General features: G+C 60.9%; 1 protein-coding gene across 4 annotated transcripts; it reads left to right on the top strand.

Annotated features, from left to right (window-relative positions):
* The first annotated feature begins 419 nt into the window (after window positions 1-419).
* On the top strand, window positions 420-27,907 carry KIF26A (kinesin family member 26A). Of its 4 annotated transcripts, XM_031667772.1 has the most exons (13): window positions 5,244-6,182; window positions 14,581-14,770; window positions 18,721-18,933; window positions 19,585-19,678; window positions 19,985-20,247; window positions 20,338-20,521; window positions 20,713-20,875; window positions 21,154-21,316; window positions 21,997-24,913; window positions 25,585-25,790; window positions 25,919-25,936; window positions 26,262-26,412; window positions 26,654-27,907. In XM_031667772.1, the coding sequence occupies exons 1-13, from the start codon at window positions 5,887-5,889 to the stop codon at window positions 26,833-26,835; spliced, it is 5,040 nt and encodes a 1,679-aa protein (XP_031523632.1). In that variant the 5' UTR covers window positions 5,244-5,886; the 3' UTR covers window positions 26,836-27,907. The 4 variants fall into 4 exon arrangements, 3 of the variants coding, with proteins under 3 accessions (XP_031523631.1, XP_031523633.1, XP_031523632.1); XR_004184748.1 differs by lacking the exon at window positions 26,654-27,907 and adding an exon at window positions 420-847 and having other exon boundaries at window positions 5,995-6,182; window positions 25,585-25,936; window positions 26,262-26,367; XM_031667771.1 differs by lacking the exon at window positions 26,654-27,907 and adding an exon at window positions 420-847 and having other exon boundaries at window positions 5,995-6,182; window positions 25,919-26,367.
* The last annotated feature ends 33,041 nt before the right edge of the window (window positions 27,908-60,948 follow it).

The raw sequence follows: 60,948 nt of genomic DNA, 5'->3' as shown, positions 1-60,948 counted from the left end.
GAGGGAGGCCCTCGTGGCTCTGGAAGAGACGTTGCTTTTAAGGGGCCCTGCTTCTCGCCAGTCTCCTGCGTGTCCCCGGCCAGGCGGCCTTAGCTGACAGTGGTCTGGTTGTCCAGGAGCCACAAACCTTCCTTGTTAGCCGCAGGCCGGGGTGGTTAATGACGGCTGGGGAAGGTGGGCAGTTAACAAGGACGCTGCGAGCCTCACGGTGAAGCCCGATAATTATTTTCCTGCTGGGCTCGTGTGGATGAAACTGTTGGGGCTTATTAATCTGTTACGGATGGTGTGGTGGCCAGGCGGGGGCTCGAGGCTTCATGGAGGGCGAGAGTGCTGGTGGGCTCTGGGTGCCGGCCCTCCCTCCCCAGGCGCTGACCCTCCCTTTGTCCCTTGCTGTCCTCAGGATCCTTGCCTCTCCGCCCTGCTTCTTGACAAGCTCCCAGCACCTGGAGCCCTGCCAGCCTGTCGCCCAGAGGCCGAGCGCCGCTGTGACGTCTGCGCCACACACCTGCAGCAGCTCACACGGGAGGCCATGCACCTGCTGCAGGCCCCTGCCAGCCACGAGGACCTCGACGCCCCCCATGGAGGCCCTAACGTCGCACCCCCCAGCACCACGACCAGCTCGAGGGACACGCCAGGACCAGCAGGTCCTGCAGGGAGGCAGCCAGGCCGAGCCGGGCCAGACAGGACCAAGGGGCTGGCCTGGCCCCCCGGGCCCAGTGTCCAGGTGTCTGTGGCACCTGCAGGTCTTGGAGGGGCGCTGAGCACGGTCACCATCCAGGCTCAGCAGTGCCTGGAGGGCATGTGGAGCGTCTCGCGGGTCAACAGCTTCCTCCCGCCGGCGTGCCTGGTGAGTGCCTTTCTCAGCGGATGGGGGCTGCTGGCCTCCTCCCTCAGAACTGGGCTTCCTTCGGGGGTTTCTGTCCACGCTGAGTGCCCTGCAGTAAGGCTTCCCTGAAGGGAGGGACTGCGGGCATGGGGCTTCCCCAGGCACTCCTGGGGCCCCACATCAGATGCACCCTCCATGATGCACAGCAGCTGCTCTCAGGTCCCTGCCTGACCTTCTTTGGGAGCACGTGCCCTTCCCTGGCTGTCTTTTGAGACTGGGGCTGAGGGCTCACCAGCGCCCAACACAGGGCTTGACGATGCACAGTGCACCGTACGTAGATCAGGGCTCACCAGCGCAGATGGAGTAGGAGGGCCCTTGCGGCAGAGTGAGGGCCCATGCGGAGGCCTGGGGGTGCGAGGCATCCATGGACGTCGGTGTGTGTGGCTGCGTGGAGAAGCCTCCCTGCATCGCCCGCCCGTGTGGCACCCCGGGGGCAGAGGGACGTGTGGGCCCCCCTGCATCGTCCGCCCCTGTGGCACCCCGTGGGCGGAGGGACGTGTGGGCTCCCCTGCATCGCCCGCCCCTGTGGCACCCGGGGGGCAGAGGGACGTGTGGGTGGCTGTGAAGAGCCCTGTTATTGCCTGGCACACTGTCCAGTCACCGCAGAGCAACCAGCACAAGCTTGCCCTTCTCCCTTGGTCTCCAGGCCTGGTGGCATTTCCAAGGGCAGACAGAGGTGCAGAGACCCCGTAGTCTCTGGGGCAACATTGGCCGCTGATCCTGAGGCCAGCCAGACCCTGCCCTTGCCTTCTGGGCTTTCGGCCTCCCTGTGACTGGTGAGGTGGCCTGTCTGGACATCAAGATCCTGCCCCAGCTGGGGGCTGGCCTTGGCTCTAGCTGCCTTGGCACTGGCTGCTGGGCTGCCCTAGGGGTCGAGGTGCACAGAGGCCCATGGGAGGAACTTCTGGACACCCCCTGAGTCCCAGTTGGTGTGGTGATTCCCCGGTGGCCTCGGGACCCACACCCTTTCACCTATGAAGTCCCTGGTGAGGCCAAGAGGAGGGAGCCCTACCCTTGCCATGAGGTGCCTCCTGGCCCCAGGGCTGGGCATCCTGGGAGGGGTAGGTGGGAACGGTGCTAGGGGCTGCAGCAGGTGAGCTGGGCAGCATCCTGGAGGAGGTGGCATTGAGCTGGGCGTGTGTGGAAGAATCAGGGGCTGGGCCTGAAACCCAGGATGGTGGGCACAGGTGCCTCCGTCTCCTGCTCTTGTCTCCCTGGGCCACTTGGCCTCACTGCACCCTGTCTGTTGCTGAGGGTCCCAGCGGGTGGGGGTGGAGAAGATTGCAGACCCCTTGCTGGGCAGCCCTGCTGGTGGATGGCGCACTGTGAACGGCAGGCATTTAGGCACCCTCTCTGTGTTACGTGCACATTGATCGTGGCCAGGGTGGGTGGGAATGGATTTATAATTAGACAACAGTCTGGGCAATCAATAGGGAGATTATTAGAACCATAAATAGAACTTTAGGATTCAGATGAGGTAATTTCCCCTGAACCAGGGCATCGATCATTAGCGTGGCCCTGGAATGTTAATGTTGCCTGTTAGACTCTAGAGTTAAATACTTGTGGAGAGACACGCTGCAAATCTCCACCACAGACCGTCAGCCACCCCTGGGCCGAGTGAGATTGTTCCAAGGCGAACATTGATCTGGGGCGAGCGGGTAGGACGGGGGTGCTGTAGCCCTCTCTGTTACACGATGTGGAGAGGAGGGGCAGGGCCCAGCCATGGCACTTTGGCCTCGGCCGAGGCTTAGCAGGGGATGCTGAATGTGGCTGGGTCTGGCCAGAAGAGGCTGATCCTTGGAGGGGTGGTGGGTGGCCCAGGGCTCCCAGGACCCCCTGCAGCCACAGGTGGGGCCTGGAACATCCCACATCTTGAGCATCCAGAGACTCCTGGGCTATGGAGCCGCCTGGCAGGGCTGTCCAGCGGTTCTTTCCTGGCTGTTGGGCCAGGCCCTGTGCCTGTCCCTGTGCCTGTCCCCCACCCCTCCTGGCCTGAGAGCTCTGGACAGTGGTCATGGGGGCCACCCCAGTGCCCTGTCTGCACCACCAGAGGCTGTCAGGGTCTGGGACACGCTGCGAACTGTGGCGCGTTTCACACTGTGAACCAAGCTGCGAGACTGAGGCTGTGACCTTCAGGGCCCACAGTGGGCTGCAAGCGGCACAGTGGACGCCCACAGAGGGGTGGCCCGGTGGGCAGTGTGGGGTGCTGAAAGTGTTGGCGGTGGCCCAGAGGAGCTGGGGTGCCTCCGTACATGGAGGTTGGGTGGCACCAGCTTGGGGGCTCTTGCCACCCCTGTGCCGGACCGCAGGGGCTCTGGAGGGTGTCCCATGGTCCTCACAGCTGAGACAGGCCAGGCAGGGCCAGATCTTTCAACTCAGGGCTGTCCAGGCCCTAAGGCCCTTTGAGTGACGAGGCTGGAGCTTCGCGTGGGTGGGTGAATCCGCCCCATGGGGCTCTACAGGGTGGCACACATCCACACCTGTGCAGGGGTGACACTGGCAACGGAGAGTTCAGCTCTGAGCCTCCTTGGCCGCTCCTCAGCCCCTCCTCCTCCCTTTCTCCCCCGACTTTTCAGCACAAAATAGCACCCAGTGAAGCATTTATCTGGGGGGCTGGTGTCTTTCGCGGGCCAGAACCTTACAGATGCGTTTAGGCTTGGAGGGTTCCTAAGAAAAGGGTTAGCTTGGCGTTTCCTAAACTGTGTTCCATGGAACCCTGGTGTTCCCTGAGGTCGCAGGTGCTCTCTGCTGGCCGCCTGGTGCCTGCTGTGGTTAGGAAGCTCCCACTGGGGTGGGTCCCGTGCGGCTATGCTTGGGGCCCTTGGCTCTGCGCCCCTTGGCCTGACGCTCCCCTCTCTCCTGCCTTTCCTTCCGCTGCTGCTGTGGCGCCTCCATCACATGTTCTGTTTGGCCGCCCGCCCCCCCTCTCTTCTGCCCCCGTGTTGTGGTCTTCCCTCTCGCCGTCCTCCCCCGCCCCCGGCTCTCGCTTTGCCAGACGGCTTCTTTTGGCATGCCCGGGCTCTGCTTCCGGCAGGAATTGGCAGTGGCCGTCCCGGCGGATGGGGCGGTGTCCCGGCAGCGCGTGGGACGGTGGAGCCGAGGCGCGTGCCGGACTCCTGAGACAGGTCAGTGTGGGGAGGCCCAGCTGGCCGCAGGCCTGCACCGTTGCTGGGCGGGGCCGGAGCCTTCTGGCCGGAGGTGGAGAGGCCGGCTTGAGATGGGGGAGGGCTCGGGCCCTGTGGGAAGAGGGCGGAGGAGCCGGGTGGGCTGTGGTGTAGCAGCTCTGTCCTTGTTGTGGCCCCTCCAGCCTCAGTGCCCCTGTCCAGTGGGGGAGGCAGGGTATCCTGGTGCCTCACTGGACACTGTGATTGGGCCTGGCCCAGGATGCCAAATGTGGCCCCACGGTGGTGCCATCGCGACAAGCCACCTGTGGGTGCCGCGCTAGCTGTGGGTGGTACGACCCCGACCCTGGCCCCCAGGAGAACTGGCCCTGGGTGCTGACTGCCATGCCCAGGTGTGCTCAACCAGACCCAGCTCTGCTTGGGGGACTCAGGACCTACTGTTAACATTGTAACTTTAAAGAACTCTTTCCTGTCTGCTTAGCAAGGGAGTTTAGGCCTTTGATAAGGAACACATACATTAAGTGATGACATAGAATTCACATTTGAGGTGAGGGGGTGGCTTGGAGAGGGAGAGGGCTGGCTGGGCTGGGTTCAGAGGGATGTATAGGAGTTCCTGGCCGGCAGGCTGGTAGTGGGATGTGGTGTGCTGGCACAGTGTCTAGTGAGCTGTTCCAGGTCCCAGGTTCGCCCTTTTCTGCTACTGGGCAGTCCTTCTGGAAGCCCCGGAGGAGTGGCTGGTGCCTAGGGCCTGGGAGGGCACCCAGCTTCCATCCAGCCTAAGTCTTGGGGCTCTCTGTGAACTTCCTTTCGCAGACTTGATTCTGTTGCAGGTCCCGGGAGGGGCCTGGAAGCTGGTGCCGGCCATGGGTTGGGCAGAGTGAGCCCCTCCATGGTGGTGAGGAAGGAGACTGGGACGGCAGGGCCTCTGTCTGGAGTGTCCCTCCCAGGTCCTGGGGTGACTTGTTCTGCTGATGTGCCATGCCTGGCCTCTGACCTGTGCCACTTGGGACACCCTGAGGATGCTGGGCCCTCCAGACCAGCCCACGTCCCCTCAGCATGGGGACCCCAGTCCTCTGCCAGCCTGGGCACAAAGGACACCTCGGGCAGTGGTTATTGATTGGACACTTGGGGCCGAATGACGGTTGGCACCCGGGTGACTGTGACCTGACCAGGCCATGGTGCTTAAGGGGGTCCTTGGAGAGCTTGGGGCAGTGGGCCCTTGGGGCGGGCGGCCGGGGCGAGGGGTGGCCAGGCTGAAGCAGGCTGCCTTCCCTGCCCTGCCTGAGGTTGCATCCCCCCACGCAGCCCAGGGCCAGGTTTGGCCTGAGGGTCCCACGTGTCTGGGAACGGAACGTGTGGAGGTGGAGCTCATGTTTGCTGGGCTGTCCCGGACGTTTAATTACGTTTGTGCTTCATTATGAGGCGGCCTCCCTTTCTGGGATTTATTTGAGCTAATGAGTTGGAAATGCCAGGGTAGTATTTCAGATGAGGGAGCGCCATACATCACCATACGTGGGGCAATTAGTGCTCCTGCCAAATAGTTATTGGGGTTTCTTCTCGAATTATGCCGCTGGGTGCTCCCGGGTGGCTCAGGGGTGAGAGGGTGGGGGGTCTGTGTCCATCGGTCTTGACCAGTGTGGTCACTGCGATTCTGGAGCTTGATGGGGGAGAGGCAGAAAGTCTGGCTCCTGGGCCACCGTCTGCCTCCCTCTCTGCCTCCAAGGAGTCCTGCTGGGGCAGAGCACCCACACACCCCGAGCCGGGGCTGTGACCTCAGGGCCCAGGCAGGCCTTCCACACTGGCTCTGTCTCCCAGCTCTGATTTCTGGGGCCTTCCCGGCTTCACAGGCTGGGCCCTGGCGGTGCAGAGCCTCCAGGAATGTGCTGCGCTCTGGGGTACCCAGGCCTGTCTCTTCCACTCCAGGTGCCAGGGGCGGTGGTATCTCTGCCCTTGGGTTCCTCATACGCACTCTCTCCTTCCCTCCAGGCCGAGGCAGCGGTGGCGGCCGTGGCGGTGGCAGACACGGTCCGAGAAGGTCCCCCCGTGGCGGGCCCTGATGGTTTGTCGAAGGCCTGGGGCCGTGGTGGGGCCTGCACATCTGCTCTGGTCACCCCCACCCCGGGCTCGGTGGGGGGCTCCACAGGCCCCTCAGCTGCAGCCTCCTTCTTCATAAGGTATGTCCTGGGGTTTCCTGGGTAGCCTCATGGGCGGGGCCCCATGGCCCCGGCTCTGAGCCCCTGGGGACCTGTGGGCCGTTCCTGGGGAACGTCGGGCGTGCTTGCTGCCAAGATGAGTGGATGGGGAGCTGCACAGAATGCAACTGCTGAGCTGCTCGCAACCTGCCGGCCTCTTGGGCCCCATGCCAGGACAGCACTTGTCCTGTGGGTGTCAAGAGAAATGTTGGGGGCATCTCACCCTTGGGGGAGCACTGCCAAGGAGGGGCTTTGTGGCCAGGACCCTGCCTGAGTTGGAGCCTGGTCCCTGCCTCTTCTGAGCTGTGCAATCTTGGGCAAATCACCTAATCTCTCTGTGCCTGGGTTTCCTCCCATCAGCTGGGCTCTTCCTCATAGAGTCGCTGTGACTGCAGCAAGAAAATGTGTGTGAAGCCCGGAGAATGTGGCTGGCCCAGAGTGGGGCAGCTCAACTGTGGACACTGGGGGCTGCTCGGGGCAGGTGCAGGCTGGGGCCATAGAGATGACAAGGCCGGTCTTCAGGGCAGCACGAGGGGAGGGGCAGCAGGGGCTTGAGTGGGTGCCCACAGTGCCAGTCGGGCTTTTGGTTGGCAGGTCCGGCTCCACCAGGGCATCCCCCATTGGGGGACCGTGTCTGACATCACTTGGTTCCTTTCCCAGGCCGTGAGCTCGGGTGCCTGCTTTCTCTGCGCTCCCGTCTGCTGACCCCCACCACTGCCAGAATGCCAAGCCTGAGGCCCTGCAGGCACCAGGTCCTCGACCGACTGCTGTTGTGGATGTGGTGGGCCAGGCAGAGGGAACAGGGGAGCAGAGGTGGGGAGGGGGAGTCGGCATGGAGGGGCATGGCGTGGGAGCTTCCACTGGGCCCTTCCCGGCAGGGCGTTTGGTCCTGGGGACCCGTGGCAGAGCCCCCTCTTATCCTTGGGTGTAAAGATGCGGATCACAGGATGTAATTGCCATAATGCCTGGTAATGGCAGGCCCAGCCGCGGGTCACTGTCCCATTAGCAGCCCCGCGCGGGTGCTGATAAGCTTGAACATGCATCACACCCGACGGCCAGAGACGAGGGCGTCTTATCAGCGCCGGCCCTGGGGACCGTGCGGTCTGATTGCAGAGTGACGGGGCATATGATTAGGGCATTGTCGCACGCCGTGCGCCGGGCTGAGGGCTGATGAGCACACCACCGCATTGGAGCCCAGCCAGGCCGCGCACGTGACCAGTGTGGCCTCAGCGCCACCCCAATTAGGCGCCGAGAGCACGGCGGGTGGGGGCCCTGGTGGGAGCAGATGGGGGTCCTGCCCAGCTTGCTCTGGGGTCCCCCGTGTGTGTGCCAGCCCACCCCGTCACAACCCGCCTAGTCCTGAATTTAAGGGCCTGTGCGGCTGGACTGGGCACGGGCCTGTGGCCATGCTCCTTTGGGTCCTGTTTGGCAGGAGGATTTGAAACGTGGAGCCTTCCAGAAAAGGAAGAATAGCTGCAGTGCTCAGAGCTCCCCCCATCCTTGATGCTAAGCCCCCTGGTGCCCAAGGAGAGTTCCTGACCCTGGAAAGTAGGGGTAGGGTGTCGGCCCCCAGCCTGGCTCATTGGTGTCCTGGAGTCCAGCAGAGCGGCCCTGGCTGCCTTTTGTTTGGGAACTGAGGCTGGTGCCGCTCCCCAGCCTCGCTGCCTGCTGACCTTGGGAAGTTACCATAGAAACCAGCGCATCAGGCTGGGGACCCAGAGGCGCGTCTCCCGAGGCGGGGGGTGCTGCCGCCGCCATTACTTCCAGCCTGTTAGGCACCCTGGGTCTCAGCGGCTCCTGCCAGGCCACTGCAGGTGGCAGGCCGTGGGTCAGGTTGTGGCGGCGGATGTCTTGGCAGGTGGGCCCCGTCGGTGGGTGCCTAACGTGGGCTGGGGTCAGTGGTGGGTGACCCACCACTGGGTGAGTCCAGTGGGACTGCAGTACCCTGAACCCTCGGGGTGAGATCAGAGGGAGTGTCTGCTCCTGGGTTTTGTGGATGTGGGCGTGGCTCTGAGTGGGGATGAGTCCGCTAGGAGACAGCGGAGCTTCAGCGCCCGCCCCAGGGGTCTTGGGCACGTGCTGAGGATACCTTCTGTGCTCCCACCTCCACCCTTGCAGAGGACCCGGGAGGGGTGGCACTGACTCCAGCCCCTGCTCTGCCCTTGGGAAGTTTCCAGTCTGGAGGGACAAGGGGCACCTCTGTGGAGGCAGCCTTAGATGGCAGCATGGGACCCGTGCAGCAGCCGGGGCAGAGTGGTCTCTCAGGGAGCGGGCTTTGAGGGTTAAGTAGGAGTCTGGCAGGCAGCATTGCCAAGTGGGGACAGAACGGGGTAGAGGTCAGGAGTTTGGGTTTTTGAATCTTGTGGGCCTAGGGAGTCTCAACTCTGCTGCTGCCCACAAGCGCCCCAACCCTGGCTAGGACACCAGCCTCAGGCTGCCCCCGATCCTTCCAATGGCCTCTGGACTCCTCATCTCCACACCGGGAAGCTGGGATGTGCAGTGATCCCATGGGTGCCCGGGTGCCTGGGTTTCGTTAATGCTAACAAGGGCATAGATAGAGCAGGGGCTGAGCCCCATGCCCTCACCCCGTGGGTGGGGCCTGGTGGAGCTGCAGGGACTGAGGCCGCGCAGCTGTGATAGAGCTTGGCATGCTGGCCCAGTAAGTGTTCAGAAAGGTGGGGTGCGTGGACCGGGTGGCCCCCAGGGTTAGGAGTTTTCCAAAGGCTACGGTGACCCCCGAAGGCTCTGGCAACTCTGATGATACTGTCTGCGGTCCCACTGGTTTGTGCTGGCACTGGGAGCCTCTGCAGTGCCGCCTCTGAGGTACTTCCACCATCACACTCTCACCTGCTCGCTGCCATACGAGACCCCAAATCAAATGTCTTCGAAAAAACTGCTAAAGGAGTTTGCTTCCCTCTGGTGGGGGGCACCTCATGGCACACGCAGGTACCCAAACCCCCCACTCCCCATCCCATTGTGGCCTCAGCAGAGCCCCCCGGTGTCTGCCTGGATGCCCAGGCCCATGGATGGTCAGGCTGGCACCTAGCAGAAGTACAGCGCCTAGCGGGGGCGGTGCACTCCCCAGAGGCTTAGCTGGGGACCCACATGGAAGGCACTGTCTGGGGAGATGCCCCCCCACCTGTCTTCTGGCCTGTGGCTGAAAATCCAGGACACAGGAAGTGCAGGCCACAGCAGGGCTGGGAGTTGGAGAGGCTGATGGCTCAGTTCCTGGCCTCAGGCCCCAGCTGCCTCCAGCTGGGGTCCAGGGTCCCCTTCGCAGGTCTGCAGGACCCAGCTGGGGTCCCCCAACGCCTGCCCTGGTTCCTTGGTGAGGCAGGTCTGGCAGGTGGCAGGTGTCCCTGGGGTGAGGTGGAGTAGGGAGGGTGGGGCTTAGTCCACCAGCCCCACACGGCCCAGTGTGGAATCTCTGGGTTGGCCATAACTGATTCCTGCACGCGACAGAACAGGCTCGTGTGTCTCCTTGGGGTAATTAAGGGCCTCGCCATCAAGGCCAACTGCCTGTGAAATTACCCTCTTGTTTGGAAGAGGTGATTTTTCTCTGTAAAAAGGAAAATATTTCCCTTTCTGTTGACGTGAATCGATGGCCAGGGCCAATGAGCTCAGGCAAGGCTGTGGGATTGCAGCAGGACACCCGGTGGCTCTGGGGGCCACTCAGGAGCCCGCTGTCTGGTTCATCCTCAATCACGCATATTCTGAGGTCTTCTGTGAGCATCTGCCCCAGACCCCCTGCTGGGAGGGACACAGCTGTGTAAACTGGTGTCTCACGGCAGGGGGTAGTTTCTATAGAAGCAGGAGGTGCAGGGGCTGGGGACGCCCATCTCAGGGCATCAGGGCAGGCTTCCTGGAGGAGGTGGCTTGTGAAGATGGGGGCTGTTTATGCAGGTGAAGTTCCTGCTTTTCTGAGTCGTCCCTTCAGAGTCAAACCCCTCAGACTTGCGCACTGAGGGCTGCTGCTCCCTGGCAGTGTTGGGTGTGGGTGGTGTCTGCCGTAGCCTGGGGAGACAACCCCCACTGCTCAGAAAGTAAGTTCGTGCCTCCGCAAGGCTGGTGGCCCTCGAGGGCTGTTGAACCCAGGCATGGTAGCCAGGTGGGGCTGCTGTGTCTGACGGGTGTTTCCATGGGGACCTGAATTTCATCAAAGGAGAATGCCCGTTCTGGGGCCTCGTTAACGCAGTGACAGGCCTTTGAGTCATACCAGGGAGGTAACCCCGTAAAAGCAGGCACTGGGAGGGCCCAGGGCTGGGGTGCAGCGTGTTGACGATGGGCCCCAGGAGGAGGGGGCGCCTCAAGTTAGGTCAGATTGTAGGGTGGAGATGTGCGGCAAACAACCTTCCAGACTTCCAGGGCTGGTGGAACCGCAGAAGACGCCGGGTCCCAGCCTCTGTCTAGGTGGCCTGGGCCCTGGGTGTGCTTGCTGTGGCCCAGGCACACCTGAGGTCTGTGCTGGAGGCGCTGGCTCCTGGGAGGGTCACTGGAAGGGCAGAGCCCTTGTGGCCTTTCGCATGGCCGATGGAGCAAAGCACCAGCCTGGTTTTGGCCTCTGCAGACCTAAGGCTCCAGCCCCAGTATCCCTCTGGCCTCTCCAAGTGCTGCTGCAGTCTCCGGTGCTCCGTGTCCCCTGGAGGCTTGGGGGTGTGGGTGCTGATGCCCTACTTCCCACAGCCTTGGGTCAGAGCTGGTACCCTGACCCCACCCAGCCTAGGGAGGGGCTGCAGGGGAGGTTTGAGGAGCTGGCTCTGGGTGGGCGTGACCTCTCCCCGTCCACTTGAGGCCGAGCCAACGCTCTCCAGTGAGGGCCTGTGCTGGGTGTCCCCCTACATCCATTTCCAGAGGAGTAAAGGGGTGCAGGGAGTCTCCCTGTCCCTTATAGGGGCCACCATGGGGACCATCCTCAGCCCCGCCTGTCCAGGCAGGCTGGGGGGCTTCCCACCTGCACCTGCAGGGCCCTACCCTTCCTCCCTCCATGCCCTGAGAAACCTGGGGGTCCCAGCCTTGGGGCAGCGTCAGGCAGCGGGGTGGGGCAGCCCTGTCCCTGTCCTGCCTGCTAGATGTAGATGTTTTCCAGAGCAGGGCTGCAGCTTCTTCCCTTGTGGGCGGCTGGCTGGAAGCTGAGGTGTAACCCAGGGTTGTGGGGTAGGGGATCTGGAACAGGAGGCTGAGGCTGGGGTGGTGGGTGGGCAGGAAGAACCCCAGAGCAGACAATGGTGAAATCCAAGCCTTCTCCCACCCAGGCCCCTACATGCGCAGATGCAGCCCTGCCTGCCTGCCTCTGGCCTCGCCCGGGCCCCTGCCCAGTCTCTCTGCCCCTCTGGGGGCTCACTTTGAGGTTTGGGTTGTGGCTCTGTCCTCTGCACTTCCCAGCGTTCCCCTCTGCCTGGGCTTCTTGCCCTGTGGACAGACGCACAGGCGCACAGACACACAGACAGCGCGGGCGACTGTGTCGGCCTCCACCCTGTCCCTGATCTGCTGTGTGAGTGATCTTTGGGTGAGGAGGGGACAAGGGCCTCTTCCTTGCAGGGCAGTTGTGAGGTTTACAGAGATGAGGCTTAGGCACGGTATGGGGTCCATGCTGGCGATGCCAGGTGAAATCCAGGGGTCTCAGGCACACAGGCCTGGGCCCCAGGACGCAGGTGCCGTTGCTACCTCCAGCTGTGGGCAAAGAACCCAGGTCCCCGCGGCGACGGGCTTCCCACACCTGGAACGACCAGGGCTTCTGGGTAGCCCTGAGTTTGGTTCCTGGGATTCTTACTCCTGGCACCACCCGCCCCCCCCGCCTCCGCCAAGCTCCATGTCTTGCCTGGGTGGCTGCAGGCACCGCCTGCCACCGCCCTGTTAAGGACTCTGCCATGTGTCGTAGATTACTTTTATTTTCCGCGATGACACCTCACTAGGAGGAACGCCGTCCCTGGGGTCTCTTAAAAGACAGCTCCTATTCAAGATGAAAGAAGTTAAGCAAAACGCCGGCGCTGCAGCCGCTGCAGTGGGGGCCGCGAGAGGCTGGGCCCGGCTCTAGGGTGCAGGTCCTTCCACACTGCGGTCAGTTTTAGGGAGTCAAGATAGACTTGAGAGGCTGAGGACTGTGGGCGGCGTGGGGCACGTTAGGGGACAGAGGAGCCCAAGGTGGGTCGGGAGAGCACCAGTGGGCAGCGTTCACCACACCCTTCGCCGGGTGGCATCCTGGCCTCTGGCCCGCATGGGAGCACTCCTTTTGGGAGGTGGTGACACCCAGTGTGTGTGTTCGTGCCCCCCTGCGGCGTCCTGGTGTCCCTGTGCTGGTGGGTCCACAAGCCGGGGTAGGGGCTCTGGGTGCCTGCAGCAGAAAATGTGCTGGGAGGGTGTGGGGCCCTGCAGGGGTGGGGTGGGTGGGCCACAGAGAAGCCACGCCAGGGAATGAGTGGGTGTGGCCCAGTGACCTGACCTGGGTACACATCCCCAGCAGCAGGGTTAGCGCAGCCAAGGCTCAGGCGCAGCGGGCCTGCACTCTGTGTGTGTGTGTGTCTGCATGTGTGTGTGTGTGGTGGTGCTTGTGCATCCAGGTGTGCATTAACCAGGCAGGTGGTCCAGACAGGTGGCACAAAGATCCAGGGTATTGTCCAGGCAGGTCCAGGCAGGAACCAGGATCCTGTGGAGCAGGAAACCAGAAGACAGGAAGGAAGGATCCAGAAAGGACCAGAGGAACTAGAACGAAAGGACAAATATTCAGGTGGACAACCATGGAAACCAGGGAAAGGGAAACCAGGAGGAAACCAGGAAACCAGGTGGAGGAAACAGAGTAAAGGTGGTTCAGGTAAGGTGGTTCAGATTTTTCTGTGTTTCCTCCCCAGATCCCTTTGTCTCTGTGTGAGTATGTGTGTTCCCCCAGGAGTGTCTGTGTGCCTCAGGTCTGTCTATGGTCTGTGTGTCTCCATGTCTCTTTTTATGCGGTTCTGTCTCAGGTGTCTCTGTGTTTCTGTATGCATGTGTGTCTGTGTGTGTCTGTGTGTGTGTTTCTGTATGTGTTCATGTGTGTGTGTGCATCTGTTTGTGTGTGTCTCTGTATGCATATGTGTGTCTGTTTCTGTGTTTCTGTATGCATGTGTGTGTTTCTATGGGCTTGTGTGTCTCTGTGTTTGTGTGTGTGTCTCTGTGTCTCTATGCATGGTAGTTCAGGTTTTTGTATTGCATGTGTGTGTTTCAGGTAATTTGCATGCATGTGTGTGTCTGTGTCTCTATGCTTGTGTGTATCTGTGTTTCTGTGTGCATGTGTCTCTGTGTGTTTCTATGTGCATGTGTCTCTGTGTGTTTCTGTATGCATGTGTCTCTGTGTGTTTCTGTGTGCATGTGTCTCTGTGTGTTTCTGTGTGCATGTGTGTGTTTCTGGGTGTCTGTGTGTGTCTCTGTAGGGTGTGCATGTCGAGGTCTCCTGGGAGTCCGCCCCAGTGGCTCCCAAGCATGCACTGGCCTCCCCTGGGGGGTGTGTTAAACCCAAGTGTCAGCCTCTCCCCGGGAGGTCCTGTGGTCTGGAGGCTTCGGGAGACTGCACCTTCTGGGAGTCCTGCACTGTGGGTGCAGGAATCCCGCAGCCCTGGAGGTGCTGGGGCAAGGCTGAGCCTCAGGGTGGACTGTGGGGTAGGGAGGTGCTCACCCTGGCTGAGGGGCAGGGTGGCAGCGGGGGCACTTCCCAGCAGCCCTGAGTGGCGAAGGGCCACAGGGGCCCAGGAGCGGGGCAGTGGCTCCAGGATGGCTCTAGGGCCTCGGCGTACGGCAAGGGGCGAGATAGCCTCACCTGGGGCCTGGGGCGCGGTCATCTTGATGGCAGCATTAATTGAGCTCCTCCTGTATGTGGGCACTGTGCTGGGTGCCCTGAGGGTGTCAGTTCATTAGGGCCACACAGAGGCCTCCATTGTCACCTCATCCCACTTTGGAGATGTAGAAACTGAGGCACAGGCACGCCAGGTGGACGTGCCCAGGTCACAGCTGTGCATGGCTGCCCACAGTCTGGGCATCGGGTGGGAGCAGCTTTCACTGTCCAACCCCCACGGCAGCTGCAGGTGGGGGATGAGGGCACAGCCCGTGGTGGGGGATGACATTCAGTGCAGAGTGCACGGAGGGGCGCTCAGCCTGTGTGGGTCTGGACCCTGTCACAAGTTTGGTCCGAATGCTGGGCAGAGCCCCTGGGGCAGGGACGCCACGGAGGCCCCAGCCTGAACCATCCAGTTGCAGAAATGAAGTGCAGGCCTCCCAGCCACATTTTGGGCTGTGTTTCCTGGGATGGTGGCTGATGAGGTCCCCGGGTGGGACCGCCTGGTAACTCGCAGGCGGGTGACAGGAACAGCTGCTGTCACCCACCACTGATCCTGCTTCTGCCTCTCCTCCCCAGGGCTGTGCAGAAGCTCAGCTTGGCCTCCAAGCGGAAGAAGCCCCACCCGCCACCACCTCCAGCCACCCGCGGCGCCTCCACCTACCCCACCGACTTCAGTGGGGTCCTGCAGCTGTGGCCGCCCCCGGCGCCCCCCTGCCTGCTCAGGGCTGCCTCCAAGACCAAGGACAACCCTGGCAGCATCGGGAAGGTAGACGCAGCCCCGAGTTCGGGGCCCTGGGTGGGGAGGCCAGGGGCGTCTGAGAAGATGCAGGAGGGGCGTGGGAGTGGAGGGGCTGCCACTTCCTTCTCTGGGTTGGATAAGAGTGGTCAGTGGGGTGCCATGGGGAGACTGAGGCCCAGGTGGCAGCAGGGTGCCTGGGAGCCTGTGCTGGGCTGGGACTGAGGGGATGGGCGGGGAGTGGCGCGTCCTAGGGGTCCCGGGGCACGTGCTAGGTTCATCGTGGGGTGGGACAGCCAGGTCACGGGGCTCCCAGGGACTAAGGATTGGGTTTGATTCAGGGAAGCCCCTCACGAAGGCTCCACTGAGACGCGGCCCTGAGGGGGCTGGAGGCAGGAGGGGGCTCTGTGCTCTCCAGAGTCACCGTGTGCAGGCGGGCCCCTGCTGTGGGAGAGGGGGATGTGTGTGAGGTTGATTCTGGCGCCGCGCTCCAGATGGGAAGGCTGCAGCCTGTGGAGGGCACAGGGTCTCCATCAGTGATAGGACAGGCTGGCTCCTGGCTGCCCCTGGAGCTCTGAGCCTGGGGCCTGTGGCTTGCTGGTTGTGCCCTCCAAGTCTTGGAGAAATTACCTGCCCCTGGCCGGATGGTGGCCCTGCCTTCTGCTGGGAGCTGGCAGTGCCTCGTTCATGGGCCCATGGAGGGTGGGAAGCCAGTCACACAGCTCTGTGTGTGCCCCCTGTGGCTTTTTCCCGCCCCTCTGCCTGCTCTGCAGCCAGCCCCCTCCCGCCAGCACCCCGAAAGCACTGCCTGGTGCCTCCAGGCCCAGAGGAGGCCTTGGAGGCTCTGTGCCCCATGTGGGCCATCAGCTCCGTGTCCTTCTGGACTCAGTTGGACCACGATTCCCAGGGGTTCAGCTCCCCAGGGACAGGGTCTGGAGGGGACTCTGTGCCCACGTTGGAGACCCCCTGACAGAAGGCCCCTGTCCCTGGGTCTGGGGCTGCCACAGGCCCCTCCCACTGCCCTAGCTGCCCTGGGTCTAGGGTGCCAGGAGCACCCCCTGCCCCCGTGGTCCTGGTGACAGCCTGCTTGACGTTCACAGCTCTGTAGTCCTGCAGGGGCCTCCACACCTTGGGGCTTTGTTAGAGCTCGGGAGGTGGCAGGCTAGTGGGAGGGTTCTGAACGTGCTGGCTGCGGGGAAGGGCTTTAAGTGACTGTGTGTCCGGCCCTGCCCTCAGTGGTGCAGCTGTCGGGGGGCTCTGCCCGCTGCCCGCCCAGTGATGTAGTGAGCGTTGTACTTGCAGCCCCTGGAATGCTAATTTCAGTGACTTGAGCCCCCCAACCTCTCCAGGCCAGTCCTGGCGTGACCCAGTCCTGACCCTGGGTCCTCCCCACCCTCAACAGTCCCCTTGAGACGGGGCAGGTGGGTGCTGTGGGCCAGGCGGCCGCTGCCTCAGCCGTGTGGGCTGCAGAGCTGGGGAGGACGCCGAGGTCAGGTGTGGGTGGTGGTGGGCAGGCAGCATCCAAGTTCCCCGCCCGGCCTGGGATCGGGGCCCTGGCTCTGGCCTGGGCCTGGCACTCAGCCTGTTTGTGCCATCTGGTTGGGGCAGGGGGCAGAGGAGTCAGCAGCTCCTTCAGGAGTCCGCAGCACTTTTCCCAGGGCCCCGCGTTTCTTAGGGGACAGCTTCTGCCCCACTTCCTCCTGGGGGCAGCCTTGGCCGGGCTTCTCCCTTCTCTCCATGGCAGTCACACCCCCGCCCTGCCCCGGAGCGCTCAGTGCTTCCCCAGCAACAAGGAGCCCTGGGTCACCAGCCTTCCAGCCCCTCCACCCTCCACACCCCCCAGCTTCCCGGGTGTTATTAGCACTAATGTCACATAGTCAGAAATGCCGCCTGAAAGGCGTTTAATATTGTCACAGAAAAGAAGTTAGATTACGTTCAATTTCTGACATTAATGTGCTACTTAAGATAATTCATCACATTGTGGTATTAAAAAGACATCCCTGTCTGGGTGGGTGCTGAGCAGCGCCCCTCCCCCTCGCTGCCTGGGCTACCCCTCCAGAGCTGGAAGCCCTTTTTTAATGCAAAATGTGTTTTTTCCCTACCAGGCAGCTATTCAGTAGGGCTTTGTAATATCTGAACATTTAGGGGAGAGACTTGCTGTGCCTTCTCCTGCAAAGACCCTGTCATTTCCTTGAAAGGGTTCGCTCTCGGCAGACAATGGCCTGGGCTGGGACCAGGGCAGTGTGGGGCAGGCTAGATGGCCGGTGCCCACACTGTGGGCTGCTCCATCCCCTCCCTGGGGAGGCCCGCACCCTCCCCTCCCTCCTGGTTGTGAACCTGTTCTGGGATTAATGCCGCTGGTGGAAAGGGCGGCCGGCAGGTGTTGAGAGCCGAACCGTGGGCCTCTCCACGCCACTCCTTCCCGCTAGGAATTCTCTCATATCTGCAGAACCCATTTGGCTCCTGAAGTGGTGAGGAGTTCACGCTGGAAAAAAAATTGCCAAAAATTACCGGGAAGTGCACGTTTTCGTCTGCTTTGCGGCGGCGTCTGGAAATGAAATAGTTTTGTTCACGTTGTCAGGGGAATAAAAGAATCGATTCTCGCCTAATGGAGCCCAGGTTCTGAGTAGTACAATAGAAAAGTGTTTCTTCACGCTGCTCCCCGGAGAGCGGGCACTCCCGACTCCAGTGGCTTGCATATCAATGTGCCCCGTGCCCAGGGGGAGTAGATGGCGCCTGGTGCGAACTACCCACGGTAAACCAATTTTGCCGGCGTTATGTATGTGTCACTTACAATTAAATCCGTGAAAAATATTGGCTCTGAAATGCGTCTCGGGTAATTTGATTTACGCTGTAGTGGAGAAATCAGAGAGATCAGTGCAGAGTGGACTGTGGTGTCCTCCAGCAGGAAATGGGGCCTGTCTCCGGCCCTGCGTTGGAGCCCTGGTTCAGGGTGGCCCTCCTGTGCGCAGCCTCTGCTGGGTCGGAGCCGCTGCCTCCTGGCATCGAGACACCAGATCCACCTGTGTGGGGCGTCCCTCCTGTGCGTGGGTTTCGGAGTGTTTGCAGTGATTGCTCTGGGCTCTGGTATCCTGGGTCCTGCCCCTCCCCGGCATCTGTCCCCTCTCAGGGTGCTGGGGTTGGTGTCAAGATCTTCCAGTGCCCGTGTGGGGCCCAGTTTGGGATCTGTGTGTGTGTGCTTTGGAGACACCATTGCTTCTGCCCAGCACCAGGGCTGCCTGGTTCCCTGCCAGCTCGGGAGGTCAGGCTGGAAGCCCAGCCCCACCCTCAGTCTGCGCCCCCGGGCCTCAGTCTCCCCAAGCCTGCAGTGGGGCCGGTCCCTTGGATGGGATCCTTCTTGTCTTGCGCCTCCCCGTTTGCATGCGAATGGGCTTCCCCCTGCTTTCTGCTGACCCTAGTCCGGCAGGCCACAGGGTGCCAGGGTTCGGTTCCCTCAGCTGGCCCAGGTCGGAGGCAGCCATGCCCCTGGATGGCTCCCCTGGCAGCACCAGCCCTCTGCGGCTCTCACCCCTCTGTGGGGCAGTTCATTCCCTTATCTTCCAAGTGCTCCACCTCAGCCTGGGGAGCAGCCTGCAGGGGCTGGGCCGGGGGGCTGTGCTCCTCCCTCCTGCCCTTTCCTGGCCTGAGCTGCTCTGCAGTACCTGAGCATCCGTCTGTCTTTTCATGGAGGCGCCTGGAGCCTGCCGCCCCCTCATTCTCTGTGCCGCACGTTCGGTGCTGACAGGCTGTGCACAGGCCTTGCCTCTCCCTGGCCCTCTCTCACCTTCTCTCTGCTCTGCTGACCTCACATGGGATCTGCTCTCGCCTGGAGCAGGGGCGCGGTGTCCACATTCCTGCGGTGGGGGTGCCAGTGTGAGGCCTGGCCCGCTGTCCCCTCCTGAGCTGGGCCCCTCCTGCCCTGTAATTAGTGGCCAGCTGGGCGGAGGCAGCTTCTCAGGTGCCGCCCACTTCTGCCCCAGGTGAAGGTTATGCTTCGGATCTGGCCCGCACAGGGGGCCCAGCGCTCGGCCGAGGCCATGTCCTTCCTGAAGGTGGACCCTCGGAAGAAGCAGGTGATCCTCTATGATCCCACCGCCGGTCCCCCAGGCAGCGCAGGCCCCCGGCGAGCCGCCACTGCTGCAGTTCCCAAGATGTTTGCCTTCGATGCCGTCTTCCCCCAGGACTCCGAGCAGGTATGGGCAGGCGGACTGGGCGTCCTCCTGGGGGTCTGGAGCTGGGCTGCTGGCTCAGCACATGGGTTAGATCTGCGCCTGCTTTTCCGTGCCGGGTGCAGAGGAAGAGTGAGCAAGGGGGGCCCGCTGCCTGCGGTGCCTGCCGGCTTACCTCCCTCATCCACCTGGCCAGCGTCCTTGGGTGTCTTCACCTGCCCCTGCTGAGGCTCTGGGCCAAAGCCACAGGGAAAGGCCTGGTTTTCCGGAGCCCGCCCTCCGGGGAGGTTTTCTGAGCAGCTGTTGAGCTCTGGGCTCTGGGGGCGCCCGGTGCTCCCTGCTCATGCTGAGCGGTGGACCGTGTGGCCGCGTGTGCATCTCTCTACGTGTGGTGGTCTGCCCTCGGCAGCCGGACTTCTGTGCTTTGCGGGTGTGTGTCTGCACGTGTCTGGCCAGTCCCTCCTGCGTGTGTCCTGGGTCCTGTTCTTGTGTGTTCTGTGCTTTCCGTGTGCACATGGGACCTGTCCTTGGTCCCAGGTGTGCAGCCCAATCTCCTTGTGGGCTGACTGCCTGCATGTGCCAGGACAGACTGGCCTCAGGCCCACAGATGTGGCAGAAGGAAGGGGCCACAGCCCCTGGGCCCTGGCACCTGCCTGATTCTCTGTGCCCCCCCAGGCCGAAGTCTGCTCGGGGACCGTGGCCGACGTGCTCCAGTCGGTGGTCAGCGGGGCTGATGGCTGCATTTTTTCCTTTGGCCACATGAGCCTGGGTAAGTGCCCTTGCCCTACCTGGATGGGTCCTGCCGGCCACCCCCTCCCATCCTCATTATGGTGGTTGTTGGCAGCTTCCGGTGGGAAAGGAGGCTGGTTCTACACATGGGCAGTGGTGGGCATATGGGGTGAGGGGCTTGTGGAGAGGAAGCTGAACCCCTGCAGAACTAAAAGGCAGAGGGCTTAGGATGGATCCAAAGAGGCCCCTAAGATCTCAGTGCCCCCGGTTGACCCCAGGGACCCCAGGAGCCATAAAGGCTCCTTGCATGGTGTGTGGTGGGGCCTGACGCCTTCGTGGCCCCCAGGCAAGTCGTACACCATGATCGGGAAGGACAGCTCGCCGCAGAGCCTGGGCATCGTGCCCTGCGCCATCTCCTGGCTCTTCAGGCTCATCGAGGAGCGTAGGGAGAGGACGGGCACCCGCTTCTCCGTCCGGGTCTCAGCTGTGGAGGTGTGCGGGCGTGACCAGAGCCTGCGGGACCTGCTGGCCGAGGTGGCCCCTGGCAGCCTCCAGGACGCCCAGTCTCCGGGAGTGTACCTGCGGGAGGACCCTGTGTGTGGGGCACAGGTGCGCCTGCCTACTGTCCCATCCTGGGGGAGGGGGGCTGTGCTCGGCCCTGAGCTGCTGAAGACACTGCAGGCTCTGCCTTTCCTGCAGCTCCAGAACCAGAGCGAGCTGCGGGCACCCACGGCCGAGAAGGCGGCCTTCTACCTGGATGCGGCCCTGGCGGCCCGCAGCACCAGCCGAGCGGGCTGCAGTGAGGACGCCCGACGCAGCTCCCACATGTGGTTCACGCTGCACGTCTACCAGTACCGAATGGAGAAGTGCGGCCGGGGAGGAAGTAGGTGCCACGCCCGCACTCCCAGACCCCTGGGGACGCGTGTCAGCGGAGGCCCAGGCACAGGGGCCCGTCATCCAGTGGCCCCTGGGGATGTCCCTAGGGTTGTCCCCTGCTTGGGCCTGGGGTGGGGCTGTGGAGCAGGGTCTGGGGGCCCCTGGCTACACCATCATTTGCTTGTCTTGCGGTTCCAGTGTCCGGAGGCCGCAGCCGCCTGCACCTCATCGACCTGGGCAGCTGTGAGGCGGCATCTGGCAGGACCGGGGAGGCTACTGGGGGTCCCCTGTGTCTGTCCCTGTCGGCCCTGGGCAGCGTCATCTTGGCCCTGGTCAATGGAGCCAAGCATGTGCCGTACCGGTGAGTGTGGGGCCTGGGCAGGTGCCGACCAGGGTGGCCCCTTGGTGACCTGGTAAATCCGTGTCTGGTGTGCCCGGTGCTGCTGTGGTCCCCAGCTCCTCAGGGCTTTGCTCCTCCACCACTTGACAGGCCTTGCTGCCCGTGGGCTGCCTGGGGCACCACGCTGTGCTGGTGCCGGAGCTGGGTGGGAACGAGACTCATCCCAGGGCTGCCCTTGGCCAGCCTTTCCCTAAGTTCCCTTCCCAAGCCCTTGGTGTCTGAACCGCCTCGACCCCCAGGGACCACAGGCTCACCATGCTGCTGCGTGAGTCCCTGGCCACCGCCGGCTGCCGCACCACCATGATCGCCCACGTGTCGGACGCGCCAGCGCAGCACGCGGAGACACTCAGCACCGTGCAGCTCGCTGCCCGCATCCACCGCCTGCGCAGGAAGAAGGCCAAGGTGCTCCCCACCTCCTGCCCACCTCATCCTGGGGCCCTCCCGGCTCCTGTGTCCACTGCAGGCCTCTGCTGGCCTGGTTGGGGCGAGGGGGGGCAGCAGGTGGCCTGGAGCCTGAGTACATGTCCTGTGTGTTCTGGTGTTATGAGACTGTGCCCTTGTGGCCCTCCCTGGGGGGTGAGGAGCCCAGCCTGAGATCTCTGGATGCCTTGGGGCTTGCTGTATGCGGCTTGTGGTGGCCTCACTCCAGCCTGCTGCCCCTGCACAGGCCCTGGGGTGCTCAGGAGAGCCACACCAACTCCACAGGGACTTCTTAGGGACCCATCTCTGGGGCTAGAGGGTGGAGTTAGGGGCACTCTGGGGTTACATGGCCCTTGGTGTGAGTCCTGGCCACTGGCCTGGGCATGCATGCTTGTCTTTTGAGCTTCCCGTTCTCTCCCGGTGTGGGGTAACACCATTTTCTTTGTAAAGTTGCTAAGAATGGTCACTTAGGTTCTTCCCCTGAGACTCAGTACCGCTCCCAGTGTTTGGCGGGACATGGTCGGTGGTGGCTGCTGTGGTTTTCATCTCAGTGACCACAGCACTGGCCCTGTGCTCTGGGGAGGGTCGGGGAAGTGGGGTTGGGATGGGATGAGTGGGTGTAGGGGAGCCTGGGCTCACCAGCTCCACTTTTCTTTCCCCAGTATGCCTCCAGCTCCTCTGGCGGGGAGAGCTCCTGCGAGGAAGGCCGGGCCCGTCGGCCCCCGCACCTGCGGCCCTTCCACCCACGCACTGTGGCACTGGACCCCGACCTCATGCCCCCCTGCCTGCCTGGCGACCCCGATTACTCCTCCAGCAGCGAGCAGTCCTGTGACACGGTCATCTATGTGGGGCCTGGTGGAGCAGCGCTGTCAGACCGGGAGCTCACCGACAATGAAGGTCCGCCTGACTTCGTGCCCATCATCCCTGCCCTGAGCCGCCACCGGCCCTCCAAGGGCCCCCGAGACGCAGACCACTTCCGCTGCAGCACCTTCGCGGAGCTGCAGGAGCGGCTGGAATGCATGGACGGCAGTGAGGGTCCCTCAGGAGGTCCAGGTGGCACCGATGGAGCTCAGGCCAGCCCTGCCCGTGGGGGCCGGAAGCCCTCGCCACCGGAGGCTGCATCCCCCAGGAAGGCCATGGGCACCCCGATGGCTGCCAGCACCCCTCGAGGCAGCTCTGGCCCAGACACCCCCCAGAGTGCCCCTGAGCCCTGCAAGGCCACTGTCTGGGGTGACCAGAGAGAGGATGGCAGCACTTGGCCCCAGCTGGTGGTCCCGGAAAAGGCCGCAGTGGTTGGAGGCAGGAGGCCATTGCCCAGCCCGGCTCCCCCACCCCCTCAGTTGCTGGAAACCTGCAGAGCCCCGGAGGAGCCTGGGGGAGAGGGCACTGATGGAGTGGCACGGACCCCTCCCGTGGGCATGAGTGGGCAGGTGGCTGGGTCCCCGATGATTCCTGGGGCCACCTGCCCCCGCCTGGCTGCTGGCAGTCGCTGTCCGGAGCGGGGCCTGCTCACCACCACGGTGACCCTGCAGCGGCCTGTGGAGCTCAACGGCGAGGACGAGCTGGTGTTCACGGTGGTGGAGGAGCTGTCCCTGGGGGGGCTTGCTGGAGCTGGGCGGCCCACCAGCCTGGCTAGCTTCGACAGCGACTGCTCCCTGCGGGCCTTGGCCTCGGGATCCCGGCCGGTCAGCATCATTAGCAGCATCAACGATGAGTTCGACGCCTACACCTCTCAGGCCCCTGAGGAGGGACCCCTGGAGGGGGCGGCCTGGGCCGGCAGCAGTCACGGCTCCTCCATCAGCTCCTGGCTCAGCGAGGTCAGCATCTGTACTGCCGACAGCCGTGGCCCCACGCCGCAGCCCCCCTTCAGCCCCGACTCGCTGGCAGGGCTTGACCCTGGGGGCCCCCCTGCCCTGGATGGTTCCTTGGGGGATGGCAGCTCTGGGTTCCTGGAGCCAGACAGACCTGACAGTCCCGGGCCAACCTGGGGTCTGTGCCCTGGGGAAGTGGCTGCAGTGGCCCCATCCCGACCCGGCAGGGAGCCCCAGGCCGGGCCCTCGCGGGGGGCATCTGCAGCACAGACCATCCACTCCAGCCTCCCCCGGAAACCGAAGACTGCCTCTGCCACCACCCGTGTGGGCTGCACTCGCCCGGGCCAGAGCCCACCTGGCCGTGGAGGCCTCTTTGAGGACCCGTGGCTGCTCCGGACAGGGGAGTGTGATGTCCAGGCAGCTTTTGCCGGCAGGGCCCCCAGCCCCACACTTGGCTCCCCCCGGCTGCCTGAGGCCCAGGCGATGCTAGCCTGTGCCCAGAGAGTGGTGGACGGGTGTGAGGTGGCAGCCAGGGCGGCCCGCAGGCCAGAGGCTGTGGCTCGGATCCCACCGCTGCGGAGGGGTGCCACCACGCTGGGTGTGACAGTGCCAGCTGCGTCCTGGGGGGATGCTCCAGCAGAGGTGGTGGCCTGCTCGGGCAGCCTGAAGGCCTCCCCCACCAGCAAGAAGAGTCTGGCTCCCAAGGGGGGCTTCCTCCCGAGGCCCAGTGGGGCGGCCCCCCCGGCCCCACCCATGAGAAAGTCCAGCCTGGAGCACAGGAGCAGCCCGGCCTTGGCGCCTCCCCATGCTGTGAACCTGCCGCGTGCCGGGGCTGCTGCCGTCCTTCGAGGGGAGGAGGAGCCCAGGCCCGGCAGCCGGGCTGACCACTCTGTCCCCAGGGCCACGTCCAGCCTGAAGGCCCGGGCCAGCAAGGTAGAAGCGGCACATCGTCTTGCCGGCCACGCGTCTCTGGAGCGGTACGAAGGCCTGGCGCACAGCAGCAGCAAGGGCCGGGAAGCCCCTGGGCGGCCTCCCCGAGCCGTACCCAAGCTGGGTATGCCACCGTCCAGCCCCACACACAGTCCAGCTCCTGCCTGTAGGAGCGGCGCAGCCAAGGCTGTGGGGGCCCCCAAGCCCCCTGCAGGTGGAGGCAAGGGCCGTAGCCTAGTGGCTGGCGGGTCGCGGGCTCTGGGGCCTTCGGTGAAGCTGTCGGCGGGTTCTGTGCCGGGCCGGAGCCCTGGCGGCCCTGTGGCCGGTCCCAGAGCAGCCCCACGGGCCGGGCCCAGTGTCGGGGCCAAGGCCGGCCGGGGTACCATCATGGGCACCAAGCAGGCGCTCCGGGCTGCTCACAGCCGTGTCCATGAGCTGTCGGCCAGTGGAGCCCCGGGCCGAGGTGGCTCCTCTTGGGGCTCAGCGGACTCGGACAGCGGCCACGACAGCGGTGTGAATGTTGGGGAGGAGCGGCCACCCCCAGGCCCAGCCTTGCCCTCACCCTACAGCAAGGTGACTGCCCCCCGGCGGCCCCAGCGCTACAGCAGCGGCCATGGCAGTGACAACAGCAGCGTGCTGAGTGGAGAGCTGCCGCCCGCCATGGGCCGCACCGCCCTTTTCCACCACAGTGGTGGCAGCAGCGGCTATGAGAGTCTGCGGCGTGACAGCGAGGCCACTGGCAGCGCCTCCTCTGCTCCTGACTCCATGAGCGAGAGTGGGGCTGCCTCCCCAGGTGCCCGCACCCGCAGCCTCAAGTCCCCCAAGAAGAGGGCCACAGGTAGGTGCGGACGTGCACAGCCCTCTACAGTTGATGGGCTTTCTGTGTGTAGCTGTGCACAGCCCTCCACAGTTTACAGAGCTTTCTGTGTGTAGATGTGCACGGCCCTCTACAGTTTACAGGGCCAGGAGATGCTGGACAGACGGGCACAGCCTTTGGTCCCAGACGCACACAGCCCTGGACAGTTTACAGACTCGCCTGGGGCTTCCTGTGTGTGGACGTGCACAGCCCTCTGCAGTTTATAAGCACCCTGTGCTTGCCCTTCTGTGGCCCCACCCTGCCCCAGGGGTCAATCCTAGTCTGTGTCAGGGCGAGCACAAGGGCAGCCCTGCACGGGTCGCCAGGCTGGGGCACTGGACTTGGTTTGGGTCCCGGGCCTGGTGCCTTGCTGGCGAGTGTCCAGCTGCCTGGGAGGGCCCCACCAGGGCTGCCCCAAGGGACAGAACTGCTCAGATCATGGCAGGGAAAGTGGGGGCACTCTCGAGAGCTGTGGGCCTGGCTTGGGGTCGGCTCCCTCCCTGCCCTGGGCAGAGCACCAGGCTGAGGATTCCTGGAATGGACCCCTAAGGTCTCCCGGTCAGGACTTGGGCTGGCTCCTCAGCGTCCCCTCAGGGGCTGTGCCTGGACTGGGCCCTGCCTCTGCTCACCCTGTGCCCGGCTCTCTGTTCCAGGTCTGCAGCGGCGGCGCCTCATTCCCGCCCCACTGCCCGACTCTTCTGCCCTGGGCCGCAAGCCCAGCCTCCCCGGGCAGTGGGTGGACCTGCCCCCGCCCCTGGCCGGCTCCCTGAAGGAGCCGTTTGAGATCAAGGTGTACGAGATTGACGACGTGGAGCGCCTTCAGCGGCCCCGCCCCACCCCGAGGGAGGCCCCCACCCAGGTAGGGCTGGGGTCTGTGAGCCCTGGTGGGGAGGCCTGGTCACAGATGGCAGAGTGAGCCATCTGATGGGCTCATCAGGCCTCTGGGGCTGCGGCCGCGCAGCTCCTGACCTCACTTTCTGTCCACAGCCCTCCCAGGACACGAAGGTAAGAGTGGCTCTGCCCAGCCCAAGCCTGTGGCAGCTCCGACACTTTCCTTGGGCAGTGGGTGGGTGGCTGGGGGGTCCTGAGGCCACTGCTGCTGTCTGCTGGAATTCTCCCCAGTCGTGGGGAGGGTGGTCCTAGAGCGGTGCCAGGACCCAGACAGGCATGGGTGGGCTGCCCCAGGTCCGCCCCCTGCCCGCCCTTGGGGCCCCACTGTGTGCCTGCCAAGGTCTGGCAGGTGAAGGGAGGCGGGGGCCACGGCAGGGCTGCTGGGGGTCTCTGGGGAGAGGGTCCCATGCCTGAGCCCCCGACCCGGCCTGCCTCCCAGGGTCTGGCGTGTGTCAGTACAAGGCTGCGGTTGGTGGAGCGCAGGCAGCAGCGGCTACGGGAGGTGCAGGCCAAGCACGAGCACTTGTGTGAGGAGCTGGCCGAGACCCAGGGCCGGCTGATGCTGGAGCCTGGCCGCTGGCTGGAGCAGTGTGAGTCCTGCCTGCCCACGGACCCAGCCTGGCCCACCATGTGCCCAGACGCCTGCCCTCCCCTCCCCTCCCCGAGCCCCGTTGCTCTCCTGTACCTGCTCTCCCGTACCTCGTGGTGGGAAGGCTGGAAGGCAGGGTCGGCCGGGCCAAGATGCCTTTCCTGGGGACTCTGGGGGGCCAGGTGGCTGCCCCCAGCCTCGGGCCTGACACAGGTGCCCCTCCCCTCTCCTCCCCTTCCCAGTTGAGGTGGACCCGGAGCTGGAGCCTGAGTCGGCCGAGTACCTGGCGGCCCTGGAGCGAGCCACGGCAGCCCTGGAGCAGTGCGTGAACCTGTGCAAGGCGCACGTCATGATGGTCACCTGCTTCGACATCAGCGTTGCAGCCAGTGCTGCCGTCCCGGGGACGCAGGAGGTGGACGTCTGAGGCTGGGCACCAGACAGGATGGGGTGTGCAGGGGGCTGGAGGACGGGACGTGGGATGGAGCGAGGATGTGGTGGGGGCTGTAGGAGGAGGATGCGGAGGGGTTTATGTGCAGGACGGGAGTCTCGGAGAGGAGACGGAGGGCGGGCCGGCCACGCGGTGGACAGAGTGAGGGTGCCAGAGTGACCAGAAGACCGTCACCACCCAACAGCAACGCAAGTGCCTTTGACCTTGATTTGGACTTTTCTCCCTTTTGCATTTGGTGCTACAGACTTGAGACACCAGCAGAAGTTGTGTTCAGCCCGGCCCCGCTGCGCCTGTCTGGCCCGGGGCTGGCGCCGGTTGTGTTTGCGTCCGTCTTGCCTTCTTTGCAACCAAGCAGTTTTTGTGGAGCGGGACTTACCTGCGTGCCCCAGGGGTCTTTCAGGATTCAGGATGACTTTTCTTTTACAATGGTTTCCTCTCGGCAGAGCCCGGGTTGTGGGGTTCTCGACGCAGATCCATCCCGGGGTCTCCTGGGCAGGGACGGCTGACCTCGAGTCCCCTCCCTTCCCGAGAACCTGCTCTGTCCCGGGGGCAGCTAACAAGGGCTGAGCCCCAGGCACAGGTTGCCTCTTCCACGGCAGGAATTTTTACCAAAACCACAAGCAAAAAACAAAACAGACCACCACGACCAACAACAGAGATAGGGGGATAGGGTTTTGTAAAGGTTCTGTTAGGTTCCTATTTTTATATCATTTTGCTCATAAATGCGGAATTTGCTGTGGGAATTTGAAGACAAATGATCTATGTTTTTATGGTTTTCTAGGGAAGGTGTCCTGGGGGCCAGGCTGTCTCCAGCTGTGGGCGGCCTGCTCCCTGTGGGGGGCACCCTGAGCAGGGTGGGGGGCCTTGGGAGGCACTTCTTGCCGAGTGCAGACAGGGGTGATCCTGCCAGCGTTTGCGACGTCCCCGCACGACAGGCTCATACTTTCTGAGGATCGTGCATAGTATAGGACGTCTGAACCTTTGTACAAATGTGTAGATGACATCTTGCTACAGCTTTTATTTGTGAATTAAAGATGCATCAGTGGTTCCCACGGCTGCTGAGTTCGTTGGGTGTCGGCAGACCCCTCATGCCCTGGTGTGCTGCCCTCTGAGGGTTCCCGGATGAGGGGCAGTAAGTGTGGGAAGGATGCATCCATGGGGACCAGGGCTTTGGGTGCTGTGCCAGGGCCTGCGTCGCAGACCCTGTGGGGCCCACGATGCCATGAGGGCCCTTCAGAGAAGGTGGAACACGACAGAGCTGGGATTCAAGCCTGTGCTTCCTCTCTGATCCACTTTCTTGTTGACTCTGCCCAGATCTTAGGGTCCCGAGGCTGGGGGAGGGAGCCAGGCTTGGGGGCTGGGCAGGTGGGAAACAGCCATGTGTAAGCGGCCCTGGCTCCCTTCTCTCTGGGTTATGCTCTATGGGGAAGTTGAGGCAGGAGTGATGGCAGCATTTCCCTCCCAGAGTGTTATTGCCATCCTCTGCCCCCTGCCTGCCTTTGCTCATGGGCTCAGGACCCCTGAACCACAGGAGGCCCTTCCCGGAGCAGCCTGGATGGAGGCTGTTCCCTGGAGGACTCAGGCCTGGGTCTGTCTTGGCCCTGGTTTGCTGGGTTTTCCCACGGTGAGAGGCCCCAGACCCTCTGGGGATCCCCAGCCATTTGAGTGCTCTGAGCTCATGGCCTCACCTGACCTGTACATATGCCCTCTGGGGCCACCTTAGCTGTTGCTCTGATTGCCTCCTGGCCTCTTTGGCCTCTTTCACATTTGGTAGGCCCCCAACTGAACCAGTTAGCTTCCTTAAGCCTGTTACACTGTCCCCATGCCAGTATCCCCCACCTGCCTGGCCTGCGAAGGTTGCGTCTGGGCACCTGCCCCTTTCTGCAGCTTTGCACTGGCCTCCAGCTGCCCCACTCCACGTTCAATGTATGAGGTCCTGGCCATGAGGCCTCACCATCCCCTGTGCTGTGATCCCCTGCCCAGTAGCTGGCTGTGCAGCCCCTCCCTCCCTTAGGGACTCCCCTTGTCCCTGGCTAGGTGCCCTTCCCTGGCTCCAGGCGGGAAATCGTGGGGTCCCTCCTTGGTGGCTGCCCTAGGCCTCTCCACCATGGCACGTCACACCTTGTGGGGTCTCTGCCTCTCTCCCTGCCTTGATGGGGCTCTTGGTGCCTGATGGGGTCGGAGTCATCACCTTCCCCAATCCTGGGCACAGGGTTGGGGAGACACTGGCTGAAGAAGGAATGAATGAATACGTGAATGACGGCATCCCCTTAAAGAGGCTCCGGCTGTGGAGGAAGCAGGTCCAGGACAGCTCTGGCCATCTGCAGAGAGTCTCCTGCCGGCCTTGCACTGTGGTCCCACACAGACCCAGTCCTTCGTGTGGCCACAGGGCCCCCCAGGTCAGGCCACAGGGTCATCCACACCCAGGCCCCTAGTGTCCATCACAAGTGGCCCTTTCTGGGATTGGGGTTGCAGGCCGGCCCAGGAGGCCACTGGGGCCCCTGATTCTCCAGCCCCAGCTCTGCTTTTGTTTGAGGCCAGTGCTGCATCCCAGCAGAAACTTAGACTAATGTGGAGGGCTGGGGGGTTCCCAACAAGCCAAGGGCCACGCATGCCGGCTCTGTGCTGGGTTTGGAGACCTCGGCAAAGGGGTCGGGTCGGGGCAGGGTGTCATGGAGCATGGAGTGGGGAGGGGTGATCCTCTCAGGACCCTGCTCTCAGGAGAGCCTGAGAAGCTCACCCAACCCATGTCCTGCAAACCCGGTACAGCTGGCTGTGACCACTGACCTGCACAGAGGCGCTGGCCAGGCACTCCGTCCATGGGATCCAGGACAGTGCTGGGGTCTGAGTGGGACTGGGTGGGTCAGGGTACCTCATCCTCAGGGACCAGGGTGATGCTGGACCCAGGAGGGAGGCTGGGGAGCTGCCCTGGAGCCCAGACCACTGCGGGGTGCTAGGCTCTTGCTCCCTTCTTGCCCTGCACCTGCACACCTGCAGGGGATGGATGGGTGCTGAGGTGTGTCTGCGGGGGTTCCTTTCTTTCATAGAGCACCACTGCCCCGTCCCAATCTCTCTGTCATTGGAGGGGTCCAGAGCCTGCCTCTTGCTGGGGAGCCTCCCTGCCTGGACCCTGGTCCTCCCTGCCTGCTGGGCTGGCCTGGCTGGGGCCTCGGGGATGGTGGCCTTTGGGCAGGTCAGGCTGGGCCCATTTCCCACAGTTCAGGCCTGGCTCTCAGAGGGCGGTGCCTGTTTCACTGGACGTGGAATCCATTGTCCTGGGGCCACCCCAGGAGCTGGGGCGGCCTTTCATCTGGGACTTCAAAGCCCTCAGCCCTGTCATTAGGGGCTGGAAAGCTGGCTGGGGAGCGGCCCAAGTAGGAGTCACCCATTTTATGGATGGGAAAGCGGCAGCCGCCCAGGACCCAGCTCTGTGACTAAAGCCGAAGCTAAGGCCGTGGCACCTACGCAGCCTGCAGGGAGCCTCCACCTCCTGCTTCTGGAACCTTTGGGGAAATTGAGGCCCTGAGAGGGCAAGGGCTGCTTGAGCCTCCAACAGGTGTTCCTTGAGGAGTAGGGGGGCAGATTTGGAGCGTACAGGGGCAGGATGGGAGGGGCTTACGGGGGAGGGTCAGGGTCAGCTCAGGCCGGGAGAAGTGGCGGCCCAGGGGGAGCCAGGCAGCTGCTGACGGTGGATGGCCAGGGCTGAGGCGGGTTTGGGGTTAGGGGAGTGGGCGCAGGAAAGGACCTTGCTGGGCTGTGCTGGGCACTGGCAAGGTCCTCCCAGCTGGCGTCTCTTGCAGCCTCCGAGGCTGGCCTGGCATCTGGCCAACCTGCCCCTGCCGTGGGGTGAGGTGCCCACCTGACTCACCCAGTAAGTCCAGGCCTGCCCTGACAGCCCTGCCCAACCCAGCCCTAGCACGGGAGACCACGTTGTGGGATGAGGCAGCCAGGGCAGGGGCCATCAGGCGGCTGAGAGGAGGCCAGAGCTGGGTAGGCTGGGCAGGCCGGTGGGACAGGAACTGAGCTACATGGCCTGGGGGGCCCACAGAACTACTCCACAGCCTGCCCTGCTCCCAGAGTGGCGGTTCCCCAGGGCCCTGCCAGGCTGTCTGCCCCCCTCCTACTGGAGGGCGGCAGGGGGCTTCCCTATTCCAAGGACTGGGATCCGCAGGAGGCGGAAGAGCAGAGGCCCCTCATCCCTGGACTCAGGATCCTCCTACCTGGCTGGGCGTGGCAGGCGTCTGGGAAGTGGCCTGCAGCTTCAGTAGCAGGCGCTGTGGTCCTTCTGTGGTCACCATCCCAGGGACTGCAAGTGCAACCCATGGTGATGGTCGTGGGACGGTGACAGTAGGGTGGTAAGGGGACAGTGGCAGCAATGGCAGTGGGAATCCTGGCGGAGGAGCGTTGGTGGCAGGGAGGCTGGTGGCGGTGGCCGGGGTGGGGCCATTGGCACAGCAGCAGCAATACTGGGGATGGTGGCAGCAGAGATCGCACCAGCCTGGCCAATGGGGCAGCATCCTGGACCAGAGTGGAGCGACTAGCCCCTCCTGGCCTGCTGGTCCCTTCGCTGCCCTCGGGCCTGGGTTCCTTATGAGACCAGCAGGACGTGGCCCGGGCCTGGCCCTTTCCTGACCCCTTTTTCCCTGGGAACTGGGAGTGAGGTCACATCAGCAGCCTCCACGGGGTTCTCACTGGGTCCTGAGCCCCAGCAGCTGAACTGGGGGAATGGGGACGGCCTGGAGTGCCCGAGATGGGAGCCCTAAATAAACAGCAGCGGGGTCATTGCCCGATGATGCCTATGTTTTCCCCGGGTCCTGGGCTGGGAGGGGAGGCTCTGCTAGTCCCCCTGTGTCTCGAGCCTCAGTCTCCCCCTCTGCCGAGGTTCGTGTTCACATGTGCAGGTGTGTGTATGAACATGGCTCAGCCCCTGTCCTCATCTGCTTCCCCTCCCCGGGGCCACCCCCAGCTGCCATGGAATGGACGGTACTCTGGGCTTTCCGTAAGGGGACCAGTCTCGGGCACCCATGCCATGGTTCTCTGGGAATCGGAGGAGGCCCCTGCCCTGTGATTGCACCCCACGCCCCAGGGCCTGTCTGCAGCCCTGGCAGGAGGGTGATTCCTGGGGTGGAGGCCCTCTGCCTGCTCCTCTCCTGGGAATGAGCCCCGCCCCACGGGGTTGGGGGCCTGGGATGTGCTCCCAGCAAACAGGAAGCCCAGGGTGACTTCTCCCTCCTGACATTGTGTTTACCAAGGCGGGATCCAGGCCCGTTTCCACACAGGAAACCCAGGAGGCTGGAAGAGGCCGGGAAGGAATTCCCTGGGCCGGCCATGACGCTCCGGCTTCCTGTAGGACAGGCAGGCAGTGGGGGGTGGGGGTGGGGGTGGGATGGGGGTAGAGCTGTGGGGTGAGTGGGTTTGGGGTTGAGGGATGGGAGTAGGGGTGGGTAGGGAGGTAGAGGTGTGGGGTGGGTGTGGGAGGAGGTATGATCAGAATCAAATCATCATCAGAATCAGATCGAAATCATCCGGAATCGTCATCATCAAAGAATCCTCGATCAAAATCAATCTCAGCTCGAATCCAAGTCCGAAATCAAAGACAAATCGAGAAATAAAATCAATCTCAAAAAATCAAAATGGTCTCAAAGAATCGATCGAAAACAAAATAAAGATAAATCATCCCATCGATCAGAGAAATGAAGTAAAATTAATCGAAAGAGATCGAGTCGAAACTCCAGGAATAAATCAAAATAAAAATCAATCAAAAATAAAAATAAATCAAAGATCAAAAATAAAAAATGCATCAGAAAATATCGATCAAATCAAAATCGAATAAATAAAATCAAGATCGAAAGGTAAAATCCGAGAGATCGAATCGGAAATCAAAATCGAGAGATCAATCGAAATCAAAAATAAAAAATCGAATCCGGTCGGAAATCGGCGAAAAAGATAAATAAATCAAATGTCAAAGATCCGTCAATCAATCGATCGAAATCAAAATAAAATTAAATCTCGAAAGAATAAAGGATGAAATAGAATCCGGAAATCGAAAAATAAAAATAAAATCAAAGTAAAATCGCTTATCGAATCGAAATGAAATAAAGAAATCGAAAATAAATCGTCAAATAAAAATCCGAAGAATCGTCAGAGAAAATCCCTCAAAGATGTAAATAAAAAATCCGGAAATAAAGAATCGAATCAAATCAAAAATAAAAATCGATCAAATCCGAAATCAAGATCGAATAAATCCGAAATCGAAATCGAATCAAATCGAAATCAGAATATCGGAAATCGCGGAAATCAAAATCAGAATCAAATCAAAAATCAAGAAGTCAAATAAAGATCAAATCAGATCGAATCAAATCAAAATCGAAAAATCGAAATCAAAATCAGAATCAAAATCGGAAATCAGAAAAATCCCGGAAATCCGTCAGAATCAGAATCAAATCGCGTCAAATCCCGGAAAATCATCAAGATCAAAATCGAAATAAAGATCAGATCGAAATCGAAATAAAAAGTCAAATCGTCAAAATCCGTCGAAATCAAAATCCAAAATCGAAATCAAGATCAAAATCGTCAAAGATCAAATCGAAATCGAAATCAGAATGAATAAAATCAAATCAAAATCAAAAATCAAATCAAATCAAAGGTGGGGTGGGGATTAGGGGATGGGAGTAGGGGATGGGGATGGGGTGGGGGTAGAGGGATGGGGTGGGGAGGTGGGGTAGAGGGATGGGGTGGGGTGGGGTAGAGGAATGGGATGGGGTGGGGTAGAGGGATGGGGTGGGGTGGGTGTGGAGGATGGGGTGGGGTCCGGGTGAGTGTTGAGGGTAGAGGTGGTAGGCAGCTAGGAGGCCAGAGAGGCTCCTGGGGCTCCAGGTGGCTGTGGTGGAACCCGCTTCAGAGCTCTGGATTTGGTGGCAGCCTTGAATGTCCCTGTGTCCCCATGTTGTCACTGGGACCTGGAGGCTCAGGCCCAGGTCTGTCTTCCTTCAGACAGGCCAAGGCAGAGAGGCACAGTGTCTCCCCTCTGCAGGAGTCACTTGGTGGCAGCACAGGACGTGAGCACAAGCAGCAATTTCAGGGCAGGGGCTTCCAGGAGGGCTGGGAGCAGAGTGGAGTCCCTAAGGTGCTCACTCCACACCTGGGCCTGGGGCAGCCAGAGGGTCCCACCTAAACGCCCTCCTGGCCGCCTTGTCAGGAGGAGGTGTCATGTCCCAAATGTGGGTCCCCCCCGCCCTCCCCTGTCTACCTGCACCCAGCTGCACCAGACCTTGGCCTTCGGGGGTGCTGTTTGTTTCAGAGTCATCTTTTAAAACTAAGCCTTCTTTTGGGCTTGCAGAAAAACTCTGAGGCTCACACAGAGCTCCCACGCCCGACCGCAGGCTCCAGTGCCCCCTCCCATGAGCAATGCAGCGAGGCAGTGGCGGCGGCCACAACTCAGGTTGCCCAAGTTCCTGTCTACTACCCCTTCCAGGATCCACCTCCTGGGGCAGAGACGTAAAGCCCTTGGAATTCTGCACGAGAGATTTGTCTCTTCTCTCTCATTTATTAATTTATTCAAATACTTAACAGCAGAATGGGTTACATTCAATACTACTAGTTTCATGACTAAAGCTGTTCCAGCTCTGGCCACTGGGGGCCTTTCAGCTGGCTGGCATTGGTTTTGAGTCCTCAACCATTGCCCCCAGGGCCCCGTGGCCCCCAGAGGTGAGCTGGTGCTGTCTGGTTCCTAGGCCTGCGGGCATGTGCGTTCCCTTCTCCCACCCGCCACACACGTGGCTGACGCGTCCCTGCCGTGACGTGTGATTATATATTTATTTATTTATTTTTAGAAAGGATCTCGCTATCTTCCAGGCTGGAGTGCAGTGGCGTGATCACAGCTCACTGCAGTCTCAAGCTCCCAGGTTCAAGTGATCCTCCAGCCTCAGCCTCCTATGTAGCTGGGACCACAGGTGTGCCACCATGCTTGGCTAGTTTTGTATTTTTTTGCAGAGGAGGGGTCTCATTTTGTTTCCCAGGCTGGTCTGGAACTCCTGGGCTCAAGTGATCCTCCTGCCTTGGCCTCCCAAAGTGCTGAGAGTACAGGCATGAGCCATTGCCCCGGCCCTTGGATAACACTTCACACCAGTTGCCTCGGATGGTCCTTAGCTCTCTGCTTGACAGACCCCGAGCCCACAGGCCTGGGAGTCTCCACCCGTCTGAAGCCGCAGAAGTGGGGGGTTGAAATGACTGAGGCCCCGGCGTGGTGGGAGGTCGAGGTCTCCAAGCACCCAGGTCGAAGGGAGTGTTTCTGGGCCCCTGAGCAGACGGGGGCTCCTGCTGGGAGGAACTGTACCTGGGAAGAGGGGACCCCCCGCCGCCCAGGCCCCTGAGCAGCCCAGGACCCGCCACCCAGGAGGTCTGAGGTGAAATGAGGCCCCTGGACATGCCCCAGGAGGGTGCTGTCCAGGATCGCAGCCCCGTGCCAGGCTGGGGCCTCCCTGGTGAACTCGGTGGGCTGGAGTGGATGAATGGCATGCGGGAGGCGCCTGCTGGCTGCCGGGGCGGGCGATGCTGGGCTAGCTGCCATTGTGACACGGCCTGGCCCTGGGGTAGTCATATTCCTGAGAACCCACAGGGTGACATCACTGCATAGCTGCCTTCACACTGTCGTCACCATCACGGGAGTGTGAGGTCAGATGGACATGCTGCCCCGGGTGTCAGGCCCCCTGCCAGTGCCAGCCAGTCTGCCCCGCCTGCCAGTCTGCCCCGCCTGCCAGTCTGCCCCGCCTGCCATCCGGGGCTTCAGCCGGCTTTCGGAAGCATCCCCTGGACCTGGCGGGGATGGCCTGAGGGTGGAGAGGGCTGAGACTGCTGCCACTTCCTTGCCATTCCTGGGGGGCTGCAGGGTCACCATTTGCTCCCACTGCTGACCTGGAGGAAGGCAGCCTCTCTCCTTGGTGGGCTCCTGATTGTCTCAGCCCTTTGGGGAAACACTTGGTCCAGGTTCGGGAAATGGCTCTGCTGCCCTCAAGGGAAAGCCCATGTGCCTCACAGAGGAAAGTCCCAGGCAGGGCCATTGGTGACACTGGAACCCTGAAGGGACCTTGCATAGCTGGGCAGGAAGGGACCAGGGACTTGGGCACAGGGATGGGGCCTGGCCGGCCACTGCGCTGCGGGTCCTGGGCAGGTGCCCCCTTTCTGTGCCTTGATTTCCCCTCCTGTAGCCGTCCGCTGCGTCTGAGCTGGTTGATTTGGAATAAATCTCTGCCATTTCTCTAGCCCCAGGAGCGGTGGGCCGTATTTCTTGCAGCCTCAGCGGCTGTCCCACAAAGCTAATCCGCCTGGCAGAGGGGTGACACTCTAAATCCTGCGCCCAGGCTGATTTGTGGGCCTGCCTGTGCTGGCGCAGGGCTCGCTGGCATCTTTATGAGGCAGGATGAGCCTCACTGAGAACCAGAGCAGGCTGGGTGTCATCTACAGCCTGGGCGGCCCCTGCCTGCCAGCAGCCGTGCACACCCACTGGGCGGGGTGCTCTGGCCCAGGCTGAGGGCAGCCAGGTGTCTGCCTCCTGTTGCTCCTGCTCCGGGAGCCTTGGAATTCACCTTCGGGAAGGTTTCACAGCACACAGCTGTCCAGGGGGCACTTCCCGAGCAGCGTGGGCTGGGCTCTGGGCCAAGCTGAGCTAAGAGGGGACTGATGAGGGAGACCCAGGTCCTGCCCGTAGGGAACTCAGGCTTCCTGGGGCATGGGCAGGTGACACCTCTCTGCCAAGGCAGGAGGGATCAGTCCGTTCTGGCCTGGAGGGTGGGTGAGCCAGGAGGGCATCTGCTTCTGAGACACCCTGCAAAGCATCGGCACTGGAAACTGCCTGGGTTCCAGCCCCAGCTCTGCCACTTTTACCACCTTGGCTGCGGGAGAAGCTCCCTGGGATGGGCAGGGATGGGGCCCAACCGGCCTGGCGGGGGCCTGGAGAGCAAGGGGGCGAGGCACTTTGTCTCGGGGGGACCCCAGTGAGGCCCCCATGCACCTGCGTTCGTTGTCTCCTCCTCAGCAGCCCAGAAGGCTCCTGTTAGCTTTACCCAGTGGGCTGGCTGAGCGCCTGGGAGGGCAGTTCCTCAGGGCTGGCTGCTGTGTGAGGGGAGCCAGGGTCCCTGGGACAGTACAGGGGGTGAAGAAGCAGGTAGCAGGCCCCCTACAGCCTCACCGTGCCACGGGGCTGGCGGCATGGCCAGGGCTCTGAGCCATTGCTACAGGAGGAGCGCCCTGGCTCAGTCAGTCCGAGGCGGGACCTGGAGGCGGGTGCAGGACACAGGTCAGGCCGAGCAGGTGGCTGGTGCAGGCCACCGTTTACTTACTTCCTGTTATGCTGATCTGCCTGAGAGATTCGGTCCCCGCTGCGCGCATCAGGCCATGCGATTTGTTAGTAAGACGCAGAGGAGAATAAAACACCTCTGCCAGGCGGCCAGAGTTATCACTTGGTGTGTGCAGATTTGTGCAGGTGCACACATACACGGGCACATGCATGTAGGGACACACGTGCACACACATACGGGCGCACATGCACCTAGGGACATGCACACACACACATGCACACATGGGCGCACATGCACGTGGGCACACACATGTACACATACATATGCACACATGGGCACATGCACGCACACACGTGCACTCAGGAGTGCTGGGACCCAATGCCCCGTGCTTATGTCCATCTTCTTGGAGCCCTGGCCTGGGGGCTCCCCCACCGGTCCCCACCTCCAGCTCTTCCTGGCAAGCCCGTGGGGAGAGGAGGAGCTTGGCCTTGATTCCCACAGACAGGCATGAAGAGCAAATCTGCCCAGCAAAGGTTGGGTGGCCTGGGGACCCAAGCCCAGTCTGCTGGACACTGGGCTCAGGTGCTAGACTGAGGGCTGCCGCTTGCGGGCAGAGGAGGCCTCCGAGCTGCTGCCAGGAGGAAGAGGCCCGGCTTCAGGGTCAGGGGTTCGGGGCTGTGGGTTTGGAGATCTTGGGGTCCTGGGTCTGAGGATCTGAGGTGGGAGGACCTGGGAATCTGTGAGTTTGGGGATTGAAGCTTCAGCTCAGAGCCCAGTGCTGCTCTGGATTCTCCCCTGAAGGAACCTGGAGTAGAGCACCAGCATTTTCTTCCAGAAGCTTCTGTTGGGCCACTATTATCTCAGACTGGTACCTGGCCAGGCCATGCATGGGAAGGCGGCCTCTGGTGGCCTGTGGCCAGCTGTGCTTGGTGACTTCCAGGACAGAGCCTAGGTAGGCTGGCCCAGACCCCCAGAGGGTCCCCCCAGGGCAGATGGGCTTCCTGGTGTAGGCTGCATCTGTGAAACCCGGGGAAGGGGGCGTGCGGGAGGGCAAGGGGGCTGCTGAGGGTGGGATGTGGGTGGAGGAGGCAGGATGGAAGGAAAGGGCAGGGCTGAGACCTGGGCGGTAATGGGGCCACACTCAGAAGGACCCACACTGTGTTATGCCCAGTCACCACCACCTTGAAATTCATGACGACTCTTGGACAAGGTGCCCAGGGTTTCTATTACACGGTGGGCCCCACCCAAAATTATGTGGCTGGTTCTGAAGAGGGGACTCTAGGAGCGGGAAGGGCAGGCGCAGAGGCTGAGGTGGGAGTGCTGGGGAGGCTGGGGGTCTGGGCTAGCTGTCTTCATTCCTGATTCCTACCCTGGGGGCAGTGGGTGGGGCTGGCCCGGCCTGCAGCTCACTGTCCTGAACCCCAGTTGCCTCCATCCCTTGCCTCCTGCCCGCTCCCCGCCATGAGCCAGGCTGCAGGGGTGGGCTGTGTTCCCAGACTCAGCATCAAAAACCGCCCTGTGACCTAGGAAAGCCCTTCGGCCTCGCACTGGTGAAATGACACTGCCCTTTGACCTTTGCACCTCAAAGGATGGAGGTTGGAAAGGTCTGGCGAGAGCCACAGCCTGGCCTTGCAGGAGCCAGCTCCGACCTGTGACCTCAGCCCCCTGGGCCTCAGTTTCCCCATTATGGAAACGGGAACTTGGAGGCCTAGGGCTCCCTGAACAGTGGAGGTGGGTGGGTCCCTGAATGGGGAGAGCAGAGGCTTTGGGGCAAGAAGTTTTGGTGGGTGAGAGGCAGAGGTGGAGAATGCAGGCAGAGGCCTCCCCTTGCACCTGCATCCAGGGGAACAGAGGACGTGCAGGCCAAGACCCTCGGAGGTCTGAGGACTGGGCCCAGGTTGGGGTGGGCATAGTGGCTCGGCCACGTGGGGAGGCGGAGAAATGCTTGTAAATCCATGCTGCCGTCAGCTGAATGGCAATTGTGGATTGGGGCGGCCATCGAGGCTGACCTCCTGGGTCTGACGGGTTCATCAGAGAAGCAGCGCAGGAGAGTCGGCTCTGCCTGGGAACCCACCTGCATGGACCACACAGCCCAGGGCCTGCCAGTTCCTGCCTCTCGTTCCTGGGTGGGGCTCACCTAGTGTCACAGAGACAGAGTGTCGGGCAGTGACTGGCCTCAGTGCCTAGACCAGCTGGGCTATCTGAGTGCAAATTCTGCCTGCTGTGTGACCCCAGGTGTGCTACTGAACCTCTCTGTGCTCCTCTGAAACTGGAGATCCGTATTCGCCCCTACCTCGCTGGGGCTCAGTTATATGATCTGACCCGGGGTATGCGGCTTAGTGATGCCTGGCACATAAGGAACGCCAATGGATTTGGTTCTGATAGGGATGGCGCAGACAGGGGTAGGATGCCGTGGGGACAGTTCAGCCTCCGTTGGGTCCACGGCCAGGCTCTGCTCCCACCAGCGGTGTGGACTCCACATGGAGCCTGGGAAATAGAAAAAGGCCTGTCAAGTGCCCGGAGCCAGCAGCGCAGGGCAGGGGCACCAGGAGTCGCTGCCTGGCCCTCCCTAGGGCAGTGACTATCTGCTGCCATTGCCACGGGGATTTATCGGGGGCCTTCCGTTTCCAGGTGTGGGCAAGTATCTGAGTCACCTCCTGTTACAGACCAGGAAGGCCAGGTCCAGGGCAGGCCAACCTTCGCAAGGCCGACAGGGAAGGAAGGAGAGCCAGGCCTCTCCCCTCCTCACCTCGCAGCAGAGCCCTGGGTCCGGGCAGGAAGATGGGCAGCCACAAGGAGGCTGGGTTGCATCTGCCCCTGGAGTGAGCCTGGTGGGGCCAGAGGGGCACTGCAAGGGGGCAGAGGGGCCTCCTCCCACTAGGCATGGACTCTCCAGAGACTGGCTGGCCCTGAGGGCTCATCCGGGAGCCTGGTGCCCTCACTCTTCAGAGCAGCTCAGCACCCAGAGCCCGGCCAGCTGGTGGAGCTGGGTGGCGGTTGAGATGGGATGGTGGGGTCAGTGTGACAGGCTCTGGCTTCTGGGGGCAAGGAATAAGCTGGAGGTGGGGGAGAAGGAAGGGGCTGGGCGTTGGGTGGGCTGGCACATGGGATGTGCCTGCTGAGGCCTGTGGGTCTGGGGATAGCCCTGCCCCTGTGTGTACCTGGCTCCCTCCTCCAGGCAGCTCCCCAGTCTTAGGCTCAGCTACCCAGAGCCCTCTGCCCTTGTCTTTCTGCCCAGCTCTTGGGGGCTGTCCTGCTTCTGTCTCCCAAGGGCCTCATCCAGAGCTGAGGCAGGGGCTGGGATGCCCCCCTGCCCGTGGCTGGCTGGCCCACTCTCTCTCCTGGTCTCTTTGCTGTAAGGTGGGTGAGGAGGGCCTCGCCACACTTGAGAGCTTCTAGCGGCAGTGCACCAGGCACAGGCATCATGGCTTCGGGTGCCAATATATGGGGTGTGAACACAGAGCCGGGGCAGGTTGAGCAAACTCGGAAATGAGTCCGCAGCCCCCAGGGAGGCCTTGGGGGAGACTCCAGCCCCTCTCGCAGGGACCTACCACAGTGCACCCCTGGGGAAATGGAGGCCGGGGGGCGGTCTCCTCTTGCAAGGCTGCTCAGCCCTCTCCTCCCTCAACACCGAGGCCTCTGCTGGGGCGAGATCTCACAGCCTTCAAGGGCAGAGCCCCAGTGCCCTTCTCTTGGCATCTGCGCCCACTTCTCGGCCCCCACCCTGGCCACTCCCCAACCCTGTGGATGTGTCGTTGATCTGTCCCTTTGTGGCCCTCACCCCTGTCCTCCTCCCTGCATTCTCCCTGGGCCACCTGCCCCTGCCCTGGGGCTTCACGTCCCCCTGGGCCACCTTGGCCCCCAGACCCCATCCCTGTGCCCCAGATCTGCAATCCCATCGTTTCTCTGGTATCTGCCCCACGTCCCTCTGGCTCCCAGATCTCTCGGACTTGTTCTCCCCTATGCACCCCTCCCGGGGGCCCTGTTTCATCCTCTTCTGGAACCAAGACATGAACTTGGACTCCCTCCTCGCCCTCAGTGCCTCCAGCCCAGCCCCACTGCCATGGCAGCGTCGGGACTCTCAAGCTCTCAGGGCTGGTCCAGGAAGAGCCTCTGTCCAGGTGACCTAGGCACAGGGGGAGCATGGCAGTGGCAGGGGCAGGCGGGAAGGGATTGGCTTAAAATGCAGCATTCACTTGAAAACACAAAGAACATTTGTTCACTGTGAAGTCAGGTCCTGCTCCGGTGAGTCTGTTTTTGGTTTTTACCTGGGTTTTTGGTAATTCCCTGGTTTGCTCTGAGGTGCTTCCAGGCATCAGCCAGCCCCATATCCTGGTGGGGTTTCCTGGGGCCTCATTTATGGTCCCCCTGGAGGTACCAGAGGGCCTTTTCTCTTAAAGAAACCAATATTTGCACAGTTAGCGTGGGGAAGGCCTCTGGCCGAGGTGGCCTGTGCACCCGAAGCCGTGAGGGGTCAGGGCTGGGGAGAGGGGAGGGGTGGAGGAATGGCGTCTGCAGAGACAGTCTCGGCACCGCAATCCCCGCAGCTCAGGAGTGTGGATGTACCGTCCTGGAGCAGGTGCTCGTCTGTCCGTGGCTGTGGCTCGGTGCCACGGGTTCTGGACGGCACCTGCCCACCCAGGGCTCCGGAGCAGTGAGGCTAGTTTGGGCCCTCAGCTCTGTCCTTGCTGGGCAGCGATTTCCTCTTCTGTAAAATGGGGAGAGGTTTCCCTCGTCCTGGAGGGTGAAGTGGGTGGTGTGTGTGATTGTCCCTGGTGCCCGGCACACGGTGGGTTCAGTGAAGCCAGAATTTTCCAGTTCTTCTTTAGTTCCCTAGACCCCAGGGCTCAGCTCGTGCTGTGTCAGGGCTGTGTTGAGGGAGGGAAGTCAGGTGCAGACTGTGCTCTTAAGAGCTTCTACGGTCCAGGGCGTCACCTACGGTCCGTCAGGTGACCGACGGTCTAGCAGACGATTAGGCCCGGAGAGAGGCAGAGGAAGTGTCGGGGACTCAGAGGAAGGGAAGTGCTTCCACCTGGGCCGGGGTGGTTAGGGAAGACTTCCTGGAAGAGGAGGCGCTTAGGGCAGAGAGAACCAGAGATGCAGGGGTGAGGGTCCTCCTGGCAGGTATCTGTTGCAGGGGATGTCTGTGCCCAGCGAGGCCAGGGGTGAGCTCCACTGCTGGCTGAGCTGTGAGGGCGGCCAGGCAGGGCCCAGCATGCCAGGCTGAGGATGGGGCCGAGGGGGGCATGGCATGCTGGCGCCCCTGCTGGGTGTTCACTGCTGGGGACTGGACAGTGGTGTCTTTCAACGAGCCCCTCTCAGTCCCTGCCCTGGGGTCTCTCCATAGACCACTCTTCACCCGCAGACCCTCCTGCTCGCGGACGGGGCCCCAGCGAGGAGTGTGGACCCTGTACAGAGTTCTCATGCAGCCAAGGACAGCAGCCCACCTGAGACAGGTGCCCCATAGCAGTGGCGGGAGCCAGAGGCATCCCAGGGACAGCAGAAGGGGCTGCCTGCGGTTTGGAAGTCCCACCTGTGCCCGGACCACCAGCAGGGTCTCTCCTTCCCAAACCACCCCCTTTCCAATTCTGGGGGGCATCAGAGACTTCTGGGGGCATGGAGTGGGGCAGGGAAGGGTGCTGCGGGGGGCTGAGTGGGAGGGAGAGAGTGGGATGAGGCCCTGCATGCTGGACAGGACTCTGGTGCGTCACCCATGCCAGGGGATCTGAGTCTGGAACACAGAAAGGACCCACAGCCATCGGGTGTCCCTGGGCTTGAGCTTGCTGGGCCCAGGGCAGGCCGGGCTGCTTCTTGCCTGGGGAACTCAGCAGACCCTGGATCGCTCTGGGGTGGGTGAGAGGCTGTGGAGGGAGCCCTGCCCTGGCCGGCTGACCTCACAGCCCTCTCCTGCAGATGGGCAGTTGAGAAGTAAAAGAATGAAAAGGAGTCAAACAGCCCCAGGAGGCACAGGTGAGGCTGGGCGACGAGAGGAAGCTGGAGATGGGGCTGCGTGGTGGGCAGCGGCAGGGCAGGCATATGGGGTGAAGGAGGCTGGGGCGTCCGGCGTGGTGGAGGCAGCTCGAGTTTGGCGGAAGGGTGAGGCGCAGAGCCTGGGGCCACAGGAGGCCACTGCGGTTTGGGGGCCTGGTTAGGTCTGAGATGCTTTGGGTGGTCCGGGAGACGCGGCCCACAGGCAGCTCCAGGTGGAAGCTTTGGGCTGAGGCAGAGGTTGCCTATGCACTCACCAGCTCGTTAATTCATCCTTCATTCTTGCCGGGAGCTGTTGGGGGAGGCCATGCGGGGGGCCGGCTCCTCCTGGCTGACAGGAGCCAGTTGTTCCACATTAAATAGTGTAGAATCAGATCATGTCCTCGTTCCCGCCACGGTGCGGAAAGCTAACAAGAGTCAGCCCAGCTGCAATCTGCAGTGCGGGCAGTTCCCGTTGAATGAATAAAATTGGTGTCAGGACGAGATAGGCAGTGGTTGAACAGAGAGCACACATGAGACCTCACGACAATGAGCTTCTTGGGAAAAGAGACCTGGCTTCCTTTGTTGACTTGCGGGAGTGGCAGCTGCGGGGCTGGCTATGGAAAGGAGAGCAGAGCCAAGGAGCCTTCAGGGAAGCAGGGCTCAGACGTCACCAGGAAGAGCTGTGTACCTGTTCGTGTTATTTGTAAACTGTGTGTACAGGTCTTTTATAGCAGTAACATGTATAATCAACGTGCATTCGCATACACAAGCATCTGTTCTTTTCTCTCAGAGCCAGTTGTTAAAACATTCACCAGCACAGCCGTGGGGACTGGGGGAAGGTGCTTTGGAGGGGGGTGGGTGGGACACCTTAGGGTGGGGAGAGGGTGTCTGGGATGCGCCCAGGTAGAGAAAGAGAAGGCAAGGGCAGGGCCTACCAAGGAGGGGCCGAGGCAAGGAGGAGGGAAGGTGGCTGTGGTCATGGCTGGGTGGGAAGGAGGGCGCAGGAGGCGGGGCTGTGGTGCTGAGCTAGGAGGAGGCAGCCGTGGGGTTCTGGCCTACTGGCTTTCATTTCCTTTTCTTTCTCGAAGCATGTTCCAGGCAGTCCACCCACCCCCTATTTCTGCCTGTGCCCCTCATCTTTTGTCATCACCCAGTCTCTCTATTAGTGCCCACTCACCCTCAAGCCCGTCTTTGCTTGTCCTGTGCCCGCAGGTGCCCCCGACAAGAACCTGGTGTGAGTGGGGTGTCTGCAGTAAGCTTGTAGCCAGGACGAAACACGAATGCACTGTGGGTCTGCGAGCGAAGCTGGTGATGTTCTCTGCAGGGCAGAGGCTCCCTGGTCTCCTTCCAAGACTGGGCAGATCTTGCCTGCCTGGAGCTGGGACCAGAGGCTGAGAAAGGCAAGGGAGGATCTCAGCCCTGGCCTCACTGCAGGAACTTGTTGCACCCATGGAGACCTGAGAGGCAGGGCTGGGTCAAGTGCCATAGCCAGGCTGTCTGCCCCAGCCCTGCTCAGACATGCTGTTAGGCCTTGGGAGAGTCCCTTCCCCTCTCTGGGCCTCACCATCCCCACTAGATGAAGTGGGGACTACGGTGCTGGCCTTGAGATTGGTCCCAGTGGTGAGATGGGGTGGAATTGCTATCCCCGCGACTCCACCAACCCACCATTCCCTGTCCACTGTTTTATTATTCATTTGATAAATATCTATTCAGTGCCCACTTGGTGACAGGAAGTAGTACGAGTATAGTCCTTGCTGTCTTGGGTCCAACCTCCTCTCCCATATGCCCATCTGTCTACCTGTCTCTGTATTCATCCTTCCTCTCAGTCTGTCAATCATTCGCCAATCTATTTTCCATACTCCCATCTATCTCCTCAGCCCTTCTCTCATCTACCCATCCATCCATCATCTATCCGTATATCCACTCATCATCCATCCATCATCCATCCATCCACCCATCATCCGTCATCCAGGCATCATCCATCATCCATTCATTCATCATCCATTCATTCATCCATCCATTATCCATTCATCCATCATTCATCCATCTATCATCCATCTAACATCCATCCATCATTCATCCATTCATCATCCGTCTATCATCCATCAATCATCCATCCATCATCATCCATCCTTCATCTATCCATCCATCTATTCATCATCTAGCTATTACTTTCTCTCCATCATCCATCTTCTATTCATCGATTCATCCCATCATCTATCCATCCTTCTATCCATACGTCATCCATCTATCCACCATCCATCCATCCATCCACCTATTCATCCATTCATCCATCTATCCGTCATCTGTCCATCCATCTACCCATCCATTAACCAACCATCCTCTATTCATTCATTCACTCACCCATTGATACACTCACTTACCCTTCCTCCCTCCCTCCATTCACCCACCCAGTTACCCATTTGTTCCTTTCTTTCTCTCTCCTTCTACCCATCCATCTATCCACCCACTTACCCACTTACCTGCTCATCCATCCATCCATCCATCCATCCATCCATCCATCCATCCAGGCAGCCATCCATCCATCCATCCCTCTTTCCATTCGTCCTTCCGTTTCTCCCTCCCTTCCTCTCTCCATCCATCCATTTACTCACCCAACTACCCACCTACCTATTCAATGACAATCAAGACTTGCTTCATGCTGGACTCAAGGCTGGGAATGGGGGCGATAGAAATGAAGTAGACCTGGTTCCTGCCCTTGTAGACCCTTTAGCCTGTGGGAGAGGCATCTGTGGACTTCCTTACTGCTTACAGCATGGGAGATATGCTTGTGGTGTCTGCACAGGTTTGGAGGCATTCAGGCCACTTGGCTCTCAATGGAGCCTGGGCTGGGCTGGGCTTGGCCAAGCTGCTCTGCAGGGGAGGATACTGTGATGGACAGTGCTCCCCTCAGTGGGCAGTGACTCTCTGGTTTGCTGTGTTGTCTGTTGGGGCTGCATTTGAGAGAGTGTGTCCTGGAACGTGACCCATCTCCCGGGAGCCCAGCTTAGGTTAGGCCTAGGTGACCCCGAGGGCTTGGAGAGGCCCTGAGAAATGACTCCATGGGTCAGGTGAGTGTGGAGAGAGCTGTACCCAAGGTTGCCCAGGGAGTCCAGCCACTGGTCCTATCCTCTGCCCCGGAGGCTGATAGCTGCCTGCTGTTTTCCATTTGGGGCAGATGGACCCTGTCGCCAAAGGGCCCTTTGCCAGGTCGCCAGAGCGATGGGGGCATCCGCCTCCCTGCCTGCTGCAGAGCTCTGTGTAGAGCTGGACCCGAGAAGTGGCATCAGGAGGGCCATGTCTGTTGAGAGGGTGGGATATTGGCGTCTGGCAGACCCGAGTCTGGCTCTGGCACCCTTGCTGGCAAGGCCCTCAGCCTTCCTTAGCCTCATTTATCTCATCCATAAAGTGGGAATGGCTGTGCTGGAGTCTGTGTTTAAGCAGCCCTAGGCGGCCTGGAGCACACGGCGCATGTGCGCATGAGAAGGGCTGCCTGGGGGTCTCAGGGAGGCTCTGGTGCTGGGCTGCAGGAAGCCTGGGGACTTGGGCTTAGCAAGTCACTCTTGGGGGTGCCTTGGGCAACTCTGTTGCTCTCCTAGACCTATAGGATTGATCTGTGGTGTCTACACCTGCACCTACGTACAGGGATGGCATAGTCCTCCGGACCGAACACATCCGATGAGGAAACGCTTTTCAGTGAGAGAAGAGCAGCAGCAGGAACAAGCGTCTGTTACGTAGACCTGGCTGTCCCCGATTCTCCCCAGACACGGAGTGGCAGAGGCGTCCTTCTCTTTCTGGTGAGGTTTCAGGGTAGAAGCATCGTGCTCAGGGTCCCACGGCCAGTGGGTGGCCCCTGTGCTTCTTGGTTTGGGATATGCTGTCCCTGAGCTGCCCGTCATCGTTTTCTGGGTACCTGAGATGCAGGGTGGTGAGTTGGGCGTGGCCTGGACACAGGCTGAGCAGGTCAGGGCACTGGGAGCTGGCCTGGCACCAGCTGCTGGGCTGGTGACCAACCAACGCAGAGCCCTCAGGAAAGAGGTAGGGAGCTTCGCCCCAGCCGTCTCCAGGTGATTTGTGGGGAAGCCGATGTGTGGCTGTGTCCTGAATCACACTGGGGGTGTTGCACACGCCCGCCAACAGCCTTGTTCCTAAATTATCTTTTATGATCGCCAGCAAATCTGCAGGTAGGGGGCATTTGTACCCAAACCCAGCCGTTATTTGTGGCGGCAGACTCGGCATTAATTATTGATGTGCTCGGCCACCTCCAGTTAAAATTCATGGTCCAGCCACTCTGCAAATATTGATTCTGACCCAAGTTGATGTTTTCCCCTTAACATTATTATAATGAGGGATAAAAATCAAATTGCCTTCACTGAAACTCAATCATTCTTCCGTGCCATTCCTCATCGATCTTTCTTTCCCCAGGTTTTACCATAAATTATTCTATTCAATTAAGTAAACTCACACATAATGGCATTCTGCAAACTGAATAATTTATTGACTATGTTTGGCAAAAGGCTGGTTTGGGGTGGGCTGGGGAAGGGAGGGGGTTTGGTCCCCCATGTTCCCAGGGCTGGTGGGGCTGGGCAGGGGCTGCAGTGGGGGTGGGGGTAGGGGTGAGGGTGGGGTGGAGGCCATGGGGGTGTCTGGGGCTGGGTGTCATCCCCCTGCCCGTCTGCTCACCGTCCAGCCTTGGCCTCAGCCTCATGCCTGATACCAAAATCTGCCTTCGTCTGCTTGGGCCTTCGTAACGAATGCGCAGACGGGGCGGCTGAAACAGCGGACCTTTGTGGCTCACAGTTCTGGAAACTGGAAGTCTGAGCTCAAAGTCCTGGCGGGTTGGTGTCTGCTGAGGCCTGTCTTCTGGGTGTGCAGACGGCACCTCCGTGCTATGTCCTCACAGGACCTTCCCTCTGTGCACTCATGTGACCCTGGTGTCCACATGTCTTCTTCTAAGGACACCAGCTGGATTGGATTGGGGCCCATGAACAGCCTCACTTTAATTTAGTCACACTTTTAAAGGACCTGTCTCCAAATACAGCTCCGTTGGAGGTACTGGGAATTAGGGCTTCCACATATGGATCTCAGGGGACAGTATCCTTGTGGCTTGGCCTCTGACTGGCCCAGTGTCCAGGTCCAGCTGGTCTTCTAGCTCCCGCCTCTGCAGCGCCTCTGCACTGGAGACTGCAGTGGTGCTCCTCTGCCCTGGGGCCTGCCTCCCTCGCCCCTCCCGCCCTGCTCTCCCAGCCTGGGTCCTCTTGCTGCTCTGCTGGGAGCAGGTGAACAAGGGGCAGGGCAGCCCTCACAATCCTGGGCTCCTCGATTTTCCAGGGTTTGGTGATGCGACTGGCAGCCTGACCCAGCTTAGCCCATGGGTGAGGCACTCAGACCCACCGAGCCTTAATTTAAACCCAGTTCCAGCAAATGCCACTCTTTGGTTTCTGACCCGAAGCGGCAGGTGCGGAGGGTACACAGCAGTGGCTGTGGCTGGAAGGGACGGCTTTGAAGACAGCAGGGAAGGCCAGCATGTTGTTCAGGAGCATGGTGCAGACTGATCCTGGATGCCTCCCGCCCCAGCCCGCCATACTCAGGGCCAGCCCCGAGATGTCACCAAGAAAAGGTGTGTCCACTGGTCTCAGCATGAGCAGAACGGCGGGATATTGTTACAAAAAGTTCTTGTTTCCAACCAAAATGCTTAAGAATCCCTCGAGCTAAGCTCTGGCATGTTCCTGGAAAATTTGCATTTGGAGAGCATCTTAGGCAAGGATGTGGGAGGTGGGGGGAGGCAAACATGCTTGAAACGCCTGCTCCTGCCACCATTACCTCAAGCACTCAGCAAGCAGCAGCTCCCCAGGTCCAGGTGAGGTAGGCTTGTTCTAAGGGCTTTACGAGAGCAGGTGCACCTGTTCCCTGGGCACGGCTGGGGGATGCAGGCAGGTTCACATCCCAGGGGCCTTCGCCTGGTAATACTTTAACCGCTGTGCCCTCCTTCCTCCCTCTGGGTATGTGTTGGTGAGACAAATACTTCAAAGTGCTCCTTTTGGGCGTAAAATGGAGCGGGTGGCCTCCTGATTCCCCCAGGGGCTATTACCAGCCCTGTCCTGTCTGCAGTGGGTACATGGAGGGTGCTCTGGGAATGGCCACTCACCAGGAGAGAATGGCCTCGGGCTGTATATCTGAGCAGAGTCAGCATCCTCAGAGGGCCATGGGCTGCCAGAGCGGTGCTGTGGGTACACTGGGGGTGGCCGCCCAGGGACCCTACCCCCAGCCCCCTGTCTGATCTGCACTGTCACAATGACTTCTCAAAGGCCCAGCTCTGACTGCAGCCCTCCCTTGCTCATACACCTTCCATGGCTCCCTACTCCTTAGGCTTTTCCAGCCTGAATTCCCGTCTTTCCCCTTCCTTCCCAAACCTTGCTGTGTTGGTTTGCCCTTGTCGAGCTGCTGTGACAAGGTTTACTACAGGCTGGGTGGTTTAAACAACAGAAATACATTTCCTGACAATCTTGGAAGCTAAAAGTCTGAGATCGACCCTTCGGCAGCTTTGGTTTCCCGGGTCTCTCTCCCTGGTTCCTAGAGCGCCGCCTTCTCTGTGTGTCCTCCTATGGGCTTCTCTCTGTGCCCATGTCCTAATTTCCCATTCTTTTTTGAGACAGAGTCTCACTCTGTTGCCCAGGCTGGAGTGTGGTGGCATGATCTTGGCTCACTGCAACCTCCGCCTCCCAGGTTCATGTGATTCTCCTGCCTCAGCCTCCCAAGTAGCTGGGATTACAGGCATGTGCCACCGTGATGTGCCACTGTGCCTGGCTAATTTTTGTATTTTTAGTAGAGACGGGTTTCACCATGTTGGCCAGGCTGGTCTCGAACTCTTGACCTCGTGATCCACCTGCCTCAACCTCCCAAAGTGCTGGGATTCCAGGTGTGAGCCACCACGCCTGGCCCTAATGTCCCGTTTTTATAAGGACACCTGTCAGATTGCATAAGGGCCCATCCTAATGACCTCATTTTAACCCATTTCCTCTTTAAAGACCCCCATCTCCAAATACAGTTCCATTCACAGCTTCTGAGGGTTTCAACATGTAAATTTTGGTGGTGGGGGTGTTACAACTCAGCCCATGACACTTGGGCTGGCTAGGGACATGGGACGGGAACGGGGGCAGCAGGAGATGGTTCTGATTGGAGCTCTTGCTGCTTGTATGGGGAAACGGAGGCTGGAGGAGGGAAACCAGGGCACTCTGGAGCAGGCCTGGAACAGGTCTGGGTCACCTCATACCCACTGGTGTTTGGGACTAGAGAGAGCCACCTGCGATCTTTGGGGCCCTGGCCGGATGGCCCTGCGATGCTGGAGAAGCAAGTGAGGGACTGTGGGTCATGCCTGCAGGCTGCTCAGAGGAGGTGGCTCCTGGGCTGAGTCTAGCCAGGAGTCCTTGCCAGGACAGAAGGGGCAGGCTCTGTAGCTGGAGAGGCCAGCAGGCCAGGGGCGGGAGACGAGGGACCCTGGTGTGCTGGGAACTGCGAGGCCTGGCTGTGGGCTGGGGGCCCGTAGAGCTGACTGGTGGACCATGGGCATATGGGCTGCCTGAGCAGGGGCTGATCTGGCCTGACAGTGAGCAGGGCGGCCTGGCCTGGGTCGGGGACAGGCAGGAGAGCCTGCTGTGGACCTTGGGGCACCAATTAGAGAGGAGAGAAAGGGCTGGGTGGGAATCTTTGAAGGGTTCTCTGACCTGGCCGGTGAAGCCGATGGGGTGGGGGAATGGGAGAGTGCCACTCTCAGTTCTGGGCCAGGTTGGGGGCCCGGGTGGGAGACCCAGAGAGATGCTGCTGGCGGAAGGGTGAGGCAGGGCTCTGGAAGAGCGTGTGGGGCTGGGCGTGGCCGGGGACAGCCTGGCAGGAACAGATGGCCTGCATGGGGGTGTGGAGAGGTGAGCGGGGAACAGGGGCCTGAGGGTGTGCGAGGAGGTCGTGGCGGGGGCAGCCTGGCCCGTTGGGTGGAGCGAGGGTCCGGGGTTCCTGAAAGCCACGATGCAGATCTGGAGGTCTCCCCTGCCTGGCCCTTGGCATTAGGAGGAAGGCTGGAGGAGTCACTGGTTCTGGTGCCATCCAATCGGGAGGGACATCAGCCTGCAGGGCAACAGGTTGGTGGAAGTGGGCGTGGCTGGGGGCTGGCCCATATCACAGACCCTCCTCCTGGGTGTGGGGCTGGCCAGCAGCTCAGTGGGCACGACTGGCTCACTTGTGGGCCCAGGGCTCTGGGGGCAGTCCCAGAGGACCCAGGGTGGACTTCCAGAGCAAAGGAAGTCATTCCCGGCAATCCAGCCCTTAAGTGAATTTCACGGGTGGACCAATGGAGCCATGCCCAGCCTGTCAACAGCCAGCCCCCTTTCCTCAAACCTTGGACCCTGCCTCCTTGCCAGGAGGTCTGGCTTTTGTCTTCCTTAGGGCAGGTGTCCCAGGGGGCACAATCTGGGAGGTGACTCAGGAGAACCTCCTGGCCAGAGATACCATGAAAGAAAAATGGATCTTGGACCATCTTTTGGTTTTTCCATTAAATCTTGTTTATTTTCATTTCTGACACTCCTGTAAGCCAGATAGAAACGGGACATTTGCATCGGGAGAAGTAAATGGCACCGAGCAGCTCTTCTTCCTAAAGATAATACGAGGCTCCTGAGTGTACCGTGTGCCCAGGGCTTACCATTTTTCTATGGAGGTTAAACATTCAAAGCCAGCATAGGGCTTTCCCCTCTTCTTCTGCCAACAATTAGAGACAGATTAAATTTAAAAGACATGTAATTTGTCAGGATGTCGTGAGCATGAATGGAGGATAAATTATGCTCGTGAAGGGGAACGGGTGGCCTTTGTGTGCGTGCGGGGCTGTGTGGGGCCGTGCGGAGCTGTACCGGGCAGTGCGGGGTTGTGTGGGGCTGTGCAGGGCTGTGCGGAGCTGGCCATGGTGCCATGGATAGTTCAGTACCCTCGCTCTGCCTGGACGCTCTGCGGCCGCCACAGGATCATCAGTTGCCTGTGTGGCACCTCCTTTGTGGGTGTGTTGGGGGGTGCTGCTCACAAAACCACTGGGCAAGGCAGCGAGGGCTCCAGGGGTGCCCAGCCATCGGCCGCCATGGAGACCCACAAGGGAGGGGACTCCTGCAGGTCATGCAGGTGGGGTCCAGGGTGGGACGTGAGCACCTCGCCTGGCTTTTTCCATCCTGTGTCCTGGCAAGCGGGGCATCTGGCTCTATCTGCCAACCACATGCACATGTGTGTGTGGACTGGAGAGGGCTGTTTTTCCCAGGAAGGGCCCTGCTCTTGGTTGATCTGGTTCGCGGTGGCTGTCTTGGGGCCTGCAGTGTGGTCCCTGGGTTCGTCCTCTGGGACCATGGCAGATGTCAACCCCTCCAGCAGGAGAATGGAGGCTTTGGGGACAGTCTTCCACGGCTTGCTCGAGTGATTTTTAAAGAGTTAATGATGGCCTCCAGGAGGAGGGGGTGGGGGGCAGCATGGGGTGCAGAGGATAGAAGGGTGTGTGGCTGAGCCCCAAGACAGTAGCTGTGGGTCAGGTAGGAGGGTCTGGTGAGGGCCCTTACAGAGGGATGAATGGGCCTTTAAAAGGGACTGGGAGTCCTGGGCTTCCAAGTGGGAATAGGGGGCTGGGTTGTCCTTTTCGGGCCTGGAACAGGGGTAGTGAGGGGTAGGAGCTCCTCAAAGCCTGGGCAAGGGCCTCTCTTCTGGGGTGCTCCCCACCCCCATTCTCACCTGGTTCCCCTAAAGTGGAGTCTGGGACAAAGGCTGTCTGGGCAAGAGGCCCCATACCCTGCACCGCCACCTCCGGGGAGAGCAGGCAAAGCCCACATCTGGCAGCGCCTAGGTCCCATGTGTGGGGGTTCCACAGACGCCAGTGCCCCCACTTCTGGGACCACAGGAAGGCTCTGAGGGTCTGAAGGTCACAGGTACAGGCTCCAGAGCGGGGTGATGGGCCCCACCCCTAATGCACCCTTCCCCCACCTGCTCTGGGCCCTCCGCACCCTTGGGAGAGACCCCTGGCCCTGCCCTGTTCTGGCCATGCCAATTAGAGCCTCTTAGTAGAGGCCTGGCCAGGCTCGGGCACCTGGGCACCCTCTGGGGACAGGGATGTGGATTAGGGCCTGTGTCCAGCCTGATTTTGGTAGGGGCATCAGCCGGTGGGCGTTCTGTATCCTGGCAGCAGGGCCCGCCTGTGCCTGGGGCCTCCAATTATAGACCCCTTGGGAAGGAGGCAGAGATAGTGTGGGGCACCCCAGGCCTTTGCCTCAGAAAAGCGCCCCAGCTCCCTGGCTGTGCCCCAGTTGAGTCTGAGCCTGAGTCCCACAGTGCCCCCAGCGGGTGGGAGGCGTGGCTGTGGCTCTGTGCGGCCCCGCGTGTGCCTGGGCTAGAGCTGGCCCCTCCTGGCTGGTGCCGGCGAGGAGCCACTCTGGGTGCTTCATGGGTGGTTACCTCCAGCTGGACACGCTAGGCAGGGTGTCCCTGATGGGGTTCCGGGACATAAGTGGCACCCTGGGGGACTGCTGCAGCCAAGGCTGTTGGCACTGCAGGCAGCTGGGGCCTGTCTGTGCGCTGGCCGGGCCCTCCATGGAAGACCGAGGAGCGGGTTCATCTCAGCCCTCACCTTGGGCTGCAGAGATGAGCACTCCAGGGAGGAGAAACTGAGGCCAAGGGGCCCAGCAAGTGCAGAGAGGGGACCTTCTCCAGCCATGGCCCTGCCACCCCCTACAGGTGCTGCCAGAGATAAGATGTGGAGCCCCCGCCACCCCCCTTTTCTGCCTCAGTCCACATGCCCCAGATACAGGACTCTGCAGGACAGGCCCCGACTGTGAGGCCCCAGCTGCTCTGTGGTTCCTGTCTGGCCTTGGGTGTCACTGAGCTTCAGGGGTGCATCTGTCCTCAGAGAAACAGGAGCGGAGCCACAGGAGGTGAAGGTGGAGAAAGGGTGCTGAGGTGGTGGGGATTGTGGCTGGTCCGTCTCCTGCCCTGGACAGAGAGTTCCAGGCACCACGATGACACTGGCCCCGCAGCCCCCAGCCCCACCTGGCCCACCACCTCTGCACTAGGGATCTCTGAGTGATTTTTCTCCCCAGTGAAGAGTGGAAACTAGCTGCCGTTCAGATTTCTTCTCTGAACTGATTCCTTCACTTTTTCCTCCCAGAGCCCAGGCCCTCTCCCTGGCTGTTACATATTTAGTTTGGACAGACTCTGGGATGTGTGCAGCCGGTAGAGGGGACATGGATGCAGCTTCCTCTGAGCTGGCTTTGAGGCTTCTGGGGTGGGTTCAGCAGGCTCCTGGGGTCCCTGAGGCAGAGACGCCCGCCCGCCTTCTGCCAGGCTGGTGGCACAGCTGGCCCTCACCCAGCGGGCGGCACGTGTGTGGTTTCAGACAGAAGCGTGGCAGGTGTGGGTTTTATGGGGAGCACTTCCGTGTCCTCCTCCTGCTGTGCTCGAGCCGTGGGGAGCTGTTGCTGGCCCTTCATGAGTCTCTGGGCTAACGCGGGCAGTTCCTCCGCCAGCATGGAGCCGTGCTGGCGAGAGCCTGGTGAATGCCAAGCAGCTTGGCGCCCAGCCCGACTGTTAAGGCGTCTGCATCAGGCGGCCCAGCACCGGCTTGTCCAGCCCTCCCGATGGCCGTCCTGGGGGTGCTTGACATCACCTGCATGGAGGCAGATTGTCACGCTAGGCTGCTACCCAGCTCCGGGGGGCTTTTACGACTGGCATCACGTCCTGCTAATTACTCACAGGGACACATGTGTGCCGGGTGTGCGTGGGAGCGTGTATGGGAGCATGCGTGGGAGCGTGTGTGGGAGTGTGTGTGGGAGCGTGCGTGGGATCGTGCCTTTGAGCTGAATGAGGACTGACCAACAGCTCGTGGTTAGATGGGGCAGATGGGTCACCTTGCAGCTTAGGATACTCCTGTCTGTAGGACACGCCTGAAGACAGAGATGGGCAAGGTGCCTGTGGGCTGGTCCCTGGGTGGGGGTTAGCAGAACAGGAAACTGAGGGTGCCGGGGCTTTGGGGAGCACATGGGGTGGGGATGGGGTTACAAGATGCTGCACAGATGATGCTGGCAAAAAGGCAAGAGTAACACATGGCATGAGAGAGGGCAGAGAAAGTTCTAGAAAGAGAAAACAGAGGTTACTTTCAGCTAGGAGAACCAGAGAAGGCCTGGAAGAGATGTGCTATGGCTTTGCAAACCCACCCTTGGCCCCTTTGTGCCCAGGAGGCTGTAGGAGGCAGAGGCGCCGGCAGGGTCAGAGGCCAGAGGAGGACAAGGGTGTGTTCCTGTCTCCGCCTCCTCAGCTCCCTCCCTGGCCTCCACGGTCCTGGCTCTCCAGCCCTCCCGACTCCTGCAGGTTCATCCATGGGGTGCAGCCCCTTTCCTGTCCATGCCTGGGTCACAGGCCACCAGAGAGCTCCCATGTCTAAAGCCAGCAGCAGGAGTTTGGGGCTACAGGAAGCACAGCTATGTTTAGGGATTAGCGAACATTGCCAGCACCTGCTTGGGTTGTGATTCCTGGTCATGCCACACCTAGTGGTGGCAGTGGGTGCCGGGGCGTTTCCATGGGCCCCTTTGTTCTATTCCACAGGGCTGTGGGCAGGAGAGTAGCCAGGACGATGCAGTTTGGTGCATTGAAGCTGCTATCAGAGGAGAACTCCTGATGGAAAGTGCTGGGGATGCCTTGCAGGCTGGCCTTACGGGGCCACAGCAGGGAGGTCTTGAGGGAGAAGCTTCCTGTCATAGTGGGGAGTTCTCTGGTTAGTCTCTTTCCTCCTCATGCCAATCCTCTCTCCCTCCCTTCCTTGCTGCCTTCCTTTATTCCATTGAGCCATCCTATCTTACATTATTCATCCACCCACGCATCCATTCATCCATGCATTCATTCATCCATGCATCCATCCGTCCACCCACCCTGCAGCCATCCATCCATGCGTCCTCCATCCGTCCACCCATGCATCCACCTATCCATCCATCCATCCATCCATCCATCCATCCATCCATCCTTCCATCCATCCATCCATTCATCCATGCATCCATCTGCCCATCTATCCATCCATCCATCTATGCATCCACCCACCTATCTGTTCATCCATCCATTCATGCATCCATCCATCCATGCATCCATCCACCTGTCTCTTCATCCATCCATCCATGCATCTATCCACCTATCTGTTCATCCATCCTTCCATGCAACCATCCATCCATGCATCTATCCATCCATGCATTCATTCATCCATGCATCCATCCATCCACCCACCTATCCATGCATCCATCCATCCATGCATCCTCCATCCATCCACCCATGCATCCACCTATCCATCCATCCATCCATCCATCCTTCTATCCATCCATCTATCCACCCACATATCCATGCATGCATCCATCCATCCATCCATCCATCCATCCATCCATCCATCCATCCATGCATCCATCCATGCATCCATCCATCCATGTATCCATCCATCCATGCATCCATCCACCTATCTGTTCATCCATCCTTCCATGCAACCATCCATCCATGCATCCATCCACTTATCTGTTCATCCATCCATCCATGCATCCACGCATCCATCCATCCATCCATCCGTCTGTCCATCCATCCATCCATCCATCCATCCATCCATCCATCCATCCATTCATCTTTCCTTCCTTTCATATCCATCCACTTAGTCATCCTTCTTTTCACCCGTTACCTCTTTCAACAAAACCATGCCCAGTTTAGGTCCTAGCCCATGGGGTCACTAGCCCATGTAGGCCATTATGGTCCAGAGTGCTGTGGGCCCTTAGATGGGGAGAACAGGAGCTGGGAAGGTCTGGAGGGGGCCCCAGTGCAGCTCGGAGCCTGGGTGTCTGCCCTGGGAGGACACAGGAAGGACTGGGTCTGGTGTTTTGAGGGTTGATGGGCAGTGAGCCAGCCGGGGCAGGGCATCCTGTGGTGAGGGTGTCTGGGGAGGAGAGTGGCAGTGTAGGGGGTGAGGGAGAGGTGACCTGAGGGACATTGTCCTGTGCTGAGATGTCCTCTGCTTGTGGGGAAGGCCAAGCCATGGGTGCAGCACCTTGATCCAAGCATATACCTTGGATCCTGGAGGGTCCTGGATGCATCTAGTCGTGGACTCACCTTGGTGCTTGCTGGCACCCTCCCCAGGTGTCATGTCACACCTGCCCTATGTTTGTGGGTGATTATGACCCTTTCATGGCGGGGCAGCATGATTGGGGCAGGTCTCTCGGCTCCCTTCCCTGGCGTGACCCTCCATCATTCTTTGTTAGTTCTGACATTTAATCATTTTTGTTCTACAGAGAGTGGATAAGGGCTCTCTGCCACTGTCTGGGAGGGCTGGGGCTGGGTGAGGGCTGAGGGCTGGCATCTAGCAGGAGGGAGACATGACGCTGACGGCCCTACATTGCTGCTTCCTCCAGCTGACTCTACTGCCCTGACTTGTGAGTGTCGAGGGCTTTCCGGGGAGCTGCTAGGACTAGAGAGGTGAGATCAGTGGGTGGGTGGGCCTGGCCTCTCAGCTGGCCCAGGCCCCTCACCTGCTCAAGCCCCCGGTGAGTGGAGTCCCTGAGCTGGGTGTCTTCATTCTCCCTTCCTGACCATGAACTTGCCTGCCCGGCATAGTGTGTGCAGGGCTGGAAGCGGGGGTAGAAACTCGAGCTCTGTGCCCTAGGCTGCAGTGGCCTGCAAGCCCTGGCACCTCCAGGCCCCAATTGCGACTGCACAGCCTGAGCCTGGGATGCCATCTCGGGCCCTGCAGGACTGGGCCACTGCTGGTCACCAGGCACTGTCCTGGTCAGAGTGACCCCCACATGATCTCTGTCCTCTTCACAGAAGGATCTCCTGGAGAAAGTCCTGGAGCACAGGCTGGCGCCAGCCCTGGCTCACTGCAGCCTTTGAGCCCCACTCTCTCTTCTCTGGGCCTCAGTTTCACCATCCATCCAGTGGTGACCAGTCAGTCACTGCCAGACCCCGAGCAGATCCATCCTGGCTCTGGGGAATGGACCATCCGGGGGTGGGGCTGGCCAGTGAGCAGAGAGCCGGAGGTGACATGGGCTCAGCACAGAGCACCACGTGGGGCCTGGGAGGAGCCAAGAGAGTGGGCAGCCCTGCCTGTCCTCCAGATGAAAGTGAGGCCTGCAGCCTGAGAGAGAGGGAGGAGAGGCTAATTATGCCCAGCGCCGGGCTCCCCAGGCAGCCTCAGCCACAGGATCAAACGCCGCCTTCCTCGGCCACACGCCCGGCAGTGCCAAGTCCAATTACAAGTCTAACCAGGGCTGGTGTGGGCCTCATGGAAATTCAGCAATTAGACCCGCCTCCAGCAGCTCCTGGTGGGCCTGCTGTGTGTGCATGTGTGTGCCCCTGTGCCTGCGTGCAAGTGTGCATGCACACGCCCGTGGATGGACACACACAGTGTAGTGTGTGTGCATGTGTGTGAAGGGAAGCAGGGTGATGGGACTGCTCATTTAGGAGGAGAGGCCACAGGAGGCCAGGCCCCAGTCAGGCCAGGAGAAGGGGACCACATGCTTGGGAGACAGTGAGCCAGCAGGGCTGCTGCCTGCTGAAATGGGTGGAGCACGAGGTCCTTTGCAGAGGAGGAGACTGCAGCTCAGGAACAGAGAAACCGCCTCCCCCCAGCTCTTATGGCTGAGCTGCTGGCTCAGGCCCTTGGGGCTTCCTGGTGGACCTCAGAAGAGGGGCCCCTGGGTGCTGGCCTTGGGTGCAGTGTCAGCCTGGATCATGGGGGGAAGATGGCTCTGGGCATGGATGGGGACGGCTGGGCCTGGCAGAGGCTCTTTCACGGGTACATCCCAGCCTGTACCCCATCCTTTCTGGATGCTGGTCTCAGTCCTGTCCAAGCCCACCCCTGAGATCCATCTTCTCCCAGCCCTGAGACAACCCCATGTGGGCCTCTGTGTCTGCCCGACTGGCCGCATCACAATGGTAATGAGGGCAGGTAACGAGGGTGCAGTGTCCTGTGCCATCCATGTGGTACGGCTTGTCTGCCTCCCTGCTGCCTCGGCACCCAGGAAGCCAGGGTGAGCAGCTTGGGTGTCTGTGGGGTTCAGTTAGAGAAGCTCCTAAGTTCTCAGGAGTCCTGCTGGCCACTCTGGCACCTGGGGAGTCTGCAGGACAGCCCAGCCCTCAGCACAGGGCTTCAGTCATTCGGGGGGACGCTGTGAGGGTGGACCTCCCACTCCTTTCCCGCCTGCCCACCCTTCACCTGGTCAGGCCTTCTCCCAACGTGCGACGTCCTCCCAGCAGTTACCTCTCCTGCTCCTCGGTCCTCACGTCCCCAGGCTCCCCTGCACCTCTGACACCCTCTCCCCTCCCCCTACCTCTGCAGGTAGGAGGTGGGGCTTGAACGCTGGACCAGATTGAGGGCTAGCTAAAACAGGGCCGAGGTGAAAGCAGCTTTCAATCAGACCCGCCCACCAGTGGGCCATGTCAGTTTACCATTGCCATGGCAACACCCTGGAGTTACCACCCCTTTCTGTGGCAACGACCCCAATGACTACTACCCCATCCCTAGAAATTCCTGCACAAACCACTCCTTAATCGGCATGCCATTAAAAATGGGTATAAACATGACGGCGGAACTGTCCTGAGCTGCTGCTGTCTGCCTACGGGGTAGCCCTGCCCTGCAGGAGCAGTCGCGGAGCTGACACCACCAGAGCTGTGACACTGCGGCTTCAGGAAAGCTGTTTCTTCCACCACTGGCTTGCCCTTGCATTCTTTCCTGGGTGAAGCCAAGAACCTAGAGGGCTAAGCTGCACTTTCAGGCTCGCCTGCCTGCAGCACAACCATCAGGCCTGGAGAGCTGGGTCTCTTGAGACTAAACTGCCGTGAGATCCTACAGGAACCCTGCCTCTCCTCTGGGCTGAGCTGTTCTACCTCAGTTTCCTCACCAACAAAATGGGGTGACCATCTTGAGGTGGCCCCTCTCGGTACTGCCAGCCTCTCTGCTCCCCACTCTCTTTGGGCGGACCTCAAGGCCCTCGTACAGCATCTGGGGGGGTCACGCTGCGTACGGCAGGGGTAGCGGGGTCACACACAGAGGTGCTAAATTGATGCAGGACATCTGCCCCAAAGACACGCTTGTGCTCCCTTTGGAGAGTCCTGCAGCCTTTGCCCTCTGTTCATCTGTCTGTTTGGGTCCTGGGCACGAGTCTAGGTGGCGGCCATCTCCGGGCGTCCACAGGTTGCTCTGCATGGGGAAAGGTGGGGAGGCTGCAGGGAACTGGACTCTCCTGGAGACAGGCTGGGCCAGCGGCTGTGAGTGCTGGGGCTTGGTGCAGTGCTCCCCAGCCTGGGTGGCCCCCTCTGCAGTGGATGGAGTCAGGATCCTGGGGGCAGTGAGTCTGGGACCCCCTCTTGGGAAGTCAACCAGCCCCAGGAGCTGATTTGGCCAACCTGGCCTCAACTGGGCCTCCGGGCACCGAGGGGCCTCCGGGGAGTTTGTCACCTGATGGAGGCCCCGAGCCGTGGCCTGCTCTGTCTGCTCGCGCCCCCTCCACCCATGGCTGGCCACTGTGGATGGTGATGTTCCTGTTACAACCGGGGGATCTCCATAGAAACCCAACACGGTCTAATTAGACACAAGTAAGTGCTTCCCAAATGCATTTTAATTACAGATCTGCTGAAATAAACGTCAAACTGAGGTTTCAATTGCTGCATGCGTGAACCAAGTTGGCGCCGTCTCCTTTTCCAGCTATCAGTATGCCTTTTGTGCTATTTTGTGTCAGGACCCAGCAGGATGGGATGTCAGAGCCTCAGAGTTTCCAGGGAGTGTCCCCATCCCAGC

This window comes from Papio anubis, chromosome 7 (genome assembly GCF_008728515.1).
Source record: "Papio anubis isolate 15944 chromosome 7, Panubis1.0, whole genome shotgun sequence".
Taxonomy (NCBI): domain Eukaryota; kingdom Metazoa; phylum Chordata; class Mammalia; order Primates; family Cercopithecidae; genus Papio; species Papio anubis.
This window is presented reverse-complemented; position numbering and strand designations above follow the sequence as displayed.

What these genes read in the sequence shown, in the direction of transcription:
- KIF26A (XM_031667771.1), top strand. Translation starts at nt 530, where the DNA reads ATGCACCTGCTGCAGGCCCCTGCCAGCCACGAGGACCTCGACGCCCCC. An exon ending in CTTTGGCCACATGAGCCTGG is followed by an intron (nt 19,679 to 19,984) that starts GTAAGTGCCCTT and finishes CGTGGCCCCCAG; the next exon opens with GCAAGTCGTACACCATGATC. An exon ending in TGCGCAGGAAGAAGGCCAAG is followed by an intron (nt 21,317 to 21,996) that starts GTGCTCCCCACC and finishes TTCTTTCCCCAG; the next exon opens with TATGCCTCCAGCTCCTCTGG.